Raw genomic sequence first — 66,515 nt, 5'->3', positions numbered from 1 at the left:
GTATTTTAAATACAATTGGGAAAAATATTATTTTATATATAATTATCCATTGGTGCTAAATGAAATTTTGGGGTCATTAAGAAATTCCCGATTATTATTTTATTGTGATTAAATGGTATTTGTTACACATGAGCAAGTATTTTCAGTAATTAATTACGTCTGGATTTTATATCATTTTTGGACAATTAATTATGTTTAAATTGGTATTTAAATTATGCTCATGTGGTGTGATTTATTTATGAATTATATTGTGGTTTAATTTATTATGCATGAGCAAGGTGTATTTTGGTGGTATTTGTACGTGGTTTTTAAAATTGATTTTCCGGGCATAATTGGGTTAAATATTTTACGAAAATATTTGTTTAAATTTTATAAATTATGCCCGCGGTATTTTTATGGTTGCATCTCGTACTTTGAGAAAATTGTGGTTTGTTGGTTATCAATGTTTGGTACCGGGTTATTAAATAAAATATGTGGGATGGTGTTTTGTGAAAATTTGGTATACTTCCCACGGTGGTTTTTGGAAAAACGGTACGGTTGGATGTTAGTGTTTATTTTTAGACGCACTCATACAGTATTGGTGTTCTGGTGTATGGTGTATGGACACGTGGTAGTGCGCGGTTATTATCTAGTTTAGCGCACGGTTATTACTTCACCCGTGAGTTGCCATTGGACCGTGGGCAGGCAAGGTTATTGTTGTGCACAGCCGCCCCCCTCCTTGGCCGGGTGATGGTTTTTAGCAGTCGGTACTGTCGGGACGCCGAAGTGACCGTTGCAGGTTTCTCTCTTTAAACCCCCGCCAGTCGGTGCTCAGGATGCTGGGTATCGGAGGGCATCACCGGTATATGGTGTGGTGCGTCGGTGTAAATTGCAATTAAAGTTTAAAACCCCAAAGGTGTTCAAAAATTATTTATTATAATTTATTGCCGTTTATTTATATTTGGGGTATTTATTTGTTTATTTGTTGTTTATTAATTTGTTTGGTTCCTTGGTTTTTGGGAAGTACGTACAAGGGTTTTGTGAAAATGTTTTAAAAGGGGAACTTTTCCAACTGAGAGAATTGTAAGGGTTTTGAGAGAAATTATTATTTTCCCATTTAATTATTATCTATCTACTGTATTACCGTAGTATTATATTGTATAGCAGATAGGGTCACTCACTGAGATGATTAGCATCTCACACTTTTAAATTCCGTTCCCCTAGGTCCAGGTTGGAGACGTTGATTGTCCGGGGCGAGCCCAACGTCTCAGTTCGTTTGCCGAAGGTTCAAGAAGTTTTTCTTCCCTTTTTCCTCTCTGTCTTGTATTGTTTCTTTATCTGTCATTTTATAAATTCCACATTTGTTGTATAATGCTCTGTATACTGTATTGGACGTGTTGTTGTTTTAATGCACTGGGTTGCTGCTGTTGTTTTATTTTTTGAAGTGCTGCAATTTGTGGAACAATTTGTAGTTTGTGGGAGGAATAAGGGGATGTTTTTAGAAGTGTGTTTTCAGTGCAGGTAATTTGTGGTAAGTAAATCCCTTAGGGGAGGCTCTGTCGGATTTTCCGTTGGAGGGTCCGGTAGGGTTTCCCTGGGATCAGGGCTGTCTAGGGTTCCAGGGAAGGAATTCTGGACGGGTCCTGACAGCCGGTGGCTGGGCCGTTGCCTGGACTGTTGGCCGGGCTGCTGATGGAGCTGTTGGGGCCATTGCCAAGGCCGTTGGCTAAGCTGTTGCCAGGGCCGTTGGCCGGGCTGTTGATGGGGCTATTGGGGCCGTTGCCAGGGCCATTGATGGGGTGATTGGGGCTTTTGGCTGGGCTGATGGGGCTATTGATGGGGCCATTAGGGCTATTAATGGGGCCGTTGATGGGGCCGTTGACGGGGCCGTTAATGGGGCAGTTGCCAGGGCCATTGGCTGGGCCTTTGAAAGGGCCATTGACGGGACCGTTGGCTGGGCTGTTGATGGGGCCGTTGCCCAGGGCCATTGACGGGCCTATTGGGGCCGTTGGCTGGGTCGTTGATGGGGCTATTGCCGGGGCCATTGGCTGGGCAGCTGACGGGGCCATTGACGAGGCCGTTGGCTGGGCCATTGACGGGGTCGTTGGGGTTGTTGATGGGGCCATTGAAGGGGCCACTGGGGCCATTGCCGAGGTCGTTGGCGAGGCCGTTGATGGGGCCGTTGGGCCTGTTGGCCAGGCTGATGATGGGGTCAATGGCGGGGTCGCTCGACACTTTATTCAAAATGGTGATTGTGAGGAAAAACTACGCATTTGTGAGGAGAGAATTAAAAACTTCGAACATGAGAAGCAAAGATGTGAGAAAGAAGTGGCAATTTGTAGAGAGACAATCAAAAGATTGGAATCTACAAGGGAAAAAAGCAAGGTGTTTCTGCTAAAACTCTCGATATTGCTCCGTTTGGTGAAGGAGACATTGGTTAAGATCACCTATAACTTTGCTGATGAAGAAAAGGTTGAAAATTGGACAAAAGAGAAAGATGGGTTGGGTGTAGAATTGGAATTGGACAAAGAATCAAAGGTGATTTCTGAGGAGTTAATGGCGGTCACAAACATTATGAAAGTGGCAGAATTGAAAGTGTATGAGTATAAAGAATCAAGGAAGAAGGAAAATAGCAAATCGGAGAACAGTGTGGTGAGTTTGACAGAAGAGAATAGGAATATAAATGGTTTGCTTAAGATTGCTTTGGTGGAGATGGAGGCTGCGGAGAAAAGCTTGTGTAGGTTGAATGAGAACATTGAGCAGAAAAGGGCGGCCATTTGTAGATTGTGGAAAGTGGATTGCAGACAATTTTGAAATAATAAAATAATATTTTGAAAAAAAATTACAAAAATTCTTGTTTGTTTTTAGATTTTTTAAAAATTAAACTAAAAAAACAAATTAATACATGTTTAACAATAAATTAAGTAATTTTAATATTATAAAACTTATGTAATTACCAAAATACCCCTATTTAATTGGTCTAATGGGTTTATCGTGTTTCACCTGTTAAAACCCGTTAGTTTATTGGATGACACCGATATGAACCTAACACGATATGGTCAATCCAAAATTATCATGTGGATTCATGTCGTGTTATTGTGAAATTTTGCCAGGCCTAATTGTAATTTTGTATTTCCTTTTATCATACATGAGAATTCTGATTTATTTTTATTGGCAAAGAGACGATGAAATAGACTCATCATTCCATCCCGGTGGATTCAAAAATGAAAGAACTAATGCCTCATCCCACTAATTCTTACATTTTTTCTTTTTTATATTTTTCCTCATGTATTTTGTATTAATTCTTGAAAATAGGTTGCCATTCTTACCCAAGAACTACAGAAAACAAAGACTGCTTTGGACATATCAAATCGCAAATTAAATCTAAAAGAAGAACTTGCAGCTGCTGCCATGGCTGCCCAGGCAGCAGCAGAGAAGTCCCTGTTACTGGCTGATAGCACAGTTGTAGGACTTCGCAGTAGGTAGAAGAGCTGTCAAAACAATTAGAAGAAGTAGAGAGCGGAGACTGTAACAGACACAAGATCAGACACATATGCTGGCCATGGCGAGCACTCAAACTGAGCACTGCTACTATGTAAAATAGAGAGAAGAATGTAAGAAGGATGCTGCTAGAAATGCAAGCCTTGCTCCGTTAATGTCTATGAACTTTATAATTTATTTCAGTTCTTTCTTCTTATGAAAATTTATTTATATTTGTAGCTTCTCTTCATTGTTTTTCTTTTGTCCACCCACATTTTTCTCAGTTAGTGGAAGTTCTAGTTGATTTGTGTAACTAGGGTTTTTTTTTTTTTTAAATTAAAGAAAAAAAATAAAGAAGAAGAAAAAGTCAGAAATTATACTCACAACCATTGCAAATGCTATTCAAGCCATTGTTAACAAGTACTGATCTTTTTTGGAAACATTTTTTTCAATGGAAAATAATGAAACAGTTTGAAATGATCAATTCACTTCTTTCAATTTTAAATTCCTAATCGGTTTCCCAAATTTCATCCAAGAATATTTGCCTTTCAAGCAAACTACTTTTTTAATCATCATCATCAAATCCGAACCACAGTACCTTTGTCATTTGATTTGAAAATTCCTAATGTGGCAAACTAAACAAAGAAATCCGCTGAGTCTCTACTTTAGCAATGATGGAAATTGAAAAACTTTCTAGTGCCAAGATGAATAATTTATATATATATATATATATATTCAATAGAATGTGAAGCCTATCATATATCTTATGTAGATATTTGCATATATGGGACATATATGTCCTCTAATGTTGGACTCACCTTGGAATAGATTATTAAACAGGATAAACTCACTAAAAAAGTTTAATCAACTGGTGCATGCAACATAGATATTGCCACAACTTACATTTCGAAAGAGTTAGGAAGATCAATATATTCCATGGCAAGTTCATATTGCCACAACCATATATGTCTACCAATCTTATAGGCAAAGAAAATATACTAGAATACTTGTTTGGCTAATTGAAATTTCCCCCAACTTCCTTTATTCCATTGATCTAAGTAGAAAAAGCAAACAAGGAAAAACAACCTAACAGTTAATATAATATTACCTTCAGATTTTTTCGACCAAAAAACCTTTCTGACAAAATAATAAAGAAAACAGTTATATGAGAACATAAATAGTCTAAGGAAATGCAACAACATAGCAGCTTGGCTGAAAGTCTAATTTCTTATAGATCATCGACCTGAAAAAAAAAAATATTGATTCCGTAGTATGGGGGATTCAAAGAAATCATCTGAACAAAATTGCTTAAGCAAAAAAAGATTTTCTTGAGGATACTTACCTGCTTGAAGGGTCCTGGAGATTCTTCATGAAGTTTAAGGATGTATGATGCTCTCTTCTCTCCAATCCCCTATGAGGAAGAAAAATCTCAAATCCCTTTAGCTGTAAGAAAGTACTAGAGATCCTGTCTGAGACAAATAGATGTGTTCGTTTCTCACCTTTAATCTTTTCAATTCTTCTCTGTTTGTTTCTCACCTTTAATATTTTCAATTCTTCTCTATTGATAAGGAACAAAGGAAAAGGCAATAAGTTCATAGAATTACAACAAAACATAGCTTGGAAGAATTCTTGAATGAAACGTTTAAAAATAATTTATAAAGTTAGTTATAAAGATGACTAGCAGCATGTACTTGCTTGCGGTATTGAAAAACTTAAGATACTTTTGAACATTGGAATTTCGCAATAACAAAATAAGCAGCATAATATATGAGAAGAGAAATTCATGAAATTACGTGTAAAGAAAGAATGGTTAGATCAAACCTTCACTCCAGAACTGCGCATACAGAATGTTTCCCTATGACTGTTAAAATTATCAGCCTCCCATCTATCATTTGTTGTTATACTTTGATCAACCATGGGAGTTTTTGGTTCCACAATGTAAAGGGAGTCTAAAGCATAAGATGAAGCATCATTCTCTTCTGGCTTCTTAACACATGGGGTGGAGTTGCAGAATATAGAGATTTCGGATTGTTTGATATTTCCTGTAGTTTTGCACTAAGTGGTGGCGACCCTTCTTCATCAGCAAGCGAAATCTTGTTTTCCTTTTCACTGTTGTGACCTATAACATGAGAGAACAGGTCCAAAAGAAGAGTTAAGTCATAGAAATTCACATCTCATTGTATACAAACTCAGATTTCAAGGTCCGAATCAAATAAAATATGCTACCTTCTTTGTCAAAATTGAGTGTTTTTTCACTGCTATTGACACTAAGAGTAACTTCCTTGAGGTGGCCCTCTTCAACAGGAACATCCTAGAAGAAATTATAAAAATTTGTTATGCTTTCATCCCACATTTCACAATGCCTTTTTTGCTGCCATTATTGATTACCTTTTCCACCATAGAAGCAAATTCCATCTGTAGGAGGCTTGAAAAATGAACCAAAGATCCTAACATACTTCATGTATAAATAGCATGCACATGCCACAAGAATTTAGAAGATAGCATCATGTATAAACAACCAAACAAAAGATGAGGGAGAGAAAAGGTATACCTCTAGAGTTACATTCTTGAATGATACAACTTCTTTTGCATCTTCTAGTGAGAGCCACAGAGAGAATATATGGATTGGCACAAAAGGGTAGTAATTAAATTTATAAGTAAAATAAAATAACGATATGAAAAATACTTTCTTTGTCCCAAATTGCCCCTAGAATATCCTATTTTTAGTAGAATCCTAAGATATAAACAACATCAGGCATCATGAAAAGGAATAATCATACAAAAAAACATAAGATCAACCAAAACATGAGATATAACCAACATAAACTTATAAAAAAAAGAAAAAAGAAAAAAAGAGATATTAATCCCAATGTGGCATAAATCATTATCACAGGAGATATATTCAAATTCAAAGCTCGACAAAGTCAATTTCATTATCCAGTATGGCATGACTTATGACGATGGAAAATGCTTAGTTTCCAATATAGCAAAAGCATAATGAAACCTTAAGTAGATAAAACTAATTCAAACCTATATTCATAAGAGAGAAAACCTTATCAAGCATTTTCAAGTGATGGTGCATGCGTGTCTGTCTTCTATAGTTAATGGGCAAACAAAATTCTCATGAACATTTGTGGCACTTATGCATCTGCACTTCAGGGGAGAAAGCAATGGCCAACCTGGGAGTTCTGCCAAAATTAACATGGCTTTGACATCAGACAAAGCGTAGAACCACAATATCCACTTGTGGCATTTTCCTTCGCTTTGGCAAATCAACCTCAGGATTTAACTGTCTCCCACATATCAAGACTGTTTAGTTCCCTTAATGGTAGACCACCACTAGTTACATTCTTATTTCTCAACCTTAATGGACTAGGATGCCTATGATGTAAGATCATTACGATGCTCAACAAGATTTCCCCTCCTTTTGATGACGTCCTAAGTCTTTGTAGAAGAAAATGTGCACATTCCTTGCTTGATAAATGTACTTCAAGTAGCTAAATGCCACAAAGAGATGATATAGATTTCTCAGTTTGTACTTTTTAGTAAATGGAAATTTATTCAAATTATACATATACATTAGGACATGGCACAGGCATATCTCCTAACCAGAAATAGAAAGCAATGTAGGGGACTAGAAGAATAAAATTTCCTGTGACTTGTTCACATTACCCAAGTTGATGTATATTCTACTCTTCTATTCTATAATGCTGTGGCACTTTTAAACTTTTAACTGTTAGAAAAGGACGAAATGTGCTATTTCAAACTTTGCAAACTAAATCTACTCACGGGAACCTAGCAAAGCTAAAAATGACTTCTATAACTATAGACCCCTCTATTAACACATAACCAATGTATTGGCATAAAATAACCTTGAGATATGGAAAACCTCCATATCAATAAGAACAAAACAAAAAGTCAAACACATATGAAACTCCATTAAATATTCATTACCAAAGGAACTTGAACGTGGACATGATAATTTTCTCTTGAGTGCTTCTGTTTTATTTGCATTTGTTGGAAGTAATGACAGATCCACATCTAGCAGCAGATGACTTCACGTACAAAGCAGAAGCAATAAGAGGATGGTTGAAAAGCGGCTTCGACATTTCACCTATGACAAGTCTGAAACTTGAACACTATAATTTTGTTGCAAACTATGCACTTCACAGTTAATACAATTCAAAAGTGGCAACTACAACAATGGAAAAAAATAAATTAAAAAAAAGGAAATTGTACATTTTACCTTTTCCACTTAACTATTGCTAGTATGGGATTTACACAGCACTTAAGCCTTTGATGCCAAATTGACTTGTAGACTTCTTTACAGTCCATACCTATAACACTCCACCTCTACTGATGGATTTGATATAGGATTTTTTTGTTTGAGCTTCGGAGAAAGTTATCCATCCTTGAACTAATCGCCTAATCACACTTAACTCGATATATGATTTTTTATTCAGGGTTTCCCAAGAGTCATCCATCTTTGAATTACCCTCGTTTGAGCATTGCTTAACTTGTTCTTTGAGCTACTTTCGCCTGAGCATGCTTAACTCGATGTAGGATTTTTTGTTCATGACTTCCCACCAATATTGTCCCCAGTCGCACGCTTAACTTGGTCTTTGAACTAGTCTCACTTGAACAAGCTTAACTTGGTATTTTTTGTTCAGGGCTTCCCAAGAGATCATTCATTCTTGGACTACTCTCGCCTCTATTGATGGACCATATCAAGTGGCTTCCTAAGAGATTACACATCTTTAAATTACTTTTGCCTGATCATGCTTAACTTCCTCTATTGATGGACCTGTTACTCTCTGCTGATATTGTTTTTTGTTTAAGGCTTCCCAAAAAGTTACACATCACTGGATTACTCTCACTTGAGCACACTTAACTTTAACGTTCTTTTGAGTCTCGAAGTCATCAACTATTTTGAAAAGGCCTTGGTATTATGAGATTGATTATCAATACATTTGAACCATCTTTTATACCACACTCAAGTCATACTATTTGGAAAAGGCATTAGTATTATGAGATTGATTATTATTACATTTGATGTCAGGACCCATCCAAAATTTCTCACCAGAACCCTAGACAAGCCCTAATCTCAGGGAGACCTTACTGGATCCTCCAATGGAAAATCCGACAGAACGTCCCCTAAGGGTTGGACTTACCACAAATTTTCCTGCACGTAAAACACATTCCAATAAACACCACCTTATTCCTCCCACCATACTACAATTTGTTTCCACAAATTTATAGCACTCCAAAATAACAACAGGGAATCAACATATAATTCAATAAATATGTGTTCAATCAGTATACAGAGCATTACACAAATAAATATGACTTTAATACAATGACAGATAAAGAAGTAATACAAGATGGAGAGGAAAAAGGGAGAAAATGCTTTTTGGACTTTCGGCAATGAACTGAGATGTTGGGCTCGCCTCGGACGATCAATGTCTCCCAACCTGGGCCTAGGGGAATGGAATTAAAAAAAATATGAGATGCTAATCATCTTAGTGGGTAACCCAATCTAATATACAATTATAATAGTAATAATAATTATAGTACCCTTGATTAATTAAGAATAAATAAATAAATAATAATTAATTGGAAATAATATTTCCTCTCAAAACCCTCACCATTCACTCCGTTGAAAAGGTTCCTCTTTTTAAAACGTTTTCGCAAAACCCAATTTTTTATGCCCCAAAAATCAAGGAATAATTAATTTAATAAATAATTAAATAATCCAATTACGAATAAAATATAATGAAATATAATAAAATAAATTTAGAATACTTGCATCAAAGAAATATAACATAAAAGTGAAATTTAATACATAATTCGTAACATTTGATTTAATAAACTAAAATAAACAGTATCAAAAATATAATTTAAATAATTACAAACAATTTTGTAAATAAGTGGTAAAATATTATAATATTCATTTTGAAATATTCAACCAATCTATATAATATTTTATGGCAAGATGCATTTAAAAAACATTAATTTAAAATAACTGACATAAAATATGAATAAATACATTTTAGAAAATATTAATTGGAAATAGGTAAATAAACAAATTAAATACATTTAATTTAAATACGGCTTTAAAACTTTAGGATTTGAAACTTATATCAGAAAAATAATACTTGACGCACCACACTATATACCAGTAATGCCCTGTAATACCCAGCGTCCCAAACACCATCTGGCGGGAGGTTAAAGAGAGAAACTTGCATACGGTCGCTTTGGCGTACCGACAGCATCGCTGCTTAAACCGTAATCCCGACCATGGACGGGGACAGCTTATGTGCATTATATAAAACTTGCCTGCCCTCGATCCGATGGCAACTCACGGGAGACATTATAACTTGCGTGCTCATCCACATACACAGTACAGAACACCAGTACTGTATGAGTGCGTCTAAAACAAATAATCAAATTTATTATTGAAATACGCAATTTTTTCCAAAATTCACCGTGGGAATTATACCATTTTTCAAACTCACATTCCAACATTTTTTCTTTAATCCTCATCATAAATCCATCACTTTAAAATCCACCAAGTTCAAATCCATCAATTTGAATATACAAAGTTTTCAATGGCATAAGGTCAAGCCATTAATATTTCAATGCATAAATATTTTTAAAACATAATATTTAAATCCATATTTTTCACAAATTCTCAAAAATCAATTTAAATCAGTAATATGAAAACCATATAAATTCCATATATAATTAATTCATATAATTGTGCACAATAATTTAATAATAACCATAGCAATAATTAAAATAAATCAAAACCACAATTTCTTTAAATTCCCAAATATATTCTTTTGGCACCAAAACATATATTAAAAACATTATAAATTGGCAATACAATTCTAGGTAGAAATTCTCATAATATTGAACACATAAACATATTTTTTGAAATATTCAATTATGAAATATTCCAACAAATTAATTTAATAATTAATAATTTCAATTTTAATTTCATAAAATTCTTTAAATCAAAATATTTCGTAATATATAAATATTTTGATTCACTCAATTGGGCATAAAATTTCCACATATAAATCTACTAAATATTTGACACATAAAATACAAATTTCAACTATTCAATTCACACAAAATATTCACAAATTTAATTTTCGGAATTAATTTGAAGGTGGGTCACTCACTTTGAGCACGCAATTAACCCAAGATACTCCATGGGATCAATTTTACGGCTCACACGTGCTCCTAAAATAACAATATTATACAGGGTCAAATAAATTAGATACTCAGTACCCGGGGGATTTAACAAAAATATTAACCAAAATTTGTGAGTAATATACCGAAACAAAGCTTATGGAACTCCTAAAATAACAATATTACACAGGATCAAATAAATTAATATTTTATTTGGGTAAATAATACCCAGTACCCGGGGGATTTAACAAAAATATTAACCAAAATTTGTGAGTAATATACCGAAATAAAGCTTATGGGACTAGGATTGCGGATTGAGGCTTACCTCTCGAGATCGGACCAGTGGTGGCCGGGATCTCGCCGGAAAGCTCTCAGAATTCAAGTCCTCGATTCTTTCAATCCGTCGCGAATTGGAGGAAAACAACCTCAGATTTGGGTTTAGGGAGGTCGAATTAGTGGGGAAGGATAGGTGGGGTGATCAGAAACTCACCGGAATTGGATTTTCCGGAGAGCCACAGTGGTCACCGAAATCCGCCACCTCCGACAGCGCGTCCGGTGGCCATTGGTCGTGAAACTTGGTGAAGTGGTATATTTGGTGATGGGTAACTCAACGGGACCTGAGGTGAGGCAAACAAAGGTCGGAATAGAGAGAAATCTAGGTTTGAAGCCAACGGCGCCGCCGCCGAAAAAAGTCTCTATCCGGGTGCGCCGGCGGCCGGTTGGCCGTGATTTTTGGCTGGCCGACCGGTTTTCAGGTGGGCTTTAAGCTAGGGTGATGCTTGTACTGTTCTGGTGGCCAGAAATGGGTGAACAGTGGTTGAGTTTCTCTCTCTAGCTCTCTCTCTCCTCCTTCTCCTTCTCCTTCTCTCTCCTCCCTCCCCTTCTTAGCCAGTCAAAATGCCCGTGGGTGCCATTGTGCACTCAGGGGTGGGTCCCTTTTTTTGACACGTGCTGCTAGTCTATAAACTCGTATCGACGAGTACTTCACAACCATGCATTAGTCAAAGCTCAACTTTGCATGAACAAAAAGTCAACTCCGGCACCCCTTGGACAATTTGGACGTCAACTTGTTTTGCTCATAACTTTCAAACCGTTGCTCCGTTTTCGACGTGCTACTAGTCTATGAACTCGTGACAACATGTACTTTGTAATGGGACCTCGATCAATGTGAAATTCCACCGGAAGCAAAAAGTCAATATTTGATCCTTTCTCGGTCAACGACGATCAAACTAGGTCAACCTTTATCAAATTTGAGAATTTCCAGTGTACTTCGGGATGGGATGTTACATTTGAACCATCTCTTATATATATATTTTCTAATAGTTCAATTTGAATGAGGTTGATGATTTGCTGAAGTGATATGGATTGGATCTTTTATTTTTATTTTTATTTTTATTTTATTTTTGATACTAAGAGGAACTATAATTAAAGGCTTCAAAATTATTTCTGGAGGGATTACTTATTTAATTATGTTCTTTTATGGGATAGTCAATGAAACTTCCTTATCAGTTTTGTAAAATTACAAAAATTTGGAAGTGGAAAGTTGGAAGGCTAACGGTGTTAAAATCTCTTATTCTTGCTGCCTTGGATCGTAATATGACACTTAAAATTTTAAAATATGGCATATTATTATTGGATGTGTGTACTATATCATTTTCCAAATCAATACACATGATGTATTAAATAATTTCTCATGCAGTATAAACATGTAATACCTTTTTTTTCAAAAAAAAAAAAGAAAAAAAAAAGAAAAAAGGAAAAAAGTTAAAAAAAAAGAATACCCTTTTTAATCAAATAATGCAAAAAGGAAAAAAACACCTTATATTCATGCCATGTTGTATTACTATATAGTTAAATTAATCAAAAAAAAAAAATATATATATATATATATATAAAGGTTACCAAACAGAGCGAGTGATAATGTGCACGTGGAAGATGATTGCATGGATATGTTTAGAGGCTTTACATGTGGTCCGCAAGCTTGCAGCTGGAGGTAAGGAGCTTTATTGTTTGTAATTGATGTTTGCATGGTTCTTTCTTTTAATCCTCGTACTTTCCATTTGGTGTCTAGAGTCATAAAAAAGGTTAGGAGCTTTTATTGTTTGATGTTTTTAGTTTTGACCTTTTAATTCATGTACTTTCAATTTTGGTGCCAAGAGTCATAAATAAGGTTAGGAGCTTTATTGTTTGATATTTTTAGTTTGCGTGTACTTTTCATTTGATGCCTAGAGTCATAAAAAAGGTTAGAAGCCTTATTGTTTGATAATTTTAGTTTGCGTGATTCTTTTAATTCATGTACTTTCCATTTAGTGCCTAAAATCGTAAACAAGGCACCATTTTCCATTAAATTGGACCCTCACAAACCAGCCTGAGCTGCGCCGTGTTTTGTTTCACAACTTATTTTATCAATAAAAATTTTCCCCTTCGACCCAAAAAAAAAAAAAAAAAAACAAAATCCCACGCGAAAGCCAAAGTACCTAGCATACCGATCCTTCCCACCATTTCTTTGATTGGTACGTAGTTCTGGAACTATAACTCTCTCTCTCTCTCTCTCTCTCTCTCTCTCTCTCTCTCTCTTTCTCTCTTTTTGGAAGATAGGCATGGATCAGGGCCAACTCAACCTACTTGGAGGCCTAAGGCAAGAATTGAGTATGGCCCTAAATATGTTTTTTTAAAATATTCAATTTATATATATATTTTTTCTTTTCACATGAAAAATTACTTGTTAAAATTGTAGAATATTTTTTTCTTTCTTCTTTTTTTTTTTTTTGTTTTTTTTTGTTTTTGTTTTTGGAAGAAAGAAATTTGCTCATGTCAACTTAATTAGCCTGATTATTTACCAAAAGAATTAATTAGAGGTATTTATCGATAGAAATGCTTGTTGGATTCCAATATAGAAGTTTAGAGGAATTAATAAGCCGCTAAAAAAACTTTCTTTGTATCCAAAACATAAAATTATTAGAAAGTATATTTGACAAGTAAATAAAAAAATACATATATTAGATAATTTTTTGAAAGCCTTTTTTCTTTGTGGGTCTAGGCGATGTTTAGCGGGCTCGGGATCGGGGCCTCTGTCGCTTCTTACCTCGGTGAGAAAGGGAGAAGAGAGGATTGTGAGAAAAACCTAAGCGATTGTAAGGAAAAACTAAGCGATTGTGAGAACAGAAATAGTTACTTGCAACTTGAGAAGCAAAGGTGTGAGATAGAAAAGGCAAATTGTAAAGAGAGAGTGAAAAGATTGGAATCTGCAAAGGAAAAAAGCAATGTGTTTCTGCTAAAACTCTCGATATCGCTCCGTTTGGTGAAGGAGACATTGATTAGGATCACCTATGACTTTGCTGATAAAGAAAAGGTTGAAATTTATACAAAAGAGAAAGATGAGTTGGGTGTAGAATTGGAATTGGAAGAAGAATTAAAGGCGTTTTCAAAGGAGTTAATGGCGGTCACAAACATTATGAAAGTGGCTGAATTAAAAGTGTATGAATATAAAGAATCAAGGAAGAAGGAAAAGATCAAATTGGAGAACAGTGTGGTGAGTTTGACAGAAGAGAAGAAAAATATAAATAGTTTGCTTAAGATTACTTTGGTGGAGATGGAGGCTGCAGAGAAGAGCTTGAGTAGGTTTAATGAGAACATCGAGCAGAAAAGGGCGGCCATTTTGCAGATTGTGGAAAGTGGGTTGCAGAGCGTTGGGTTTGGGAGTGGTGAGAATTCATTGGAGAGTTCAGGAACTAAGGTGGATACTTCTGCTGATAGTAGTGAGCGTGAAGAGGAGGTTGTAAGCCTGGTATGCTCTGCTTTTGTTCCCTTTTTACTTCTACCATTTTTCGTTGTTTAAGCTAAATTGGCTAAAAGGAAAAAGTGCTTTAAATTGCTATCGAATTGAACTTTTATATTGAAATTTACCAATTGTGTTCCTAACTAGTGATGAATAGCAACTCTTCTTTTCGAAAAAAGAAAGAAAAAAAAAAAGAAAAAGAAAAGAAAACCATTAAATTTTAATAGTAAATTTGTAAGTTTGTTGTGAATTTATCAATGTTTTTATTGCTTTGATGCACCTATTTATGTCTATTTATCTCAGTTTGTTCTGGCAAATAGCAAATCTACCTTTGAGCATTGTTTTGTTATTTGTAATTGTTCTTATCAGGCATCAACCGTGGAGAGGATAATGAAGAATTTAAATCTTAAAATCACTCAATTGAGGAGATCTTTGGAAGAATCTAGGTATTTCATTATCAAAATATGATCACTCAGTTATTTTTTTTATATTATATGATCATTCAGTTATGAAAATTTATTTTGATAAAAAAAAAAAAAAAAAGAAAAGATGTTATTTTATAGAATGGTTTAAATAATGATAATACTGAAATGTGATAGAGCTCTCTAAGCGCAAAAACCTGCTCTATTGAACCTGCTAGTTAGTACATTGAGCGGTTTTCTTTTACTTAATTGTCGATTCTTTGCCAGGTCAAATAATGAGCACCTACAGAGTCTTACAAAGAAACAAGCTCAAGATATTGTTGAAAACATGCTATATATCAAGGAGTTGGAAAATAGAGAGAGGATGTTGGCTCAAAATGTAGGTCATTTCGCTTACTAAGAAATGCTATGGTTGTTTACTTGCATTCCAGCATTTTTTTTTTTTCTCTTACTTAGTCCCTCATTTTATGAATATATAAGGTTGAGGGACTCATGGTGAAAATAAAAGAAGCTGAAGCAGAGGTCGTTAGATGGAGGGAAGCTTGTGAATTAGAAATTGAATCTGGGAAACATGAGATTGAACAACGTGACACAGTGGTAAAAAGATTTTATCCCTCTTTGATTTAGGTTTGTTAGTTACAAACACACACACACACTCTCTCTCTCTCTCTCTCTCTCTCTTTCTATTAACTGCAACCTCTGAGGTTTAATAAACCAAATTTAATTCTTAACTTTTCTGACAATTCAATTATAAACCTATGGTTAGAACAATCCATTAAACTTAACAATCAAAGGGTAAAATGGTCTTTCAACTCTATATATTAACTATTAAATATAAAAGCAATTCTATCTACACTACAAAACATACTAGCTGCACTATAATTTTAATAATTTTTTAGTATTTTTATAATATTCATGAATAAAATGTCTTAAAGAATCTTAATTATTAAAAAAAGAAGAAGAAGAATAAATTATTAAATACACTACAATTACAAACTGATTCCTTTGTACAATTAGATCTACACTTATTTATTGATGAAATTTATCAATGATTAATTGTCCGGTTTACATATATTGGTATGTTTTGCTATCCTGTATATACAACCTGTCTAACATTATCGATATATATATAGATATACTTTGGATATAAAAATTGAACCATTTTACAATCTTTCTTTTGTGGAAGATTACGTACTTAAGTTTCTTCGTGTTCTTCTATTTGTCTGTCAATGAGAAGCAGAAGGGGCGGAATGAGAAGAAGAGAAGAGTGACTGTGATGTAGAATTTCAATTTGGAACCTGATCCCAAAATATAGATTTTGAAAAATTATGGTATTTTATTAAATATATTAAAGAAAATTAAGAGTTGTTATGCATGTAGGTTTCATTTTAAGATAAAATAGGTATAAATTATTAATGAAGCTAGCAAAAATAATTTTTAATGCATAGATTGTAGTATATTTAGTATGTTTTATAATGTCGATAGAACTACTCTAAATATAATTTGATACATTTTTTAATAAAATATTTAAATATATATATATATATGAACTAGAAAAAAAGGGAAAAAAAAGTAATATGAAAAAAAATCTATTTCTTTTTTATACACATTATTTTTTTTTTTTGAAAAATATGTAATTGCACATTTTAAAAAAAGTGCACATTATTTTTTAGAACATATGCATTTATTTTTTATTTTTTATTTTTTCTTTGCTTTCATTTTATTTTAAAGAAATAAAAATAAACATGAAAAAAGAGTGTAAAAAAATAAACTAAAAAACAAAATTAATTATTATGGGTATAAAAGTAATATAAGTTATAACAGAGGAGAGAGAGTGGGATTTTCAAACGGTAATCAAATTATAGGAACTACAATTAAAATGTGATAAATCAGGGATTAAATTTGATTTAGAGGCTGCAGTTGGTTAACCATATATGAAACATCACAATCAAATTATAGAGACTACAGTTAAAAAGTGAAAAATCATGGATCAAATTTGATTTAAAGCGACGGCTGCAATTGAGTGAGAATATAATGTCGAACACCATTTCGGGTGGGCCAATTTTGTTCCAAAGTTACAAGCTTTAACAAAAAATGTTTACATTGTGAATTAATCTGTACATTCGGAAGAAAAATTGAAACTCCCAAAATGTTATCTGGCATTAAGTTTCTCAACATATGGAGAGAGCCTCTTCTCTTCGTAGCAAAACTAGATATAAATATATATATATATATATATGTAATCTTACTTTTTTTTTTTCCTCATGTATTTTGTACTAATCCTCAAAAACTGGTTTCTCACATTTCTGTTTTATTAGGTTGCCATTCTCACCCAAGAACTAAAGAAAACAAAGACTGATTTGGACATATCAAATCGCAAATTAAATCAAAACGAAGAACTTGCAGCTGCTGCCCAGGCAACAGCAGAGAAGTCCCTGCAACTGGCTGACAGCACAGCTGCAAGACTCCACGAGCGGGTAGAAGAGCTGTCAAAACAATTAGAAGAAGCAGAGAGCCGATACCGGAACAGATACAAGCTCAGAAACATATGTTGGCCATGGCGAACACTCAAACTGAGTACTGCTACTATGAACAATATAGTGAAGAATGTAAAAAGGATGCTGTCAAGATGCAAGAAGGATGCTGTCAAACTAAATTCTGCTACTATGAACAATAAAGTGAAGAATGTAAGAAGGATGCTGTCAAACCGCAAGCCTTGGAAAGCACTCAAACTGAATACTGCTACTATGAACAATAGAGTGAAGAATGTAAAAAGGATGCTGTCAAGATGCAAGAAGGATGCTGTCAAACTAAATTCTGCTACTATGAACAATAAAGTGAAGAATGTAAGAAGGATGCTGTCAAACCGCAAGCCTTGGAGAGCACTCAAACTGAATACTGCTACTATGAACAATAGAGTGAAGAATGTAAAAAGGATGCTGTCAAACTAAATTCTGCTACTATGAACAATAAAGTGAAGAATGTAAGAAGGATGCTGTCAAACCGCAAGCCTTGGAGAGCACTCAAACTGAATACTGCTACTATGAACAATAGAGTGAAGAATGTAAAAAGGATGCTGTCAAACTAAATTCTGCTACTATGAACAATAAAGTGAAGAATGTAAGAAGGATGCTGTCAAACCGCAAGCCTTGGAGAGCACTCAAACTGAATACTGCTACTATAAACAATAGGGTGAAGAATGTAAAAAGGATGCTGTCAAAATGCAAGAAGGATGCTGTCAAACTGAGTACTGCTACTATGAACAATACAATGAAGAATGTAAGAAGGATGCTGTCAAAATGCAAGACTTGCTCCATTAATGTCTGAAACCCTATAATTTATTTCAATTCTTTCTTCTTATGAAACTTTATTTATATTTGTACCTTCTCTTCATTTTTTTTTTTCTTTTACACTCACATTTTACTAGGTTAGTGGAATTTCTTCTCGTTGATTAGTGGAACTAGAATTTTTCTTTACCAAAAAAAAAAAAAAATAAAAAAACACGAAAGAAAATGTCTGAAATGACATGCCCAACCATTGCAAATACTATTCAAGCCATTGTTAACAAGTTCTGCTCTTTTTTTTTTTTTAAACAGTTTTTCAAAGGAAAATATTGAAACAGTTTCAAATGACCAACTCACTGCTATCATTTTTAAATTCCTAATCGGTATTCCACATTTCATCTGTTAATATTTTCCTTTCAAGCAGAAAACTATTTTCATCATCATCATCATCAATTCCACTCCACAAATCTTGTCATTTGATTTGCAATATAATGTGAAGTCTATGAGATATCTTATGTGAATAATTTGCATATATGGGACCTATATGTCCGTTAATGTTGGACTCACCTTGGAATAGATTGTAAAAAAGGACAAATTGACAAAAAAAGTTTAATCAACTGGTGCATACAACACAGACATTGCCACTACTTACATTGTTCTCTGAATATGATTCTGATTTTGTTTTTTGGTTGAGCATATTTGTCTGTCTGTCAGATTCATTGAGAAGTACCGATTCTAATTGGAGAAGCACATGTCACACATGAGCGTATCATTTAGAGATATAATGAACTTGTTTACTTCATTAATGTAGTTTGTGTTAAATAATTTTCCTTTTTCAATTGGTAGTTGTAGTATTGAATTGGTTTATAATGTAGCATGCATTGTACGATAACTTTGATTTCTATTATTTGCAGCAGATGAAAATCTTCCTTCTAAAAAAATGAAACAGCAAATAGTTAAAGCATGTCCGGAACTCAAAAGACATATAAATTACATGAATACCTGCTTCTTCTATCCCAGGCAGTGGTATAGCGTCCTTTTTTCGATCATTCTTTCGTGTAATTAGTTATTGACTTACTGTCGTGTGCATGCAATGAATTTGAATTTATATTTAGGTTCACCCATACACTTCAACGGAACGTATGGAGGATAATTTTTTCCCTTTCAACTTTAAATTCTGACTGAACAAACTTGTCATGAGTTTAAAATGTGATTATTTTATATGCATCATAGAGATCTTTCAGAAGACTGAATAATGCGGTGTATTATTGTCGTTATTATTATTATTATTTTTTATTTTTTAAAATGAAGTATGGATTGAGATGGAAAATTTTGAGAAAGGGAGTAATTGTTGAAATTATTGCTCAGCATGATTTTATATTAGATATCTTGTCATGGGGTTTGCAGCAGATGAATACTACACTGATTACTATTTACGGGAGACTGGCAGAACTAAAGTCCAAGAAAGCAGCAATTCCCTGTCATATTTGGATTGTCTCCAAAAGGCAACTTATATACACAAGCTAGGTAGTTTTGGAATGAACAAGAAGATTGATGGGCTACTGTTTAATTGATAATCAATACATTTTGAATCTTGATAGCCAGGATTGCCAAATTCATTTCTTTATTGTTCGTCATATCTTTTGTTGGCATACCTGCAAGCAAAAGTAGTTTAATTTTAGATTTCTAACTTCTAGAAAAAAAAAAATAATAATAATAAAAATAAAAATAAAAATAAAAACTTAAAGTGTCTGCCACGATGTTTTGATACTTCCAATTTGTATCCGATAAGTGTTTCATTATTGTGTCAGGCATTATATATTGTCGTGTCCCTTTTAGCTACCCAATGTAATTATATTCTATAGTTTTATTCTTCAAACATTTATTTGTGCACTTTAATTAATAAACACAAATATCTCAAGCATATAAGAACAGGGGAGACAGGAAACAAAGATCTGAGACAGCAATTTCACCTCCTTTGCTGCTAATGAATTCAACTGCTGGAATAGAGCAATCTGAGCACTTCAGATCGGATCCAACTCATTGGCTGACAACAATCTGTCATGCAGTGTACTGTTGTATAAGAACTACTAGACGAGCTAACTCTGTTACTGCGCGTACAGGGGAAGTTGCAAATGAGTTGAAAGAAATATCAAGAAGGTTGAGTTCTGACTGCTCGGTACATTCTGGTTGGTCCACCAAGACAATGGTTGACGCTTCAAAGCTGATCCTGATGCTCTCAGTCGAGGTGAGAGATGATTATTCTACTTTCATCTTCAGCGTACAGTCCCCAAAATGAAGTTTGCATCCGTGATCTTTTATTTTGCTGGCATGTCGCTAGCTAGAATATTTTATGAGGGAACACAATTTATCCTCTGCCATGTAGACACATGAGATGTACAAGCTGTTAGTTTTAACTAGGTGCTGAGGTGGCTTTTCTGTTATAAAATAGTTAGTATGAGTCAGTTGAGAAGTTAGCTGTCATTTTAGTTCTAAAAGTTACTGGTGCGTAGTTTAACACTTGTATATAAGTTCTTTAATCAATGAATGAAAATACAAGAAAAATATTCCAAGAAAATTTCATTGTTTTTCTCTCTCTTTCTTTTCTCTCGTATTTTCTCTAAGTCTTCATACTGAACAGATTTCCTTGCTGTTCATCTTGTTCCTTAGTTCTTCTTCCTGTTTTATATTTTCTATATCATGGTATCAGAGCGGAGATTGTCGATCTAGTGAATACACGAATGGTAGAGTCAATCATGGATGTAATTGTGCACAAAATAGGAGATTCTTTGGTTACAGTTTCGCCTTTTCCAACCAGTATACAGAAGCTTGATAATGAAAATTTTTTAGTTTGGAAATCTCAGATCTTGCCGATTCTGAGAGGACACAAACTTGATAAGTTTGTGCTCATTGATGAACCAGAATTCATGAAGGTTTTTGTCTCCAATGATGCAGTGGTTATAGAAGAAAATTTGCTGAAATATTCTACCGAGCAACAAATCTGGATCTTACAAGATCAGCTTTTGTTAGGATGGCTGATTGCTGCAATTTCTGCTAAAGAGCTTGGTGATTTGATAGGATTGAGGACTTCATGAAGAGTTTGTGTAACAGCCCAGTACCACCCGCATCAAGATATTGTCCTCTTTGGCCTAGGGTTCACTCCCTTTCTCCCCCCTGGCCTCAAGGTTTTGTAAAAACGCGTCTTGAAGGGAGAGGTATCCACACCCTTATAAAGACCGCTTCGTGTCCCTCTCCAACCGATGTGGGATGTTATAGTTTGGGTCACAATTGAGGAGATCTATGCTTCTCAATCAGAGGTAGTGATGCTTCAGTTACGAACTCAGTTACAGACTATAAAGAAAGGAGGTATGAAGGTTATCGATTATTGTAAGAAAATGAAGAAGATTGCTGATCAGATGTCTGTAGGGGGATTTTTTGTGTCAAAAAAAGAACCTGTAATATATATTTTGACTGGTTTAGGGCCTGAATATGAGATGATAAGGGTCAATTACATAAGCAGGCCTCCATTACCAAGTTTACAAGAGGTAAAAACTTCCTGTCTCACTATGAAACTACAATTGAGCAAAACAATACAGTAGCTATATACAGTACTGCAAATCTTACCCCTGTGTTAAATAGTTAACTGCAACCTAGAAATAATACTTTTTCTTCATTCCAACCAAGAAAAACCTTTTCTGGAAGTGCCAGTTTATATACTGATAATGTTCATTCATATAATGATGCTTCAAATCATGAGGGAACTGGTTCTGGTAAGATGTATGTGCATGATTATCAAATGAAAGGAGGTTTTTATGATAGTAGAGGAAGAGGATATTTTGGACAAGGTAGAGGCATAGGCAGGAGTGGTAGGCCATGGAAGCCACAGTGTCAAATTTGTGGTTTAATTGGGCACCTTGCTAGTGTTTGTTATTATAGGGATTCAAACTCAGGGAATTCTGTGTTTCAAGGTCAAAATTATGGTTCTCAAGGTTCTTTTTCAGGAGTCAATCCAATGTTTCAGAATTCTCCTATGTCATCTGGTGTAAATGCTCATTTTACACAACTTTACAGACCTGGGTTTGTTAATCCTACATTATTCAATTCTGGTTCTCAAGGTCAATATCCTGTTGGAGTCTTTGGAAATATTATGACACCATATGTTAATCATGCATCTGGTGGTGGACAATTTGGTTTTGGTTTATCACTTAGCAATGCAGGGGTTATACACTCGGATGGTTTTTCTTTTCCTATAAATACTAATGCTCACTCAGGTCAAGCTTCTGCACATTTTACAGCTACTCCTGTGCTGGTTGGAGATCCAAATTGGTATTTGGATAGTGGAGCAACCAATCACGTAGTTTCAACTGGAGATAATCTATTGCAATAGATGGAATATAGTGGTAATAATAAACTGTTTGTTGGAAATGGTCAAGAGCTTGGTATTACAGGTGTACGTAATACACTTGTTTATTCGCTCACTATGAGATCTCACATCAGTTGGAAAGGAGAACGAAGCATGCCTTAAAAGAGGGCGTGGATACCTTTCCCTTGCGACCCATTTTGACAAAACCATGCGGGCTGGGCCCAAAGTGGACAATATCGCATGCGGGTGGACTGGGCTGTCACAGATGGTATCAGAGCTAGTACCCGGATCGGTGTGCCAGCGAGGACGCTGGGCCCTAGGAGGGAGGATTGTGAGATCCCACGTCGGTTGGAAAGGGGAACGAAGCATGCCTTAAAAAAGGGTGTGGATACCTTTCCCTTGCGATGCGTTTTGATAAAACCGTGCAGGCTAGGCCCAAAGCAAACAATATCGCATGCGGGTGGACTGGGCTGTCACACTCACTTATCCCAATTTTGCTTTGGCATTAAAAAGTGTTTTAGTTGTACCTCAGATAGCAAAGAACTTACTAAGTATTTCAAAATTGACCAGTGATAATGCTGTTACTGTTGAATTTGATGAGAATAATTGTTTCATTAAGGACAAACAGCAGGGGTAGTGGTGCTCAAAGGAACACTTGAAGATGGACTGTATAAACTACAAGTTCCATATCACATGTCTTCTTTAAAGCCTTCATGTATTGATACTCCACAAATTTGTCCACGAATTACAAATTTAAAAGTGCCAGTGAACACTGTTATGTGTGTGCTGTCAGGAGTTGCTTCCACTAACACCAGAGATGTAACACTCCGTCCCGAACCATGTCGGAAATTTTTGCACGTTGATCGAGGTTGACCGTTGACCGTTGATCGAAGGGGCCAAAAGTTGACTTTTTGACCCAGTTGGAATTCTAGGTTGACTAAGGTACCGTTACGGAGTACACGTTGGCACGAGTTCGTAGACTGGTAGCACGTTGAAAACGGAGCTACGGTTTGAAAGTTATGAGCAAAACAAGTTGAGGTCCAAACTGTCCAAGGGGTGCCGAGTTGACTTTTTATTCATGCAAGGTTGAGCTTTGACTCATGCATGGTTGTGAAGTGCTCGTCGATACGAGTCCGTAGACTAGCGGCACGTCTGATTTGGACATGTGGTTTGAAAGTTATGGACCTGTAGAGTTTTTCAAATACCGTATTATTTTAATATTCTTTTAATATTATTTTTAAACGCGTAACGATGTGCCACGTGTGACTTAATGAAGGTGACCATGTGTCACCATGTTGAGAAGCCACATGTCAACCGTGTGAAATATCAAATTTTTTTTTATTATTATTTTAAATAATAATATTTTTATTTAATTATTTTTATATATTTTATTTTATTTTATTTTATTTTTCTTTTTCTTTTTCTTTTTTCCCCACGTGGGAAAACACCCTTCTTTTTTCTTTTTTTTCTTTTTTTTTTTCCTTCTTCTTCCCCGAGTCACAAAACACACACGCAGTTTTTTTTTCTCTCCCGCCCGTCTCTCTCTCTCTCTCCTTGCTGCACTTTTTCCGGCCACCCATAGTCCTCACGCGCCGGCCAGCGTCCAAGCCCACCACCTCGCGACCTCAGCCACCAAATCTCCCGGCCAGCCTCCGCCGGACGCGCCTAGATCGGGCCGGCGAAGTCGCGGCGGCGAGGTGAAATTTTTCCGGCGATTCTCGCCGTTTCCGACCAACCCAGCCCATCCCATACCTCTATCCCACCATTTTCGACCCCTCTGAGTCCATTTCCGGGGTTATATTGCCCAAAATCCCCATCGTTTGAAATATCCCTCAAGTTTAAAACCGGCCGAAGCTTCCCGACCAAATTCCGGCCACCTCCAGCGGAATTGGGGTCGATGGAGACCGGATTTGTGATCCTCGTCCCACGAGCTTCGATTCGGTATATTATTCGCCTATTTTGGTTAAAGTTTGTGTTTGACCCCCTGGGTACGGGGTATTATTTACCCGATTAAAATATTAATTTATTTGACTGTCTGTGAATTGTGTTCTAGGAGCACCAGTGAGTCGTGGAATTGATCCCTGGGTGGATCATGGTTTAATTGCGTGCTCCAGGTGAGTGACCCACCTTCAAAAATTATTTTGGGTAATTAATTATGTTTAATTGGTATTTAAATTGATATTTAAATTATGCTAATGTGGTGTGATTTAATTATGGGTTATTGTGGTTTAATTTATTATTATGCATGAGCAAAGTGGATTTCGGTATTAATTGTACGTGGTTTTAAATAATGTTTTTCGGGCATAATTGGGTTAAATATTTTACAAAAATATTTATTTAAATTTTATAAATTATGCCCGCGGTATTTTTATGGTTGCATCTCATACTTCGAGAAAATTATGGTTTGTTGGTTATCAATGGTTCGTACCGGGTTATTGAATAAAAATATGTGGGATGGTAAGAGTGAGAATTTAATGTATTTCCCACGGTGGTTTTGGAAAAATGGTATGGTTGGTTAATAATGTTTATTTTTAGACGCACTCATACAGTATTGGTGTTCTGGTGTATGGTGTATGGACACGTGGTAGCACGCGGTTATTATGTGGTTTAGCGTGCGGTTATTACTTCACCCGTTGTTGCCATTGGACCGTGGGCAGGCAGGTTTATTGTTGTGCACAGCCGCCCCCCTCCTTGGCCGGGTGATGGTTTCAGCAGTGGTACTGTCGGGACGCCAAAGTGCCAGTTGCAGGTTTCTCTCTTTAAACCCCCGCCAGTCGGTGCTCAGGACGCTGGGTATCGGAGGGCATCACCGGTATATGGTGTGGTGCGTCGGTGTAAATTGCAATTAAAGTTTAAAACCCCAAAGGTGTTCAAAAAATTATTTACTAATTTATTACTGAATATTTATATTTGGGGTATTTATTTATTTATTTAATTGTTGTTTATTAAATTATTTGGTCCCTTGGTTTTCGGAAGGTACGAATATCGGGTTTTGTGAAAATGTTTTAAAAAGGGGAACATTTCAAACGGAGTGAATAGTGAGGGTTTTGAGAGAAATTATTACTTCAAATATTTATTTATTTATTTATTTAATTTTTCGGTATTGCTTAATTAAATTCCTTTATTTTTATATTATTATTATTAAAGGTGTACAGTAGATAGGGTCACTCACTGAGATTATTAGCATCTCACACTCTTAAATTCCGTTCCCCTAGGTCCAGGTTGGAGACGTTGATTGTCCGGGGCGAGCCCAACGTCTCAGTTCGTTGCCGAAGGTTCAAGAAGTTTTCTTCCCTTTTTCCTCTTCATCTGTATTGCTTCTTTATTTGTCATTTTATAAATTCCACATTTGTTGTATAATGCTCTGTATACTGTATTGGACGTGTAGTTGTTTTTATGCACTGAGTTGCTGTTATATTTTGAAGTGCTGTAAATTTGTGGAACCATTTGTAGTATTGTGGGAGGAATAAGGGGGTGAGTATAGAAGTGTGTTTTCAGTGCAGGTAATTTTTGGTTAGTCCATCCCTTAGGGGAGGCTCTGTCGGATTTTCCGTTGGAGGGTCCGGTAGGGTTTCCCTGGGATCAGGGCTTGTCTAGGGTTCCGGGGAAGGAATTCTGGACGGGTCCTGACAAGAGATCGTGATTCAGTTTGTAGTTCAAGTGTAGAATGTTTAGATTTTGGTTCAGATTTTGGTTGTAAGAAGCTTATTACTTGTTCTGGTTATGATAGTTTGTTAGTCCTACCAGTTAAGGATAGTCTCAATTTTCATGTTGCTAATAAAGATAGTCTAGATTTTGATGTTTTGCATCAAAGGCTTGGACATGCCTCAGTTAGAGTAGTTAATAAAGTTCTTTCCTTGTACAAAACTGATATGAATATCAATAAAGAACTTTCATTTTGTGAAGCTTGTCAATATGGAAAGGGTCAGTTGTGTACTTTTCCAGTGTCTTCTTTTAAGGCCAGTGCTCCTCTTGAATTGATACATACTGATGTTTGGAGACCTTTTTCTACTGTTTCACCAGAAGGTTTTCGATACTACATTCATTTTATTGATGATTACTCAAGGTATACTTGGATCTATCTTATGATAGTTAAATCTGAAGCTTTTGGTATTTTTAAACAGTTTCATGTCATGGTTGAGAGAATGTTTGATGCAAAGGTTAAGTGTTTATAGTCAGATTGGGGTGGAGAGTACAGATCCTTTCTTCCTTATTTGAAGAGTTTTGGAATAAATTTCAGACATTCCTGTCCCTACATGCATCCACAAAATGGAAAAGCTGAGAGGAAACATAGGCATATTGTTGAAGTTGGCCTATGTTTACTTGCTTAAGCCCACATGCCCTTGTTATATTGGTGGGAAGCTTTTAGTTCAGCAGTATATCTGATTAATAGGCTACCATCAAATGTTTTAAATTCTCAAAGCCTTTATCAGCTCCTGTTTCATAAAATTCCAGATTATCAATTTCTAAAAGTTTTTTGCTGTGCATGTTTTCCTTTTCTCAAACACTATAATGCTCAAAAGTTTCAGTTTCACATAGCTAAATGTGTTTTTGTTGGGTATAGTGCTGATCATAAGGGTTACAAGTGCTTGGATTCTACAGGCAAAGTGTATATAGCTTGAAGTGTTGTCTTCAATGAGAAAGAATTTCCTTTTGCTTATGGTTTTCTAAGGAATAATTCTTCTAAGCAGACTAGTTGTATTTCTTCAGAATGCTCTATTGCTTCCCTGCTTGTTTTTAAATGTTCTTGTCAAGGTTCTAACTCTAAATATCTACCTGCCGATGTGCCTATAACTCCTGTTTTGTCTACTAGTGATATTGGTACTTCAACTCCCTTCACATATGGGAATTCTTCAGAACCTTCTACTTTCTCACCAAGTTTGTCACATATTGCTGATATTCCAAGATCTGCGTCACATACTGCTGATACTTCAAGATCTGCATCTTTGCCGTTACACTCAAAAGACCAAATGCATATTAACACTAGTGATAACAGGACAAGTACTTTGGCTAATTCTAATTCAACTCATCCTATGCAAACATGTTCCAAGAGCGGAATTTTTAAACCAAAAGTTTATGCTATCCATCAGTTTTCCAATGTCCAACATGTTAGTGAACCTATGACAGTTCAAGAAGCTCTAACAGGTTCAAGGTGGAAACAAGCTATGGATGAAGAATGTGATGCTTTTGTAAGAAACAAGACTTGGTCTCTAGTTCCATATACTTCAGGAATGAATCTGGTTGGTTATAAATGGGTGTTTAGAGTTAAACACAATGCAGATGGCACCGTTCAACGACTTAAGGCTTGGCTGGTTGCAAAAGATTTTCATCAACAACCAGGTTTTGATTTTAATGAAACCTTCAGTCTTGTTATAAGGCCAACAACTATCAGACTTGTGTTAAGTATTGCTGTCACTCAATGTTGGCCAGTGAACCAGCTAGATTTTAATAATGCATTTCTAAATGGTGACTTGAAAGAGGTGGTTTATATGGCTCAACCTTAAGGTTATGAGAATTCACAATTGCCAACTCATGTTTGAAGGCTTAACAAAGCATTATATGGGTTGAAACAGGCTCCTCGAGCTTGGTATGACAAGCTGAAAAATGCTCTTCTAGATAAGGGTTTTCAGAATTTAGTTTCTGATCCTTCACTATTTGTTTTGAAAACCAAAACAGCTTACATATTAGTATTGGTATATGTTGATGACATTATAATAACTGGGTCTAGTCTTGCAGATATTGAACAGCTGATTTTTTAGCTCAACTCCCAGTTTTCCTTGAAGGACTTGGGAAACTTAAACTTTTTCCTTGGTGTTGAAGTACAAAGGAATACTAAAGGAATGCTATTGACACAAACGAAGTATATCAAAGATTTACTTCACAAAACAGGTATGAAGAATGCTAAAACTTCTCCATCACCAATGATGACCAATAAGCCTTTGAGTTTGACTGATGGTGACATAATGAACAAACTCGAAGTCTATAGAAGCACAATTGGTGCTTTGCAGTATTTAACAATAACTAGGCCAGATATTTGTTTTGCTGTTAATAAACTAAGCCATTTTGTCCAAGCTCCTACATCTTCACATTGGGAACCCTGTAAAAGATTGATAAGATTTCTTAAAGGAACTATGGATCATAGCTTGCAGCTTCGAGCTTCTATAAAACTTGCTGTTCATGGTTTTTCTGATTTTGATTGCGCTAGTGACAGAAATGATAGAAGGTCTACAAGTGGTTATGGCATTTTTGTTGGATCAAATCTAATCTCATGGAGTTCTAAAAAACAATCAGTGGTGGCTCGTTCTAGTACAGAAGTGGAGTACAGGGCATTGGCACATATCACCTCTGAGTTGTGCTGGTTACAGAACCTTTTTAAGGAATTACAGCTTTGTTTGCCAACACCAGTAGTTTGGACTGACAATTTAAGTGTAGCAGCTTTGGCGGTCAATCCAATCTTGCATCAAAGAACCAAACATATTGAATTGGAAATAGATTTTGTGAGAGATAAAGTGTTGGATAAGTTTCTTGAAATCAGATATGTTCCAACTAAGGAACAAATGGCTGATGTTTTTACTAAATCTTTAGGTACTTCAAGATTTTTGTATCTAAAGTCAGAATTGAGTATTGTTAATGCTATCTGATTTTTGTATTATTATCAAGACCCATCCAACATCCTTCATCGGAATCCTAGACAAGCCCTGATCCTAGGAAAACCCTACCAGACCTTCCAATGGAAAATCCGGCAGAACCTCCCCTAAAGGTTGGACTTACCACAATTTTCTTGCACTAAAAACACATTTCTATATATATACCGCCTTATTCCTCCACCTTATTACAATTTAATTCCACAAATTTGCAGCACTTCAAATGAATAATAGGAAATCAGTGAATAAATAATAAATAAATGTCCAAGACAGTATACCGAGCTTTATCGAGATACAATTGAATATGAAATTTAATACAATATAAGATAAAAAGAAATAATACAAGATAATGAAGAAAAGTAAGTAAGGCTCCTTGAACTTTCAGCAACAAACAAGACATTGAACTCGCCTCCGGACGATCAACGTCTACTAACCTGCCTCTAGAGGAATGGAATTTAAAATATGAGATGCTAATCATCTCAGTGAGTGACCCTAACTACGACACAATAATAATAATAATAATAATAATAATAATAATAATATAACGATAAAATGAACTTGATTGATTAATAATAAATAATCAAATAAATAGTAAGTAGTTGAAATATTGCTTTCTCTCCAAACCCTCACAGTTCACTCAGTTGGAAAAGTTTCCCTTTTAAAACATTTTTACAAAACCCAATAATTGTACTTCAAAAATCAAGGAATAATTAATTAAATAAATTATAAATAAAATACATTAAATTAAAGATCTAGAATGTATAATAAGAAACACGAATAATTTAATAACAATTATTAAATTGTACATAAAATGTCATAAATAGAATGGCATAAAACAAAAATAAACTCAGTATATAAATTATAAAATTTATTGTTTAAATCAATGAAATAATCAAGGAAACATTTTAATAGATTTTAAACCTCAATTTAAAATAGATAAAAGAATACAATAAAATTCATGTTAAAATCTCAAAATCGAAATAAATAATATCAACATGGTAAAATAAAATTCTAAAACACCAATTTAAAATAATTGATAAAAACATGAATAAATACATTTTAGAAAATATTAGTTTGAAATAAGCAATAAAACAAAATTAAATATGTTTAATTTTAAATACGATTTTAAAGCATCTTGGTTTGAAATTCGTATCGAGAAAATAACTTGACGCACCACACTATATACCAGTGATGCCCTATAATACTCAGCGTCTCGAGCACCATCTGGCGAGGGGTTAAAGAGAGAAACTTACATACGGTCGCTTCGGCGTCCTGACAATGCCGCTACTTAAATGGTCATCCCGGCTATGGAGGGAGGCGGCTTATAGCCAATATCAAACTTGCCTGCCCTCGGTCCAATGGCAACTCACGGGAGACATTATAACTTGTGCGCTCATCCACATACACAGTACAAAACACCAGTACTGTATGAGTACGTCTAAAATAAATAACCATATTATTTTAAAAATAATAATTTTTCCAAAACTCACTGTGAGAATCATACTATTTTTCAAATTCATAATCCCACATTTTTTTCTTTAATATTTCCAGCGTAAATCTATCAATATAAATTCCATTAATTTCAAATCCATCAATGAAATCAACAATAATTTAAACTAAATATTCCTTCAATTCCTCAAACTTCAAAATATAATTAAATCACATGATAAACATAACAATTATAAAAGGAAGTTAAAATCATAATTTCTTTTAATTCCCAAATATATTTTTTGGCACCCAAACATATATGAAAACAACATGCATTGGCAATATAATTTAGATGGAAATTTTCTTAATATCAAATACATAAAACATATTTTTCAAATATCTAATTATAAAATATTCCAATAACAAAATCCAATAATTATTAAATTAAACTTCAAATTCAAGAAAATTCTTAAAACCCAAAATATTTATAATACACAAATAATTTAATTTCCTTCAATTTTGACATAAAATTTCAATTAGAAATTTACTAAACAATTAACACATGAAATAAAATTTCCAAATATATAATCAACACAAAATATATACAATTTACCAACCCAAAATAATTTTGAAGGTGGGTCACTCACCTCAAGCACGTGTATCAATCGAGATCCTCTGCAGGATCAACTCCACTACCCACACGTGCACCTAAAATATTCACAACACACAAAACTAATTATTTTAATATTTTAATTGGGTAACTTCCAAATGGGTACTCGGGGAGCAAACACAAATGACAACCAAAATTTACGAGTGATATACCAAATCGAAGCTTGTGAAACGAGGATTATGGATCTGGTCTTACTTTTGGAAGATCGGATCCGAGGTGGCCGGAATATCGCTTGAAAACTCTCAGATTTTAGACCCTCGATTCTCACAATTTGTTAAGAATTGGGAAAAGTGACACCAGATTTGGGTTCAGGGGGTCAGAATTGGTGGAAAAGGATGGGCGGTGCAACTAGAAACTCATTGGAAAATCGATTTCCCTATGAGCCGTCGTGGTCACTGGAACGCATCACCGCCGGCGACTCGTCCGGTGGCCACTGGTCGTGATTTTAGGTGGAAAGGTAGATCGGGAAATGGGTGACTCAAAAGGACCAGCGGTGAGGCAAACGGAGGTCTGGTTTGGGAGAAATCGGCCGGAGAAGGAAATAGGCCGCTCGCCTGAAAACACCTTGATCTGGGCACATCGCTGACGATCTGGCCATGATTTTTGGCTGTCCGGCAGGTTTTGATGGGTGGGTCATGGTGGTTAGGCACGTGTACTGTTCTGATGGTGGGAAATGGGTGAACGGCGGTTGGCCGGTCCTTCCCCTTTTTCTCTCTCTTTCTCTATCTTCTTTCTCTCTCCTCCTTCCCCTTCTCTCTCCTCCCTCCCCTTCTCAACCAGTCAAAATGCCCATGGGTGCCACTGTGCACTCACGGGTGGGTCCACTTTTTGTGACACGTGGCATCATTGTTCCCACACATATAGATCCATGAATAGTAAATGCTATTTCGGAAAAACTTCACAGGTCCGTAACTTTCAAACCACATGTCCAAATCGGGAGTGCCACTAGTCTATGAACTTGTATCGACGAGTACTTTACAACCATATAAGATTCAAATCGAAATTCTACATAAATAAAAAGTCAAACTTGGCACTCTTGGACAAATTGGACCGCAACTTGCCTTGCGCATAACTTTCAAACGGAAGCTTCGATTTTGACGTGCTACTAGTTTATGAACTCATGACAATGCGTACTTTGCAGCAGTACTTCGGTCAACATGACATTCCACCGGGAACAAAAAGTCAACATTTGACTCCTTCTCAGTCAAACCCGATCAACCTTAATCAAATTTGAGAAATTTTCGGTGTACTTTGAGATCGGATGTTACATTACTGTTTACAGTAGTAAGGGGGAATGCTGTCTTTCAAACTCAAGTTGTCAGATTTGTATCAGTCAAATGAGTTTGAGGGGGAATATTGTAGGATCTGCCATGTAGACACATGAGGTGTACAAGCTGTTAGTTTTAACTAAGTGTTGAGGTGGATTTTTTGTTATAAAATAGTTAGTATGAGTCAGTTGAGTAGTTAGCTATCATTTTAGTTCTAGAAGTTACTGGTGCGTAGTTTAACACTTGTATATAAGTTCTTTAATCAATGAATGAAAATACAAGAAAAATATTTATTCCAAGAAAATGTCATTGTTTTTCTCGCTCTTTCTTTTCTCTCGTATTTTATCTAAGTCTTCTTACCGAATAGATTTCCTTGCTGTTCATCTTGTTCCTTAGTTCTTCTTCCTGTTTTATATTTTCTATATCATATCCTTACTTTTATTTGAGCTAAGGAAAATAAACAATGCAAATATGAAATGATCTTGAAATTGTAATGCTAAGTGTTGGTGTTCATTTGAAATGTAATTTTCATATTTGGAGATGATACTATTTTTGCAAATAATTATTCAAAGTAGTGATCTTTTTTATGGGAAGGCTTTCTATATCCTATTAATTATTTTATTCCAATAATTAGAGCATGCCTTTCCAATTGAAATGTTTGATTATTTATGATAGTTCTTTAATTTAGCAGGGGAGAATAACAGAACAGGCAGCTTGTGAATGTTATCTTGGAGTAAACAAGCCACTGAGGTCACTAAAAACTCAAAATGGAAAGAATTTGAAGAGGCAGTGAAGCAATGGAAGGAAAGAGAAAATATTATGGAGGCTATAAATATGCAAGGCAATTCAACTTCTCTCGTGAGTGCTAGTGGACATGATGATTTTCTCATGAGTGCTTCTGTTTTATTTGCATTTGCAGGAAGTCATGACAGATACACATATAGCGGCAGATGGCCACACGTACAAAGCTGAAACAATAAGAGGATGTTTGAAAAGTGGCCACGACACTTCTCCCAAGACAAATCTGAAACTTGAACATTGTAATTTGGTCCCAAACTATGCACTTCGCAATGCAATTCAAGAGTGGCAACTGCAATAATGGAAAAAATTGACTACTAGACTCTTTTACGGTTTATACCAATGTAATACTAGGCATCCCAGGATGTACAGGAATGGTTCTTTTTATTCCAAGATTAATAATAGATTACCATTTTATAAGATATGTGTTACGAAAATATGACAAGAACAATAGCAATGGAAGAATAAAAACAAAAACATACATATAGATTTACGTGGAAAACTTTTGACAGAAAAAAGAGAGGCAAAACTTTTATTGAAAAGATTGGTATAAGAGGTGAGTGAATAAAATGGCTAAAAAACTCAATACAGCCGAAAAACCCCAAAAGCATAAATATATATTGTACGGAATAAATCTAAAAATTTGATAAAATAAATTTCATTAAACGGGTTGCACCGTGAACTTTTCGGATTGGTTCAATAAGAATTTGAGTTACCAACTCTAACAATAAGGTTTGTAAGAATGCAAAATATATGAAAGTTTAAGCAGAATTTAGAAATTGCTATTGAACATAAAGGGCTTCTGCTTATGGTTTGGATAGAATAGAAGCATGCAAAATCTTTTTTGGGAAAAAAAAAAGAGAAAAGAAAAAAAATGATAAAAAAAAGTAATACACTTTTTAATCAAATAATGCAAAAAAAGATATAAAACCTTTATATTCATAGAATGTTGTATAACTCTATAGTTAAAATAACAATAAATATTCTTCTTAATCAATCCCCACCACAAAAAGTGATAATGTGCAAGTGGAAACTGATTGCATGGATTTGTTTAGAGGTCTTTTCATTTAGTCATCGCAAGGTCGTAGATTTAGTTTTTGCGCGGTTCTTTTAATTCATGTACTTTCCATATTGGTGTCTAGAGTCATAAACAAGGTTAGGCGCTTTATTGTTTGATAATTTTAGTTTCGTGTACTTCTGCCTAGATTCATGAACAAGGTTAGGAGCTTTATTGTTTGATAATTTTAGTTTGCATGGTTCTTTTAATTCAAGTACTTCCTTTTGGTGCCTAGAGTCATAACAGGGCAGCGCCTCTTCCATTATATTCGACCTCCCACAAATCAGCCTGAGCTGGATCGTTTTTTGATTCACCACCAATTAAAAATTTTCCTTTTGACAAACTCTCTCTCTCTCTCTCTCTCTCTCTCTCTCTCTCTCTCTGTGTCTCTTTGTCAAGGATATCCTATTCAAAGTTATCTATGACACTATTAGAGAAAGAGGCTCACTTTTAAATTCTTTGTGAAAAAAAAAGGAAGAAAAGGAAGATTAATTAAATTCTTTGTGGATTGTATTTTGTGTTAGAATATTTTCAAAATAGTGAAAATGGTAATTGGAAAATGTAAAGGTGTCTACCTAAAAGATGTATCTATTTGATCTGGGTAAGTATTGTAAGGATGCAGCTATTATGGATGGGTGTGTTTATTAAAAGATGCAATCCAACTATAATTGGGTGCTTTGGCAAAATATATATAACCCAAATGAATGCGTATAATAATTTGAATGGGTGTATTAACTAAATGACGCACAACTTTTGAATGAAAAGTTGTTGTCAAGAGATACAACTTTTGAATTAAAAAAAGTTAATATTCTAGAGATGCCATTACATCCCATTTAAGTTTTTTTTTTTTGTTTTTGTTTTTGTTTTTTTTTTTTTTTTTTTGGATCGCACATCCCATTTAAGTTGGGCCAGCCTCTTTCTGAACCAAAATGAAAGGTTGTCAAGAAGGCTATCAATAGGATCAAAATGGTCATTTGAAGACATATTTAACCAATTGAGAAATCTCGCTTCTTCTCATTTTCTCATACGTAAACAAAATATATATTATCATTATTTTGTAACAAAATTCCTATATATTGTTATATTGCAGAAACAATATATAGAACTTTGGATGACTTACTACATCAAAGATATTTGGGGTTGCAACGCAAGCATACATTCAAAGCTTCATTGTATCTTGGAGGTGTATTTGCAACTTTAGTGTATCATTCAATTGGTGGAGGCAAATAACATCTTTAGTGACAATGTAACACGCCTTGAAGCATATTAGAAGATTTAAGTTTATTTATTTTTTTGGTACTTTTCCAACTTCTATACATCATCATATATATGTATACATATATATATATATATATATATATTTTTTTTTTCCCCTAATCAGAAATGGTGGTAATTTTAAGCGATGACAAAAGAATTTGCATCTTCTGCTTGCTAGTCTCAATGTGGTTTATGTGCTTACTACAACAAAACCTGAAGAAAGAGAAGATGCGACATTTGCTGAAACTGGAGCACATAAAAAATGGGAGCAAGATGATTATATATGCGAGGGAAATATTTGTAATGCAATGTCTAACAATCTTTTTGATGAATATCATAACGAAGCAATGGCCAAGGAGATATGGGATTCTCTAGAAGCAAAGTACACATTGGAGGACTCAACAAGTAAGAAATTCTTGGCTTCTAAATTTTTTCATTGTAGAACTGTCGATGGTAGACATGTAGTAGTACAATTTCAGAAGGTCTTGTATATTATTTCTCAGTTTCTTCAACATAATATGAATATGGATGAGTCTATTATTGTTTCTTCTGTTATTGATAAACTCCCTCCTTCTTGGAAAGACTATAAAAGAAATCTTACACATAAAAAAAAAAAAAGGATGTTACTCTTGAAGAGTTGGACAAAATCTTCACACATAGGAGTATAATCTTGAGGAACAAGCCATGATCACCTCTAAAATCAATATAGTAGAGGAAGGTAAAGAGGACAAAAAGTCTTAAAATCCCAAGAAAAACAATAGAAAGTTTGATTCTAATAAAAATCAAAATAACAAGAAAAAGAAAGGCACATGTATCATCATTGCAGTAAGCCTGGCCAGTATAATCTATATCAAAATTTGTGGCTATGATATTTGAGATTATTGTACTTGAAGATAATGAGGCACGGTGGATAGATTCGGGTGCAGCAAAGTATGTGCGCAAAGACAGAAGCCTTTTTATTTCATATGAAGCAATAGATGATGGAAGTTTACTTTACAAGGAAAATTCATCTATAACAACTGTTAAATGAAAGGGTTGAATTAACTTCTGACAAAACTTTAATTCTTACTGATGTGTATCATGTAAAGGCATGTTCAAACTCAATATCAATAATAATAATATTTCGTTTGCTTATATGATTGACTCTTTATCTTTAAGGCATAATCATTTAGGACATGTTAACACTAAACGATTGCAAGACATGACTAAATTAAAATTGATTCCCATTTATAATCATGACAAGATTGAAATATGTATAATATTTCCACAAACAAAAATCACAAAACTCCAATTAAATACATAGTGATATATATGACATGCATAGTACACTTGCTAGAGGAGGCAAAAAATGTTTTGTGACCGTTATTGATGATTATTCAAAATATTGCTATGTATATTTGTTACGTACTACAGATGATGTTTAATCTAGATTTAAAACTTACAAAAATGAGGTAAAATTTTTCGTGATACTAAGATTAAATGCCTTAGAAGTGATAAAGGAGGGGAATATTATTTTCCTGATTTTTGTGAATCTATTGGTTCTGTGCATAAAACTTCTCTTGCATGTACACCATAACAAAATGACATAGTTGAGATGAAAAGTAGAACACTTACTGAAATGGTAAATGCTATGCTTTGTAATTCTAGTTTAAGCAATAGTTTTTGAGGTGAAGCGTTATTAACTGCTTGTCATATTTTAAATAGAGTAGGCCATAAAAAAGACTATAATTACTCCATAAGAATTATGGAAAAAGAGAAAGTCCAATCTCTTATATTTAAAAACATGGGATTGTAAGGCTATTGTAAGATTATTACCTGAGCCTTAAAAAAAATAATAACAAACCATGGGCAAAAAGGTATTGAATGCAGATTCCTGGGCAATGTTGAGCATAGCAAATTTTATAGATTCCTAGTTATTGAACCTTGTTAACTTGCATACGAAGACTTCGCTATGTGGCATCCAAGATATTGATATGCAAGGCCAATTTCTAATCGAGTAGGCAAGACCAATCCTTGGTCAAGTAGACTAGATCAATTCCTGGTCGAGTAGACAAGACCAATTCTTATTCTAGTAGATGAGGCTAAGTTCTGGTTGACAGACGATACCAACACCTGGTGTGTCGACTGATCTAGTTAACTGGCATCAGCACTATATTTACTAATTTTGAAGATGAACGGTTATGATTGTGCCACGTGTTTTGAGCATTCTTCCCACAATAGTTGTATTATAGTTAAAATAGCATTAAAATATTTTTCTTAATTAATCAAGATTAATTCAGGTCCTGCCCCAGAAAATAAAAATAAAAAAAGGTTGCAACCAAACAGAACAAGTGATAATGTGCAGGTGGAAACTGATTGCATGGATTTGTTTAGAGGTCTTACATGTTGTCCGCAAGCTTGCAGCTGGAGGTAAGAAGCTTTATTGCTTGAAAATTTTAGTTTGCGTGGTTCATTTAATTCATGTACTTTCAATTTTGGTGCCTAGAGTCATAAACAAGGTTAGGAGCTTTATTGTTTGATATTTTTAGTTTGCGTGTACTTTTCATTTGGTGCCTAGACTCATAAACAAGATTAGAAGCTTTCTTGTTTGATAATTTTAGTTTGCGTGATTTTTTTAATTCATGTACTTTCCATTTGGTGCCTCGAATCACAAACAAGGCAACCTCTTCCATTAAATTGGAGTCCCACAAACCAGCCGAAGCTACATCGTATTTTGTTTCACCACTTTTCAATAATTTCCTTTCGACCCAAAAAAAAAAAAAAAAAAATACAGAGCGAGCGATAAAAGGTCCCGTGCCAAAGCCAAAGTTCCCACCATACCCATCATTTCCATCACTTCTTTGACGGGTAGTTCTGAAACTCTCTCTCTCTCTTTCTCTCCAACTTTGTTAAGGATATCCTATACAAAGTTATCGATAACACTAAGAGAGAAAAGGGACTCACGTTTAAATTCTTTGTGAAAAAAGGAAGAAAAAGAAAATTGGCTTGTGTCAGGGCGGCTCAACCTGTTTGGAGGAAAAAGTAAGGCCTATATAAATTTTCTTTAAAAAATAAAAATAAAAATTCAATTTATATATTTGTTTTGGGATAATTATATGTTAGTACCCTCTAAAATTATATTATTTTGTTTTGGGGCCTATACAATTTATTTTTTTACACCCAATATTTTACTTTCAAAATTATTACGAACAAGTCTAAATCTATTAAAGTTAATAGAAATTATTTGAAAATCGCACTTTAATACTGTTTACCCCCCTTTTTTTTTATGTCGACTTAATAAGCTTGTCTATTTATTAAAAAAATTAATTAGAGGTACTTATGGATATAATTTCTTGATTGATTCTAATATAGAAGTTTAAAGAAATTAATAAGTCCCTAAAAAAACTTTCCGTGTTTCCAAAAAACAAAATTACTATAATATGAATTTCATCAATAAAAAAAAATACACATACAGTAAAATACCATAAATGAATGTTAGCTAAATAAATAATTTCGCTAATTAAATAAAAAAATTTGATCTCAACTCGGACCAATGTATTAAATGTATAAAATAACAAAAATGTTTTTAAATCCTTTAAAACCCATTAAATATATAAATTAATAATTAAACTAGTTAAAAATAAATAATATATATAAATATTTGCAATAAATAATATATCCTGTATTGTAATTCTTCATTAAATTTTTTTATTTGTTTATTAAGTGGGAGAGAACCAGAGTAAAATTTATAAAGAGAAAGTCGAAAGCTTGGAATCTGCAAAGAAAAAAAGTGAAGAAAGAATTGAAAGCTTGGAACATGCAAAGACAGAAAGTGAAAAGAGAATTGAAAGCTTAGAATCTGAGAATGAAAAAAATGAGAAAGAAGTGGAAATTTATAAAGAGAGAATCAAAAATTTGGAATCTGCAAAGGAGAAAATTGAGAAAGAAGTGGAAACTTATAGAGAGAAAATCAAAAACTTAGAATCTGCGAAAGAAAAAAGTGAGAAAGAAGTAGAAATTTATAGAGAGAGAATGAAAAGCTTGGAATCTGCAAAGGAAAAATATGATGGATTTCTGCTAAAACTCTTGAAATCGCTTCGTTTGACAGAGGAGAGATTGGTTAGGATCATCAATAACATTGTTGACAATGAAAGGATTGAAAATTATACAAAAGAGAGTGATGGGTTGGAATTGGATGGAGAACTGAAGGTGGTTTCAGACGAGTTAATGGCGGTCACAAAGCTTACGAAAATGGCTGAATTGAAAGTGAATGAGTATAAAGAATCAAGGAAGAGGGAGAAGAGGGGATTGGAGAGCAATGTATTGAGTTTGACAGAAGAGAATAGGATTATTTATAGTTTGCTTAAGACTGCTTTGGTAGAGATGGAGATTGCGGAGAAGATCTTTAGAAGGTTGAAGGGGAACATTGAGCAGAAAAGGGTGGCCATTTTGCAGATTGCAGAAAGTGGGTTGCTGCAGAAAGTTGGGTTTGAGAGTGTTGGGACTAAGTTAGATAGTAGCGAGGGTGAAGAGGAGGTTGTTAGCCTGGTATGTTCTGCTTCTGTTCCTTTTTTACTTGTACCATTTTTTGTTGTTTAAGCTAAATTGGCTAAAAGAAAAGAGTGCCTTAAATTGCTGTTGGAATGAACTTTTATATTGCAATTTACCAATTGTGTTTCTAACTAGTGATGAAAAGCAACTCTTCTTTTGGGAAGGAAAAAAAAAAAAAATTTTTTTAGAGTAAATTTGTAAGTTTGTCATTAAGTCATTAATGTTTTTTAGTGCTTTGATGCTCGTATCTGTGTCTGTTTGTCTTAGTTTGTTTTGGCAAATAGCAAATCTCTGAGCTTTGTTCTGTTATTTGTAATTGTTCTTATCAGGCATCAACTGTGGAGAGGATAATGAAGAATTTAAACACTGAAATCACTCAATTGAGGAGATCTTTGGAAGAATCTAGGTATTTCATTATCAAACTATGATCACTCAGTTATGAAAAAGTATTTTAATATAAAAAAAGGTAAAAAAAGGCAGAAAATATGTTATTTTATAGAATGAGTAAAACAATGAAAATATTGAAATGTGATAAAGCTCTCTAAGCGCAAAAACCTGCTCCATTGAACCTAGTTATAATTAGTACATTTTGAGTGGTTTTCTGTTACTGAATTGCCGACTCTTTGCTAGGTCAAACACTGAGAACCTACAGAGTCTTACAGAGAAACAAGCTCAAGATATTGCTGAAAAGATGCTATATATCAAAGAGTTGGAAGATAGAGAGAAAAAGTTGGCTCAAAATGTAGTCATTTCAATTGCTAAGAAATGTTATGTTGGTTTACCCTGCATTCCAGTTCTCCGTTTCTTTCTTACTTATTCCCTAATTTTATGAATGCAAGGTTGAGGAACTCGTGACGAAAATAAAAGAAACTGAAGCAGAGGTTGGTAAATGGAGGGAAGCTTGTGAATTAGAAGTTGAAGCTGGGAAACGTGAGATTGAAGAACGTGACAAAGTGGTAAAAATAAATTTATCCCTCTTTGGTTTGGGTCTATTTGTTACACAAACACACACATATATATATAATCTTACTCCCCTCCCCCCCCCCCCCCTTTTTTTGGTACTAATTCTCAAAAATTGGTTGCTCACATTTCTGTTTTATTAGGTTGCGATTCTCAGCCAAGAACTAGAAAAAACAAAGACTGCTTTGGACATATCAAATCGCAAATTAAATGAAAAAGAAGAACTTGCAGCTGCTGCCATGGCTGCCCAGTCAGCAGCAGATAAGTCCCTGCAACTGGCTAACAGCACAGCTGCAGGACTCCGCAAGCGGGTAGAAGAGCTGTCAAAACAATTAGAAGAAGCAGAGAGCCGAGACCGGAACAGACGCAAGGCCAGACACATATGTGGGCCATGGGGAGCACTCAAACTGAGTACTGCTACAATGAAAAATAAAGTGAAGAATGTAAGGAGGATGCTGTCAAAATGCAAGCCTTGGCGAGCACTCAAACTGAGTACTGCTAAGAAGAACAATAAAGTGAAGAATGAAAGAAGGATGCTGCCAAAATACAAGAAGGATGCTGTCAAACTAAGTACTGCTACTATGAACAATAGAGTGAATAATGCAAAAAGGATGCTATCAAAATGCAAGCCTTGGCGAGCACTCAAACCGAGTACTGCTACTATGAATAATAGAGTGAAGAATGTTAGAAAGATGCTGTCAAAAAGCAAGACTTGATCGATTAATGTCTGAAACTCTATAATTTATTTCAATTCTTTCTTCTTATGAAACTTTAGTTATATTTGTACCTTATCTTCAATTTATTTTCTTTTGTACGCTCACATTTAACTAGGTTAGTGGAATTTCTTCTAGTTGATTCAAAAAAATTATCTCAATAAAATTGCCTAAACAAAAAATATTTCCTTGAGGATGCTTGTACTCTTGAAGCGTTCTGGAGATTCTTCACAAAGTTCAAGGATGGACGATACTTTCTTCTCTCCAATACCCTGTAAGAAAGACAAATCTCAAATCACTTTAGATGTAAAGTATTAAAAATCCTGTATAAGAAGAATAAATGTGCTTGTTAATTTCTCACCTTTAATCTTTTCAATTCTTCCCTATAGATAAGAAACAAAGGAAAAGAAAATAAGTTCATACAATTACAATAAAACTTAGCGTGGAAGAATTCTAGGAATGAAACTTTTAAAGAAAGAACGGTTAGATGAAACATGAAACCTTCACTCCAGAACTGACTGCACATCTGAATGTTTCCCAAGGACTATTAAAATTAGCAGAATCCTATCTATCAATATTTTTTGTTATTCTTTGATCAACAATAAAAAGCAATCAGAGATAAGATGGAAGAGAATGAAATGCCCGTAGTGGTCATTAGAGGGCTTCCTTCTGAACCTAGAAAACATCCGAAAAGAACTGCTACAGAACAACCGAGAAGGGGCAAAAAAACTATAAGTAGATACATAATTTCGACTGTGCTAAATCAACCCGAAATCAGATATTTACACTTTGATCAACCATTTTTGGTTCCCTAATGTCAAGGGGGACTAAAACATAAGATGAAGCATCATTCTGATCTGGCATCTTAACACAGGGTGGAGTTGCAGAATATAGAGATTTCAGGTTCTTTAATATTTCCAGTAGTCTTGCACTGAGCGGTGGCAACCCTTCTTCATCGAAATGTTGTTTTCCTTTTCACTATTTTGACCTATAACATGAGAGAACATGTCCAAAAGAAGAATTACGTTATATAAGTTCACATCTCATTGTATATAAACTCAGAGTTCAAGTTCCAAATCAAATAAAATAATTTACCTTCTTTGTCAAAATTGAGTGTTTTTTCACTGCTATTGATGCTATAGAGAACTTCCTTAAGGTGGCCCTCTTCAACAAGAACATCCTTGAAGAAATTATAAAAATTTGTTACGCTATCATCCCACATTTCACAATGCTTTTTTGAGGCAATTATTCATTACCTCTTCCACTATGGAAACAAATTTGATCTGTAGGAAGCATGAGAACTTGAACCAAAGGGAAAAGGTTCTAGTACTCCTGGACTACTGACCGCTCAGTACTCCTTCCATTCTCTAATTGACATGTGTTTTTTTTTTTTTTTTTCCACATCAGAAATGTCGTACTCTCCTCTTAGACGTTTTTCATCGTTTCCATATCCTGCCTTCACCAAAGCACAGTTCCCTTTTCGATTGCCTGGTATAGATTTACAATTGCAATGAACAAACAGCACAGGCTGGAAATAAGAAAGAAAGAAAAGAAGAAGAATAAAATTTGAAAAAGAAAAATAGTTTTAAAATTTGTGGGCGTAACAGCCTCAAGATGACCAAAATTTTATAAACTTTTTTAAGAGACAACTATTTAAAAATTTCAGTTTTGCTTCCAGCCAGTACAAACAATTTGGAAGCCTAATGAAAGAACTGAGTGAGACCCAAAAAAAATAATAATAATAATAAATATTCAATTTATATATTTTGATTTTTCTTTTGAAATTTTAAAAATTACTAGTTAAAATTGTAAAATATCTTCTTCTTCTTCTTTTTTTTTTTTTTTTTTTTGAAAGAAAGAAATATGTTAATGTCAACTATTAACTTGGCTATTTACCAAAAGAATTAATTAGAGGTATTTATGGATATAAATGCTTGATTGATTCCAATACAGAAGTTTAGAGAAATTAATAAGTCAATAAAAAAAACTCTCAATGTTGCCAAAAAACAGAATTACTAAAATAAGTATTTCATAAATAAAAAACAAATATACATTAAAATTAACCTTAATAAATTAATATTCGATAACAGAATAATCTTAGTAAATAAATAAAATTGTTAGGTCCCAACTCAATCCAATGTAATAAATGATAAATTTGCTAAATGCATAAAATATTAATTTGTTAAAAAAATTCTTTAGAACCGATTGAATATATAAATTAATAATTGATTAAACTTGCAAAAAAAGAATTAATATATATATATATATAATAGACTTCTTTAATGAAATTCTTCATTAATTCCTTTTTCTTTATTTGTTGATTTAGTGGGAACAAATGAGAGAACGCCAACGAGTACAGGTGGGCCGGCGAGGAAAGGGAGAGAGAAGAGAGAAGGAGGAGAGAGAGAGAGAGAGAGAGGAGGAGAAACACCGGCCACCACCGGTTGGCCATCGGAGGGCCACATGCGCCACCCCACTGCCTCCGCCTCCTCAATTCCGACCGGCCACCCAAATCTCACGGCCAACCGGCCGGTAACGCGCCGGGATCGAAGCGTTTTCCGGCGACGGCCATTTTTTCCCTCCACCACCAGCCACCCCCGTTTGACCCATTTCCGGCCATTTTAAGGCCACACGCGCCAGTCACCCCTCACCACCTCCTCATTTCCGGCCAGCCCACCAAATTTCACGGCTACCGGACCTCCGATGCGCGGGGATCGAAGTGTTTTCCCGCGAGGGGATGAAAATCTTCAAACCCAGATCTCTTCGCCGTCCGGCCTCCGTTTGTCTCACCGCCGGTCCCGTTGAAACCCTCTCCCCTTGATCTACAAAACCCCTAAAAATCTCGACCACCAGCTCGGCCACCAGCCACCGGACGCGCCACCGGCGGTGACGGTTTCCGGTGGGATTCGGGGGCTCATCAGAAAATCCAGTTCCGGTAAGTATCCAGTTGCACCGCCGGTCCCTCCCCACTAATTCCAACCCCCTGAACTCAGATCCGGGGTCCTTTTCCTCCAATTCGCGACGGTTTGGAAGAATCGAGGTTCTAAAGGCCGAAAGCTTTCCGGCGAGATTCCGGCCACCTCAGGTTCGATCTCCGGGAAGTAAGACCGGATTCGTAATCCTTGTCACTCAAGCTTTGATTCTGTATATTACTTGCCAATTTTGGTTAACGTTTGTGTTTAACCCCCCGGGCACCGGGTATTATTTATCCAAATAAAATATTAATTTATTTGAGTTGTGTAATATTGTTGTTTTAGGAGCACGGATGCGTCGTGGAATTGATCCCATGGAGGATCTTGGTTTAATTGCGTGCTCCAGGTGAGTGACCCACCTTTAAAACTATTTTGGGGTGACTAATTATATTTATTTTGTGTTAATTTGGTATCTAGAATTATGCTCATGTGGTGGAATTTAAATATAATTGTGGAAAAAAAATATTATTTTATATATATACATGCCCATTGGTGCTAAACGGAAGTTTGGGTTATTAAGAAATTCCCAATTATTATTATTGTGATTTAATTGTATTTATTACACATGAGCAAGGTATTTTCATTAATTAATTGTATCTGGATTTTTTTAGATTATTTTTGGGCATAATTGATTTTTAAATATTTCAAGGAAAATATTGGTTTAAATTGGTGGTTTCAAATTTTATAATTATGCCCATGGAATATTATTTGATGGACTTTGTGATACGAGAAAAATTATTTGTATATTGTTATCGGTGGTTTTGTACCAGAAATTTTAAAGAAAAATGTGGGAGGTTGAGTTCGAAAAATGGTATAATTCCCACGGTAAATTTTTGGAAAATTTGGTTATTTATTTTAGATGCACTCATACAGTATTGGTGTTTTGGACTGTATATGTGGATGAGTACGCAAGTTATAATGTCTCCCGTGAGTTGCCATTGGACCGAGGACATGCAAGTCTTATATAATGCGCATCAGCCGGCCCCCTCCGTGGCCGGGATGACGGTTTCAGCAGTGACGCTGTCGGGACGCCGAAGCGACCATATGCAAGTTTCTCTCTTTAACCCCCCCGCCAGTCAGTGCTCGAGACGCTGGGTATCGGAAGGCATCACTGGTATATAGTGTGGTGCGTCAAGTATAAATTTTAAGATAGAAATTTCAAACCCTAAAGTGTTCTAAAATTATTTATTATATTTTATTACATTTTATTTATATTTGGATTATCTAATTATTATTTATTAAATTAATGATTCCTTGATTTTGGGCATACGAATAACGGGTTTTGCGAAAATGTTTTAAAATGGGAACTTTTCCAACCGAGTGAATGGTGAGAGTTTTGAGAGAAATATTATCTTCAATTAATTATTATTTATTTATTTATTTATTCTTAATTAATCAAACGTACTGTGATTATCGTTACTATTATATTCGTGCAGTAGATAGGGTCACTCACTGAGATGATTAGCATCTCATATTTTTAAATTTCGTTCCCCTAACTCCAGGTTGGGAGACGTTGATCGTCCGGGGAGAGCCCGACGTCTCAGTTCATTGCCGAAAGTCCAAAGAGCATTTTCTTCCCTTTTTCCTCTTCATCTTGTATTGCTTCTTTAGCTGTCATTGTATTAATTCCACATTTATTTGTATAATGCTCTGTATACTGTATTTGACATTTAGTTATTATTTATGCACTGATTTATTGTTATTCATTTGGAGTGCTGTAAATTTGTGGAATTATATTGTAGTAATGTGGGAGGAATAAGGGGATGTTACTAGAAGTGTGTTTTCAGTGCAGGAAATTTGTGGTAAGTACAACCCTTAGGGGAGGTTCTGCCGGATTTTCCATTGGAAGGTCCGGTAAGGTTTCTCTGGGATCAGGGCTTGTCTAGGGTTCCGGTGAGGAATTTTAGACGGGTCCTGACAAAAAATGTATTCATTTCACTTAGTAAGAAATGCTATGGTTTTTACCCTGCATTCCAACATTCTATTTCTTTCTTACTTATTCCCTCATTGTTTGAATGTAAGGTTGAGGAACTCCTGATGAAGATAAAGCAAACTGAAGCAGAGGTTGCTAGATGGAGGGAAGCTTGTGAATTAGAAGTTGAAGCTAGGAAACGTGAGATTGAAGAACGTGACAAAGTGGTAAAAAAATTTATCCCTCTTTGATTTGGGTTTGTTAGTTACACACACACACACACATATATATATATATATATTATATAATCTTAATGATTTTTTTCCCATTTTTCCTCATGTATTTTGTACTAATTCTCAAAAATTGGTTTCTGACATTTCTGTTTTATTAGGTTGGCATTCTCAACCAAGAACTAGAGAAAACAAAGACTACTTTGGACATATCAAATAACAAATTAAATAAAAAAAGAAGAACTTACAGCTTCTGCCATTGTTGCCCGGGCAGCAGCAGAGAAGTCCTTGCAACTGGCTGACAACACAGCTGCATGGCTTTGTAAGTTAGTAGAAGAGCTGTCAAAACAATTAGAGGAAGCAGAGAGTCGAAATCAGAACAGATGCAAGGTACTAGACAACACATATGTTGGCCTTTGTGAGCACACAAACTGAGTACTGCTACTGTGAACAATAGAGTGAAGATTAATGTAAGAAAGATGTTGTCAAAATGCAAGCCTTGGCGAGCACCCATGAACAATGGAGTGAAGAATGAAAGATCAATGCTATCAAACTAAGTACTGCTACTATGAACAATAAAGTGAAGAATGCAAAAAGGATGCTATCAAAATGCAAGACTTGGCGAGCATTTGTTATGGATGTTCCTGCATGCATGTGGTACGTGGGAGCTTATGAAGATTTGGTCTTTGGGAAAACTTGGGAAGACTTGGTCCAAGCAGAATAAGTTTGTTATTTAGTTGCTGTTATTTTGTTTTTATTTATGTTTCCAGCTGTTAAAACCACTCGAGAGTGAGTGGGTGCACAATTTCCTTATTTTTAATATTAGTTGTTTAAAGTTGTTTATAAAAAAGAGATCCCAGTGAAATAAAAGTGCAGAAAAATATTGATTAATATTTCCCAACTCTCTTCCTCTATCTTTCGGTTCTAAATTATCTACAACATTTGGTATCAAAGACTGGTTGCAAACTATTATCTCTACCCTCTTTCTTTCCACTTTGTTTGGCTTTATTACTTACTGCCCGAAACAGAGGCATATCTAATATACACATAAAGCTCTCATCATAACCTACCAGTCCAAGGTTACCATGGATACCCGAGGTAAGACTAATGCCGAACAGTTCAATGACGTGAATGAGACTTTGTCCCAACTTGAATCGAGTCTCGAACAAATGCATACCCCCATGCAACAGGTGTTATCTGAACTCTAGGCTTTACGAATGGTGCGAAGTCCCTTCGCCATAGGAGAATCTTCCAATACCCACAACCAGGCTCACCACCAAAACCTCAAACTACCCTTCCTAAGATTTGACTGGGAAGACCCATCAGGATGGATTTACAAGGCGGAGTAGTACTTTCACTTCAAGGGAATATCGTCAGAACAACAGGTCGAGTTAGCATCCTTCCATTTAGAAGGAATAGCTCTTCAGTGGCATCAATGGTTCACTAAATTCAGGGGACCACTGACTTAGCCAGAACTGACCAAAGCTATCTACCTCCGATTTGGCTCGACTGAATTCGAGGATCCCTCTGAAGCCCTCACAAGACTTCATCAAACCACGACGGTGTCCGCATATCAGGGGGCATTTAAAAAGCTGTCCCACCTAGTGGATGGGTTACCTGAGAATTTTCTGATTGGGTGTAACACCCCGTCTCGAAGTACATCGAAAATTTCTCAAATTTGACCAAGGTTGACCTGGTTTGACCGTCATTGATCGAGAAGGGGTCAAATGTTGACTTTTTGCTCCTGATGGAATTTCACATTGACCGAGGTACCGTTATGAAGTACATGTTGTCACAAGTCCATAGACTAGTAGCACGTTGAAAACGGAGCTACGGTTTGAAAGTTATGAGCAAAACAAGTTGAGGTTCGAACTGTCCAAGGGGTACTAGAGTTGACTTTTTGTTCATGCAAAGTTGAGCTTTGACTCATGCATGGTTGTGAATTACTCGTTGATACGAGTTCATAGACTAGCGGCACATCCGATTTGGACACGTGGTTTGAAAGTTGCGGACTTGTGAAGTTTTTCTGAGATAGCATTTACTATTCATGGATCTGTATGGGCGTGAACAGTGATGCCACGTGTCAAAAAAGTAGACCCACCCCTGAGTGCACAGTGGCACCCACAGGCGTTTTGACTGGCTAAGGAGGAGAAGGAGGAGAGAGAAGGAGAAGGAGGAGAGAGAGAGAGAGAAAGAGAGAGCTAGAGAGAGAAACCAACCGGCCATCACTGCTTAGCCATTTTTTGGCCACCCTTTCTGTACACGCGCCACCCACCTTGAAGCCCACCTGAAAACCAGCCGGCCAGCCAAAAATCACGGCCAACAGACCGCCGACGCGCCCGGATCAAGACTTTTTCCGACGAGAGCATCGATTCCTTCAAAACCAGATTTCTCTCCATGCCGACCTCCGTTTGCCTCACCACTGGTCCCGTTGAATCACCCATTCCCTGATCTACCTTCCCACAAAAAATCAAGGCCAGTGGCCACCGGACGCGCTGCTGACAGTGGCGGATTCCCGTGACCATGGCGGTTCGTCGGGAAATCGACTTTTCGGTGAGTTTCCAGTTGCACCGCCCCTCCTTTCCCACTAATTCCGACCCTCTGAACCCAAATCCGAGGTCTTTTTCCTCCAATTCCCGATGGATTGAGAGAATCGAGGACTTGAATTCCGAGAGCTTTCCGGCGATATTCCGGCCACCTCGGGTCCGATCTCCGGGAAGTAAGACCAGATTCGTAATCCTCATTTCACAAGCTTCAATTCAGTATATTACTCGTAAATTTTGGTTATCGTTTGTGTTAAACCCCTTGGGTACCGGGTATTATTTATCCGAATAAAATATTAATTTATTTGAGTTGTATAATACTGTTGTTCTAGGAGCACATGTGCATCGTGGAATTGATCTCATGGAGGATTTTGGGTTAATTGCGTGCTCGAGGTGAGTGACCCACCTTCGAAATTAATTTTGGGAGTCAAATTAATTATATTGTGATATTTTAATATTTGAATGTTTTCATTTTATGTTAATTGTTAGATAAATTGTGAATTAAATTTTGATGCCCATATTTGAATAAATTGAAATATATGATTTTTGATAAATTATGGAAATCTAGATTTTATGACAATTTGATATTTAAAGGAATTGTAAAAGTAATATTATTTGATTTATTACGGAATTTATTTGTGAATTTATTTTGATTAATAAAAAATACATTTATATAAATTTATGCATTGTGGAAATTATTCTATGGTATTGAGGATTTATGGAATTAAATTATATATGAAATTCATGTGGTTTTAATATTATTTTTGGTATGATTTGATTTTAAAGATTTCAAGAAAAATATTGATTTAAGTTATGGTGCTCTCAAAATATATAATTATACCCTTGGAATATTATTTGATTGATATTATGATTTGGGAAAAAATTATTTGTATGTTATTATCGGTGGATTTATGCTAGAATTATTAAAGAAAAATGTGGGATGGTAAATTTGAAAAATGGTATAATTCCCATGGTGAATTTTGGAAAAATTGGGTATTTTAATAATAAACTTGGTTATTTGTTTTAGACGCACTAATACAGTACTGCTGTTCTGTACTGTGTATGTGGATGAGCGCGCAAGTTATAATGTCTCCCGTGAGTTGCCATTGGACCGAGGGTAGGCAAGTTTGATATTGGCCATAAGCCGCCCCCCTCCATGGCCGGGATGACGGTTTAAGCAGCGGCACTGTCAGGACGCCAAAGTGATCGTATGCAAGTTTCTCTCTTTAACCTCCCGCCAAATGATGCTCGGGATGCTAGGTATCATAGGGCATCACTGATATATAGTGTGGTGTGTCAAGTATTATTTTTCAGATATAAATTTCAAATCCTAAAGTTTTAAAGCCGTATTTAACTTAAATGTATGTAATTTGTTTTATCACCTATTTCCAATTAGTATTTTTTAAAATGTATTTATTTATATTTTATGTCACTTCTTTTAAATTAATGTTTTTAAAATGCATCTTGTCATAAAAATATTATATAGATTGGTTGAATATTTCAAAATGAATATTATAATATTTTTCTATAACTTATTTTACATGATTGTTTGTAATTATTTAAATTATATTTTTGATACTGTTTATTTTGATTTATTAAATCAAATTTTACAAATTATATATTGAATTTCTCTTTTATGTTATATTCCTTTAATGCAAGTATTCTAAATTTATTTTATTATATTTCATTACATTTTATTCGTATTTGGATTACTTAATTATTTATTAAATTAATTATTACTTTATTTTTTGTTGCATAAAAGATTGGGTTTTGTGAAAATATTTTAAAAGGGAAACTTTTCCAACTGAGTGAATCGTGAGGGTTTTGAGAGAATATTATTTCCCATTAATTATTATTTATATATTTATTTATTCTTAATTAATCAAGTGTACTATAATTATTATTACTATTATTATTGTATATTAGACTGGGTTACTCACTGAGATGATTAGCATCTCATATTTTTAAATTCCGTTCCCTTAGGTCCAGGTTAGTCGACGTTAATTGTTCGGGGACGAACTCGACGTCTCAGTTCATTGCCGAAAATCCAAGAAGCATTTTCTCCATTTTCCTCTCCATCTTGTATTGCTTCATCTGTCATTGTATTAATTTCACAATCATTTGTATAATGCTCTGTATACTATATTGGACATATTTTACTAAATACTGTATTAATTCCCTGTTATTATTTTGGAGTGCTGTAAATTTGTGGAAACAAATTTGTAGTAAAATGGGAGGAATAAGATGGTGTTTATAGAAGTGTGTTTTTAATGCAGGAAATTTATGGTAAGTCCAACCCTTAGGAGAGGTTCTGCTAGATTTTGCATTGGAAGGTTCGGTAGGGTTTCTCTGGGATTAGGGCTTGTCAGGGTTTCGGTGAGAAATTTTAGATGGGTCCTGACATTGGGTGCTTTATTGCAGGGCTCCGTGATGATATCCGTTTGGATGTTAAACTTAAGCATCCGAAGACGTTAGCAGAACCCATTGGGGTATCACGATTAATTGAAGAGCGGAACCTATTACAGAAGAAGGCACCTGTTCTGTATTGAACACAGGTTTTGCAGGTTACTACACGAACAAATACCAACCTAAATTCTAGCATTTTAGAACCCCCTCCAAATGCACGACAAGACCTAATAGCTTTACGAATCTACAGAATCTCGAATCAAGAAGCACGAGAACGGAGAAAGAAGGGACTTTGCTATTATTGTGATGAAACGTTCGTGCCCGGACATCAATGCGAGCGACCCCAGCTATTCATGATTGAAGACTCGGGCTTCAATGAAAAGGAAGACTCAACTATTGAAGTTTCAGGTCATGGTTGATGTGATTCCGCCCGAGCCCGCTCAACCGATAACCCGCTGGGGTGCTGACTCGACACGGATGAAGACTAGGCCAATCACAAGAGCTCAAATTGAGAGATTTAAGGACAACCTGGGAGTATTTATACAGGGGATAATCAATCTTAACAGAGCTTGTCCATACTTGAAGATACAAAGCCTATTCTAAGCATCCAAGTGGTGGAAGCCGATACGGACCCGGGTGACGGTTTTGGTACATTTTTGGAGTCTGGGAAGTATGAAATGGTTCCAATGATTTATGGGTTCAATACATATGCCTAAGAGGTCATGGAATCAAGTTAAAGCAGCCTCAAATGCAATAAAAAAAGGCTTGTACGGACAGCATCAACAATTTGGCCGAATTTGCTATATTGCTTGCTGGCTTTACTGTATTTTACTGTATTAGCCTTTTCTTATTTTTCCAAGAATGGGCAACGTGTGGGACTTCATATTCAGCTTATTTGGCATCCTAAAAAGCATCTAGAAGCTGATTTGAAGCTCAAAGAGGTCAAAGATCGATCAAATTCAACTTGATAAAAAAGCTAGCATTTTTAGTTTCCTAATTTGTTTTACTTTTTGCTTTAGGAAACTACCATTACTTTTAGGTTTTTATTTATTTATTTTCTGGATAAATAACTTTAGGAAGGTTTTTATTTTATTATTTCCATTGTAAATTAATTAATTCCTAATTCAAAATAAAGGAATTAATTAATCAAATTTAGTTTAGGAAACTTAGTTTAGGACATATTAGAATTCGGTCAAGTTTCCTAATTCCTATAGGAGTCCGGTTTTGAATTAATTTTTTAGGGTTTTTTTTCTTTGTAAACTTAGCCTATTTAAAGGCTTATTTTTCAATATGAATAAAAACTTTGATTTGATTAAGAAAATACTTGTGAGATTAATTATCTCTTTGTTCTTTGAGAACACCTAAAACACCATTAGAGAATTGGTTGTTTTAGCTTGACTTATCAATAGGTTTTTCATCCCCTATTGTGGCATCTTCATTATACCAAGGTTTCTAACCACAGGTTGGTTATGGGTTGAGGTCCATTCCATTAGAACTTGAACTTAATTAAAGATCCGGGCTAATATAATACGGGTTTAGGAGCAGGTCGTCCTAGGTTCGTATCATTTGGTATCAGAGCTAAATTTTGTTCAGGTTTGATCTATCTTTATTTGCTTTATTTGTTTTTGTGTTATTCTGCAATTTTAGCATTAGGTTAAGGTTGCATCCATCCCATACACGTTCTGCATCTTTAAAAATAAAAAAATAAAAAAACTCATTCCTAGTTGAATTAGGTTTCCTTGTTTTACCATATCTTTGTTTCCTTGTTTGTTGGTTGATTTTTCATATTTGTTCTTGGTAATTTTTGTTTTTGTGGATTTTTTCTTTGCTGTTTTAGTCTTAGAAATTTGCATTCATATATTCAAAAAAAAAAAAAAAAAGTGTTTGCGGCAATAGTTAAAAAAAAAAAAAAAACTGCGTATTTGTGTTTATTTGGAGGTCACGGGTTTGGTGTTTGTTTTGGAGTTGGAATTGCAATTTTGGTAATTATTCTTGCTACTGCAGTTGTTTATGTTCTGTGAGTGAAAAAAAAAAAAAAAAAAAGAGGTAAAGCCGAATAAAAAAAAAAAAAAAAGAAAAGAAAAATATTTCGGTTTGTTGGAGTTTGATTTGTTTGCTGGAAATTTGTTGGAGCTGCTGGTTTTTGATTATTTATTCAATATTTGAATTGCTGGGAAATTATTTCTGCTGGTGGATATTTGGATTTTGGGTGCTTAAATTATTTGGATTAAAATTAGTTAAAGGAATTGATACAAAACCTGAATTACAAAGAACAACAACCAACAACTTTTCTATATTTTTGTTCTCTTTGATTCTTGCTCGTATTTGAATTTCTTTTTCTGGAATTTTATTCTTGAACTCATAATCTACTACCATCTGGTGCAGTTTTCAAAAATTCCAACGTTTTCCCATTATTTTGTGTTTTCTTGTCTAGAAAACCGAAAAATTAGGATTTGTTGGATTCTTTCGGCATTGCCTACTTTTTGCTTACTGTTTGTTGATAAGTTTAATTAAAACATACTAGTGATCTAATTGCTGTCTTGTGGGTGTTTTAATTAGAACTTTGAGATAATTCATTGAGTGGAAAAAGGCAAGAGTGTGTGAGCTTAAAAGAGGGTAAAAGCCGAAACTAGTGTGCAAACACGAGTGTCGAGACCTTGTTTGAGTGAAACACGTGAGGGAGTGAATATTGTGAGGATTTATTTTATTTTTGCAGTATTTTACTAACATGGCAGATTCTAGAATAAGAAGAGGAGATCCACTCTTGAGGATCAATGAGGAAGAGTCCGTAGCATTCCATGGCGATGCCCGAGCTACCGGGACTAGAGACCAAGTGGACATGAGAGCTGTTTTGGAGTCAATACAGTGGGTTAGTGCTCAAGTTGAGCATGTGAATCAAAGAATGGAAAGGCTAGAAGCCTCACAAGAAATGCCGAACACAAGAAATAGGCAAGAATTCCATGGAGGATGAGGTCGAGGACGAGGAGGTCATGAGAGACCGAGAGAGGAATTTGAGGAGGAGAATTTCGGTGGAGACTTTGGGAAAGGCATGGACGAAACCTTTGCTGTCCAAGAGAGAGCTGGCCATGGAAGGTATAGGAGGGAAGGAACAGATGACAATCTTAGCAATATCAAGATCAACATCCTACCATTCATGGGAAAAAGTGACCCCGAAGCATATTTGGAGTGGGAGGAAAAGATGGAGATGATATTTGACCGCCATAATTATTCAGAGGCTAAGAAGGTGAAATTGGCAGCAATGGAGTTTGGACATTATGCACTCCAATGGTGGACCAATGAACAAAACACCCGAAGGAGAGTTGGTGATGACTTGATTACTACATGGCGAAAAATGAAAGGAGCCATGAGGAAGCGATTCGTACCATCACACTATCATAGGTTGCTGCATCAAAGACTTCAATCATTATCTCAAGGACATGGATCTGTGGAGGATTATTACAAGGAGATGGAGATGCTTATGATGAGATTGAACTTGAATGAAGATAGGGAAGCAACCATGGCAAGGTTTCTTGGTGGTTTGAATCGTGAAATAGCCAATCAATTAGAATTGCAACAATATGTGGAATTGGAGGAGATGTTGCATGTGGCTATTAAATTAGAGCATCAATTCAAGAGGAGGGGTGTAAGATCATGGTTTGGAGGTGTTTCCAACAGTGGAAGGTCCAATTTAAGTGGCTGGAGGAACAATCCCATCTATGAAAGCAAGCCAAAGCCGAAAGTCAAAGAAGAAAGTTCAAACTGGCCAACGAAGGAGACTAGAACCAAATCTGTCCAAGCACCAAAGAATGAGGTAAAATTAGATCCTAAACCTTCTAGAACTCATGATGTTGTGTGTTTTAAGTGCCAAGGAGGAGGACACATCGCTAGCCAATGCCCGAATAGAAGAATCATGGTGTTAAAGGGCAATGATGAGCTAGAATCGAAAAGTGAAGAAAGTGAGGATGAAGCCAAGCAAGAGGAGGAGGACTTAGAGGATGAACCCGAAACCTTGCAAGCATCCAATGCTGAATTAAACTTGCTTTCTAGGAGAGTACTTGCTGCATACAAAGATGAGGATGAAATTCAAAGAGAGAACATCTTCCACACCCGATGTGAAATTCAAGGTAAGATTTGTAGTATGATTGTTGATAGTAGAAGTTGCACTAATGTAATAAGTAACCTTGTAGTTGATAAATTGGGCTTAAAAACAATAAAACATCCTGAACCATATAGATTACAATGGCTTAATGATAGTGGTGAGATGAAAGTAAACAAACAAGCCAAAGTGAAATTTAGTATAGGTAGATATGAGGATGTAGTCTTATGTGATATTGTACCCATGATTGCTGGACATATACTATTAGGTAGGCCATGGCAATTTGATAAAGATGCTACTCATTTTGGTCAAGAAAATAGTATTGTTTTCAGGTTTAAAGGAAAGAAGGTCAAACTGGAACTATTATCTCCTAAAGAGGTTTACAAAGACCAATTACAAATGCAACAAAGGAGAGAAGCCGAAAAGCTCAAGGAAAAAGCAAGTATGGCACCAACGGCTTCACCATCCTTTCAAGAAGGTAAGATTGAGGTTTGCTGATCAAGGTAAGGTTTCTAAGACTCATATTGAGTGGAAAGATCAAGGAAAAACTGAAAGAGAGGGGAAAGAAAGTGGCAAACCCGAGAGCTTGGAGAAGGAAGGGAAAGCCGAAGGTTTGCGCCAATCCGAGAGAGAAAAAGAAAAAGAAAGAAAAGAAAGGTCAAGTAGCAACTTTTATTTGAGTTTAGGGGATATTAATAAGGTTATTGAGTGTAAGAAACCTTTGCTGGTCATCATTTATAAAGAAAATTATTTTAATGATCAAACTAACTTTGAAGAACTTGAATTGCCAAGTTCAATGATTTCTTTTTTGAAGGAATTTGGAGATGTCTTCCCAAATGAAATTCCAATTGGACTACCATCCAATCAAGAGGGAAAAGGTGAGCTTGCTGTCCGAGGTAAGTCTTCTAATACTCAGGTTGTATGGAAAAAGTTTATTAAAACCAAGAGTGAGAAATTTGGTACAAAAGCCGAGAGTGAGGAAGGTGAGATGGCATTGAGTGGGAAAGGAAAAGGAAGACAAGAAAGGAAGAATATAAATTGTTATCTTAGCTTTGGTGATGTTAATAAAGTAATTATGAATAAGAAATCATTGCTGACCATGAAGTTTAAAGATACTTATTTAAAGATGTCTTTATTGCATAGAACTTTATCTGCATTGTTAAGAGCTTTCCTTAGTGGCAATTTGAAAATTTGGGAAATATTGTTTGCTAACTTTAAAAAGTGTAATGTTTACCATAATGAGCATGTATTTCTAGATTTTGTTGTAATAGTGTTTGACCCAGGAGAATTGGTTTGGTTGCACTTACGAAAGGAAAGGTTTCCTAAACAAAGAAAGTCAAAGCTCATGCCGCCTATGGATGGACTTTTTCAAGTTTTGGAGCAGAATAACAAGAATGCCTACAAGCTTGATTTACCGGGTGAGTATAACATGAGTGCTGCATTTAATGTTGCTGATTTAACTCCTTTTTCTGCAGGTGATGATCATGATTTGAGGACAAATCCTTTTCAAGAGGAGGGGAATGATGTGATTCCGCCCGAGCCCGCTCAACCGATAACCCGCTGGGGTGCTAACTCGACACGGATGAAGACTAGGCCAATCACAAGAGCTCAAATTAAGAGATTTAAGGACAACCTGGGAGTATTTATACAGGGGATAATCAATCTTAACAGAGCTTGTCCATACTTGAAGATACAAAGCCTATTCTAAGCATCCAAGTGGTGGAAGTCGATACGGACCCGGGTGACGGTTTTGGTACATTTTTGGAGTCTGGGAAGTATGAAATGGTTCCAATGATTTATGGGTTCAATACATATGCCTAAGAGGTCATGGAATCAAGTTAAAGCAGCCTCAAATGCAATCAAAAAAGGCTTGTACGGACAGCATCAACAATTTGGCCGAATTTGCTGTATTGCTTGCTGGCTTTACTGTATTAGCCTTTTCTTATTTTTCCAAGAATGGGCAACGTGTGGGACTTCATATTCAGCTTATTTGGCATCCTAAAAAGCATCTAGAAGCTGATTTGAGGCTCAAAGAGGTCAAAGATCGATCAAATTCAACTTGATAAAAAAGCTAGCATTTTTAGTTTCCTAATTTGTTTTTACTTTTTGTTTTAGGAAACTACCATTACTTTTAGGTTTTTATTTATTTATTTTCTGGATAAATAACTTTAGGAAGGTTTTTATTTTATTATTTCCATTGTAAATTAATTAATTCCTAATTCAAAATAAATGAATTAATTAATCAAATTTAGTTTAGGAAACTTAGTTTAGGACATATTAGAATTCGGTCAAGTTTCCTAATTCCTATAGGAGTCCAGTTTTGAATTAATTTTTTAGGGTTTTTTTTCTTTGTAAACTTAGCCTATTTAAAGGCTTATTTTTCAATATGAATAAAAACTTTGATTTGATTAAGAAAATACTTGTGAGATTAATTATCTCTTTGTTCTTTGAGAACACCTAAAACACCATTAGAGAATTGGTTGTTTTAGCTTGACTTATCAATAGGTTTTTCATCCCCTATTGTGGCGTCTTCATTATACCAAGGTTTCTAACCACAAGTTGGTTAGAGGTTGAGGTCCATTCCATTAGAACTTGAACTTAATTAAAGATCCGGGCTAATATAATACGGGTTTAGGAGCAGGTCGTCCTAGGTTCGTATCAATGGTGGCTAATAAGGAAAAGATCGAGTGTGCGAGATTATGCTAATCACTTACTATCAAAATTCAAGGGTCGTCGATGACAGCGGACTTTTATGTATTACCAGTTGCAGCTTGCCCCTATTACAGAAGAAGGCACCTGTTCTGTATTGAACACAGGTTTTGCAGGTTACTACACGAACAAATACCAACCCAAATTCTAGCATTTTAGAACCCCCTCCAAATGCACGACAAAACCTAACAACTTCAGGAATCTATAGAATCTCGAATCAAGAAGCACAAGAACGGAGAAAGAAGGGACTTTGCTATTATTGTGATGAAAAGTTCGTGCCCGGACATCAATGCGAGCGACCCCAGCTATTCATGATTGAAGACTCAGGCTTCAATGAAAAGGAAGACTCAACTATTAAAGTTTCAGGTCATGGTGGCTAATAAAGAAAAGATCGAGTGTGCGAGGTTATGCTAATCACTTACTGTCAAAATTCAAGGGTCGTCGATGACAGCGGACTTTTATGTATTACCAGTTGCAGCTTGCCCTGTAGTCCGTGGGGTGCAATGGCTTGCCACATTAAGACCCATTAAGACAGATTATTCTTGCCTCACTATGTCTTTCACGCAAGATGAGGTCACATGCACTTTTTAGGGAATAACACAACAAGGGATAGAAGTCTTATCCCAAAAGGATTTCCACGAAATAAGAGGCCCTGGTTTACACAACACTACCTTCTTTCTCTAACTTCAACCCACCAATTTAGGGTACAATCTGATCACATTCCACTTAATATGGATCACCTACTCACCCGATTTTTGACACTCTTTGAGAAACCCACATGATGGCCTCCCTCATGCACCCATGACCATCAAATACCATTACAACCTGGTAGTTCCTCTATGAGTGTGCGTCCATATACATATCTATACTACTAAAAAATTAAAATTGAGAAGCAGGTCTAGGAGCTTCTGCAAGTTGGATTAACACACCCCAGCCATAGTCCTTTTTCTTCGCCAGTCCTTTTTCTTCACCAGTCCTTCCCATTAAGAAAGCTAATGGTGAGTTGCGCTTCTATGTTGATTACCGAGCCTTAAATCTCATGACAATCAAAGACAAGTTTTCAATCCTAGTTATTGATGAGTTGTTTGAACTCCACAGGGCTTGTTTATTCTCGAAGATGGATCTCCGGGCAGGTTACCATCAGATTCGTGTTCAGGAATCTGACATCCCCAAAACGGCCTTCCGCACCTATGAAGGACATTATGAGTTTGTCGTGATGCTTTTTGGCCTTACGCACCAGCCACTTTTCAGAGCTTGATGAACGACCTCTTTCGGTCTCAACTATGGAAATTTATTCTAGTATTCTTTGATGATATCCTTGTTTATAATAAATCTTGGGAAGACCACCTATCACATTTAACCACTGTTTTTTCTATTCTAACCGATAATCAATTGTTTGTTAAAAGGTCAAAATGCAGGTTTGATGTCACCTCCACAGACTATCTCGGCCATGTGATTTCTAAAGAGGGAGTGGTTGTCGATCCTTCCAAGATTGAGGCCATTCAAGCATCGCCAACACCAATGACTGTGGAAGGAGTACACGGGTTCCTCGACTTAGCAGGATAGTACCGCACGTTCGTTCGAAATTTTGGTCGTAACAGCCCAGTCCACCCGCATGAGATATTGTCCGCTTTGGGCCCAGCCCGCACAGTTTTGTCAAAACGCGTCTCAATGGTTAGGGGGAATCATCTTCCAACCCCTACTTGCCAGTCCCACTGGTCTGGGCCTCCCAAGCCCAACCGAGATATTGTTCGCTTTGGAAGCTAGGTGGTGAGCCCAATCCTATCCCTCACGGCCATTCAAGGATCGCTGACCTATTGCATATTTTAGTGAAGCTCTCAAGAGCGCTGCTTTATCTTTATCCACTTATGAGAAGAAGATGCTCACTATTGTCAAAGCGATCCAGAAATGGCATCCATACTTGCTAGGAAGACCTTTCATTGTGCGAACTGACCAGCAGAGTCTTAAGTATCTGCTAGAGCAATGAATTACCACTCTGGCACAGACCCGTTGGCTCCTAAAACTGATGGGTTATGACTATATTATTGAATACAAGAAAGGCCCTGACAACTAAGCCACAGATTCTCTTTCTCGGGTAGCTGAATTCCAGTTTCTCTCTGTGTCCATGCATAAGCAGATTGGTGGCCATGCCTCTAGCAAGAAGTAGCATAAGATCCCTTCTAGCAACAGTTGTCAGAAAGTTCTTCTTATTCACTGTGAGATGGCGTTTGGTTCTATCAAAGCAAGCTCTTCTTGAACTCTTCTTCTTCCTTGGTTCCATAATTCATCACAAAATGCCATGCTTCTCCCACGGGAGGCCATTTTGGGTTCCATAAGACTCTCTCTCGGCTCTGCTACACCTTCCATTGGTCAGGAATTTAGAAATCTGTGAAGTTCATACGGGGTTGCACAATATGCCAATGATTTAAATCGGATAACACGAAGCCCGCTGGTCTCCTGCAACCTCTGCCGATTCCAGACCATATTTGGACAGAAGTTTGTATGGATTTTATTGAGGGATTACCTTCCTCCAATGGTTTCACCGTTATAATAGTTGTAGTTGATCGTTTGTCCAAATATGCTCATTTTGTTGCCTTACGCCATCCCGACACTGCCTTTTCGGTGGCTAAGGCCTTTGTTGCTAATATTGTATGATTGTGCGGGATTTCCACTTCTATCGTTAGTGATCGAGATTGGGTCTTCCTTAGTTCGTTTTGGGGCACTCTTTTCCAGTTGCAAGGAGCTACTTTAAACATGAGCTCCAGTTATCATCTGCAGACGGACGGTCAGACTGAAGCCATCAATCAAATTCTAGAACAATATTTAAGATGTTTTGCAAGGGAGCAACCCGGACACTAGTTAGCTGGCTTTCTTGGGCTGAGTATAGCTATAATACATCAGTCTATAGTTCCACATAAATGACTCCATTTGAGGCAGTTTATGGTATACCTCCTCCTTCTTTGCTCGCATATGTTCCTGGCACAACCCAAATTGCTGCGGTGGATAGTTATCTCCGGGATCGAGATGCCAGTCTACTGGTTTTGCATAACAACCTCAAGTGTGCTCAAGATCGTATGTGTAGTCATGCCGACCAACACCAGTGGGATGCTACTTTTGCAGTCGGTGATTGGGTGTATCTCAAACTCCAACCTTATCGTCAATCTTCTGTTGTTCTCCGTCGTTCTCAGAAACTAGCTCCTCGATTTTATAGGCCTTATGAAATTAAGGAGATAGTAGGTCCTGTTGCCTATCGTTTGGTTCTTCCACCTGGATCCAAGGTCCATGGTGTCTTCCATGTCAGCCTACTCAGGAAGTATTTAGGGCCCGTTCTAGCTGAGTGATAGCCTTTGCCAATTGTTATTGAGGAGTCTACCCCGGGAGTACCACAGTCTGAAACTGTATTGGACCGACGAGTGGTACAGAAAGGGAAGTTTCGCCCACGTGAAGAAATGCTGGTTAAGTGGAAAGGTGCTCCGGTTGAAGATACAACTTGGGAGAATGTTCGGATGTCTCGCACTTATCCAGGTTTTATCCTTGGGGTCAAGGATTCTTAAGGGGGGCGAACTGTTATGGGTGTTCCTACATGCGTGGGGTATGTGGGAGCTTATGAAGATTTGGTCTTTGGGAAGACTTAGGAAGACTTGGTCCAAGCATAATAAGTTTGTTATTTAGTTGCTATTATTTTGTTTTTATTAATGTTTCTAGCTGTTAAAACCACTCGGGAGTGAGTGGGTGCACAATTTCCTTATTTTTAGTATTAGTTGTTTAAAGTTGTTTACAAAAAAGAGAACCCAAAGAAATAAAAGTGCAGAAAAATATTGATCAGTATTTCCCAACTCTCTTCCTCTACCTTTCAGTTCTAAATTATCTATAACAGCACTCAAACTGAGTACTGCTACCATGAAAAATTGAGCGAAGAATGTTAGAAAGACGCTATCAAAATGCAAGACTTGTTCCATTAATGTCTGAAACTCTATAATTTATTTCAATTCTTTCTTCTTATGAAAATTTATTTATGTTTGTGCCTTCTCTACATTTTTTTTTCTTTTGTACACTCACATTTTACTAGGTTGTGGAATTTCTTAAAAAAAAATGTCGGAAATGATATGCATAACGATTGCAAATACTACTCAAGCCATTGTTAACAAGTTTCGCTCTTTTTTCGAAACAGTTTTTCAAAGAAAGTATTGAAACAGTTTGAAATGACAAATTCCCTTCTATCATTTTTAAATTCCTAATCGGTTTTCCAAATTTTTCATATGAGAATATTTGACTTTGAAGCAAAAAAAATTTTCCTCATCATCATCAACTCCACTCCACAAAATCTTGTCCCTTGATTTGCAAGTTCCTTGTGTGCCAAATTAAACAAAGAAATCCACTGTGAGTCTCTACTTTAACGATGATGGAAGTTCCAAAATTTTCGAGTGCCCAGAAGAATATTTTATATATATATATATATATATTTTTTCAACAAAATGTGAAGTCTGTTAGATATCTTATGCGGATAATTTGCATATATGGGGACCCATATGTCCGCTAATGTTGGACTCACGTTGGAATAGACTATAAAACAGGAAAAATAGAAAAGAACAATGCTAGAAAAATGAATAAGCCTAAGCGCCAACACAAAATTAAATGGCTAAAAATAAATAATATCCTAGTAATTATCTTATTCCAATAATTAGAGCATGCCTTTTCCCGTTAAGATGTACATTTGATTATTTATGTTTTGTTCTTACATTTTGCAGTAATGGAGAATCCCAGAACAGGCAGTTTGTGAGAGTTATCTTGGAATAAAACAAGCCATTGAGGACACTACAAACTCAAAATGGAAGGAATTTGTGGAGGTGGTACTGATGCAATGGAAAGAGGGAAAAAATATTGTGGAGTCTAAATGCAAGGTAATTCAACTTTGCATTTGCATGAAGTCATGACAGATCCACATACCAATATAATAGGCATCCCCAGGATGTATAGGAACGGTTACCATTTAATAAGATTTGGTTCGTAGGAATGAAATATATGAAAGTTTAAGCAGAATTTGCAAACTGCTATCGAGCATAGAGGGGCTCTACTAATGATCTGCATAGAATACAAGCACGGAATACCTTTTAAAAAAAAATAAAAAGAAAAAAGAAAAAAAAAAGTTGAAAAAAAATACACTTTTTAATCAAATAATGCAAAAAAAAAAAAAAAAAAAAACTTATATCCATACGATGTTGTATTACCATGTAGTTAAAATAACATTAAAGTATTTTTCTTAAATAATCAAGATTAATTCAGGTCCTGCCCCAAAAATTAAAAATTAAAAATAACAAATAAAACAAGGTTTCAACCACACAGAGCGAGTGATAATGTGCAAGTGGAAACTGATTGCATGTTGTTAAGAGGTCTTACATGTTGCCCGCAAGCTTGCAGCTGGAGGCAAGGAGCTTTACTGCTTGATGATTTTAGTTTGCGTGGTTCTTTTAATTCATGTACTTTCAATTTTGGTGCCAAGAGTCATAAATAAGGTTGAGAGCTTTATTTTTTGATATTTTTAGTTTGCGTGTACTTTTCGTTTGGTGCCTAGAGTCATAAACAAGGTTGGGAGCTTTATTGTTTGATAATTTTAGTTTGCGTGGTTCTTTTAATTCTTTGTGCTTTCCATTTGATGCCTAGAACCATAAACAAGGCAGCCTCTTCCATTAAATTGGACACCCCACAAACCAACCTAAGCTGGATCTTTTTTTGTTTCACCACTTACTTCATCAATAAAAATTTTCCTTTTGACAAACTCTCTCTCTCTCTCTCTCTCTCTCTCACCTCGTCAAGGTTATCCTATTCAAAGTGATCTATGACACTAAGAGAGAGAAGAGACTCACTTTTAAATTCTTTGTGAAAAAAAGGGAACAAAAGGAAGATTAGCTTGCATCAGGGCCGGCTTAACTTGTTTGGAGGCCTAAGGCAAAAATTGATTGAGGCACTAAATTTCACCATGAAAAAAAGAGTAAGGCCCTAAATAATTATTTAAAAAATAATAAATGTTTAATTTATTTATTTTTTTGAATAATTATATTTTAGCAAATTGATCAAAATTTATTAAAATAAACAAAAAGGGTCCAAAATTTGCACTTTAGTAAATTACATTATAATAATAAAAATTACTTGCTCACTTTTTTTTTTTATAGGTTTCATGTTCTTTTTTATTATTTTGAATATCCATAATATGTACATATTATTATTTTTATTTTTTGAAAAAATATATTGCATTTTTAATACTTTACTAATTTATTAAAAGAATAATATTTATTTTTTGACAAAAAAATAATACTTATCTATTAAAAAATTTATAAAATTTTAATAAGTTTCTTTCCAAAGTTTATAACATTTTTTAATACTAAAATTTTAGAGAGAATTTTAAAATTTTATAAACTTATTTAAGAGAGAACTATTTCAAAAATTTTGGCTTGCGTCAAGCCGGCTCAATCAGTTTGGAGGCCTAAAGTAAGAATTGAGTGAGAGCCGAAATGATATTTTTTAAAAAATAAATATTCAATTTATATATTTTGTTTTTTTTCCTTTGAAATTAAAAATTACTTGTTAAAAATGTAAAATATAGGTTTTTTTTTTTTTTTTTGAAAGAAAGAAATTTGTTGATGTCAACTATTAGCTTGGCTCTTTACCAAAAGAATTAATTACAAATATCCATGATATAAATGCTTAATTAATTTGAATATAGAAGTTTAGAGAAATTAAAAAATCTCTAAAAAAATTTCAATGTTTCCAAAGAATAAAATTACTAAAACATATATTTCATAAATAAAAAATAAATATACAGTAAAATTAATCTCGATAAATAAATATTCGATAAATGAATAATCTCACTAAATAAATAAAATTATTAAGTCTCAATTCAATCTAGTGTAACAAATGATAAATATACTAAATGCATAAAATAATAATTTTTTCAAAATTCTTTGGAACCGATTGAATATCTAAACTAATAATTAATTAAACTTGTAAAAAAATAATTTAAATATATATAAACATTTACCATATATAATAAGAAAATAACTATCCATAGTAGGCTTCTTTAGTGAAATTTTTCATTAATTATTCTTCTTTATTTGTTAATTAAGTGGGAGGGGCAGAGAGTAGAGTCAGTGGGATTGAAGAGATGATCAGCAATTTGGAATATGAGAAGACCAAAATTGAACGGAGAATCAAAATTTTAGAATTTGTGAAGAATCAAAATGAAGAGAGAATCAAAAGTTTGGAATCTACAAAGGAAAAATGTAAAAAAGAAAAGGAAATTTGTGGAGATAGAATCAAAAACTTGGAATCTGCAAAGGAAAAAAGTGAGAAAGATGCAAAAATTTATAGAGAGAGAATTAAAAGCCTGGAATCTGCGAAGGAAAAAATTGAAAAAGAAGCCAAAATTTATAGAAAGAGATTCAAAAGCTTTGAAATGGAAAAGTACAAAGTGAGAATCAAAAATTTAGAATGTGAGAAGGAAAAAATTGAGAAAGAAGTGAAAATTTATAAAGAGATAATCAAAAGCTTGAAATTTGTGAAGGAAAAAAGTGAGAAAAAAGAGGAAATTTATAGAGAGAGAATCAAAAACTTGGAATCTACAAAGAAAAAACGTGATAGGTCACTGCTAAAACTTTTGGAATCGCTCCGTTTGGTGGAGGAAAGATTTGTTAAGATCATCAATAATGTTGTTGATGAAGAAAAAGTTGAAAATTGTACAAAAGAGAGTGGTGAGTTGGAATTGAACGAAGAATTGAAGGTAGTTTCAGAGGAGTTAATGGCGGTCACAAAGCTTGCAGAAGTG

At 35.3% G+C, this 66,515-nt stretch overlaps 3 protein-coding genes and 1 pseudogene across 3 annotated transcripts; all 4 read left to right on the top strand.

Moving 5' to 3' along the window:
• The first annotated feature begins 13,038 nt into the window (after positions 1 to 13,038).
• LOC125421607 (uncharacterized protein At3g49055-like) lies at positions 13,039 to 18,182 on the top strand. The gene is made up of 6 exons (XM_048470840.2): positions 13,039 to 13,169; positions 13,697 to 14,443; positions 14,804 to 14,880; positions 15,124 to 15,235; positions 15,337 to 15,453; positions 17,175 to 18,182. The coding sequence occupies exons 2-6, from the start codon at positions 13,700 to 13,702 to the stop codon at positions 17,805 to 17,807; spliced, it is 1,683 nt and encodes a 560-aa protein (XP_048326797.2). The 5' UTR covers positions 13,039 to 13,169; positions 13,697 to 13,699; the 3' UTR covers positions 17,808 to 18,182.
• A 20,158-nt stretch (positions 18,183 to 38,340) lies between these two features.
• LOC107423314 (uncharacterized protein At3g49055) lies at positions 38,341 to 42,025 on the top strand. The gene is made up of 6 exons (XM_025074397.3): positions 38,341 to 38,646; positions 39,329 to 40,152; positions 40,485 to 40,561; positions 40,786 to 40,897; positions 40,995 to 41,111; positions 41,259 to 42,025. Coding segments are annotated over exons 1-6 (1,704 nt in total). The 5' UTR covers positions 38,341 to 38,645; the 3' UTR covers positions 41,832 to 42,025.
• A 17,788-nt stretch (positions 42,026 to 59,813) lies between these two features.
• LOC125421606 (uncharacterized mitochondrial protein AtMg00860-like) lies at positions 59,814 to 60,262 on the top strand. The gene is made up of 2 exons (XM_048470839.1): positions 59,814 to 59,902; positions 60,115 to 60,262. Exons 1-2 carry the CDS (start codon positions 59,814 to 59,816, stop codon positions 60,260 to 60,262), a joined length of 237 nt encoding a protein of 78 aa, XP_048326796.1.
• Positions 60,263 to 66,008: 5,746 nt separating this feature from the next.
• LOC107423306 (uncharacterized protein At3g49055-like) overlaps positions 66,009 to 66,515 on the top strand; it is a 2,445-nt pseudogene continuing 1,938 nt past the window's right edge.

This window comes from Ziziphus jujuba, chromosome 8 (genome assembly GCF_031755915.1).
Source record: "Ziziphus jujuba cultivar Dongzao chromosome 8, ASM3175591v1".
NCBI classification, from domain to species: Eukaryota; Viridiplantae; Streptophyta; class Magnoliopsida; order Rosales; family Rhamnaceae; genus Ziziphus; species Ziziphus jujuba.
Note: the sequence above shows the minus strand (reverse complement) of the source record. Positions and strands in the feature narration are given on the sequence as shown.

Coding starts and splice junctions, on each gene's coding strand:
- LOC125421607 (XM_048470840.2), top strand. CDS start 13,700: ATGTTTAGCGGGCTCGGGATCGGGGCCTCTGTCGCTTCTTACCTCGGT. Junction 14,444..14,803: donor AAGAGGAGGTTGTAAGCCTG/GTATGCTCTGCT, acceptor TGTTCTTATCAG/GCATCAACCGTGGAGAGGAT. Junction 14,881..15,123: donor AGATCTTTGGAAGAATCTAG/GTATTTCATTAT, acceptor ATTCTTTGCCAG/GTCAAATAATGAGCACCTAC.
- LOC107423314 (XM_025074397.3), top strand. Junction 40,562..40,785: donor AGATCTTTGGAAGAATCTAG/GTATTTCATTAT, acceptor ACTCTTTGCTAG/GTCAAACACTGAGAACCTAC. Junction 41,112..41,258: donor TTGAAGAACGTGACAAAGTG/GTAAAAATAAAT, acceptor CTGTTTTATTAG/GTTGCGATTCTCAGCCAAGA.
- LOC125421606 (XM_048470839.1), top strand. CDS start 59,814: ATGGATCTCCGGGCAGGTTACCATCAGATTCGTGTTCAGGAATCTGAC. Junction 59,903..60,114: donor ACCTATGAAGGACATTATGA/GTTTGTCGTGAT, acceptor GTCAAAATGCAG/GTTTGATGTCACCTCCACAG.